The 72,089-nt window shown below is 37.0% G+C and overlaps 1 protein-coding gene and 1 long non-coding RNA gene across 4 annotated transcripts; both read left to right on the top strand.

Moving 5' to 3' along the window:
• Positions 1–14,320: 14,320 nt before the first annotated feature.
• On the top strand, positions 14,321–64,967 carry LOC140519345 (liver carboxylesterase 1-like). Of its 3 annotated transcripts, none has more exons than XM_072632250.1 (14): positions 14,324–14,582; positions 29,774–29,978; positions 31,437–31,581; positions 35,048–35,181; positions 38,184–38,337; positions 45,337–45,441; positions 45,770–45,874; positions 47,297–47,335; positions 51,241–51,381; positions 54,804–54,884; positions 55,909–56,056; positions 61,095–61,226; positions 64,288–64,360; positions 64,506–64,967. In XM_072632250.1, exons 1-14 carry the CDS (start codon positions 14,525–14,527, stop codon positions 64,678–64,680), a joined length of 1,695 nt encoding a protein of 564 aa, XP_072488351.1. In that variant the 5' UTR covers positions 14,324–14,524; the 3' UTR covers positions 64,681–64,967. The 3 variants fall into 3 exon arrangements, with proteins under 3 accessions (XP_072488352.1, XP_072488351.1, XP_072488353.1); XM_072632252.1 differs by lacking the exon at positions 14,324–14,582 and adding an exon at positions 26,212–26,228; XM_072632251.1 differs by lacking the exon at positions 54,804–54,884 and having other exon boundaries at positions 14,321–14,582.
• Positions 47,344–50,501, top strand: LOC140519347 (uncharacterized). Its single transcript, XR_011972186.1, has 2 exons — positions 47,344–49,823; positions 50,379–50,501. It is a non-coding gene; the product is annotated as an uncharacterized lncRNA (long non-coding RNA).
• Positions 64,968–72,089: the final 7,122 nt, after the last annotated feature.

Below are 72,089 nucleotides of genomic sequence, written 5' to 3'. Positions count from 1 at the left end.
CAACATTTGTTTCTAATACTTTGAATTCCAACTTTTCACCCTCCTTCACTCCCCACTCATCTCCACTGAGAAAGCAAGCAATTCAGTACAGACCAAACATGTGTCATTTGCAAAAGACTTCCATAATAATCCTGTTCTGTAATACTAACTATATTGCTCTCTATCCTACCCTATCTCCCTTTATTTTTTTATTCCCTCATTTGATCTTGTTCCTTCCCAAAACTGTTTATTTCTACTTACCCCCTTCTCCCATTTGCTCTCCCTTCTGTCATTCCCCTCCCTCACTTGTCACCTCCTTCCCTAGTCTCCTGAATTGTAAAGTAGATTTTTCATACCAAATTTAGTGAGCATGTTTTTTCCGTCCTTAAGGCATATGTGAAGAGAATAAGCTTCATTTTTCCCCTCTCCCCTTCTCCCTTGCCTCCTGCATGGAACAAGATTTTTCTTATCTCTTTTATGAGTTATAGCCTGCCCCATTCCCTTTTTCTTTTTCTCCTCCAAGTATTTTCCTCCCTCATCCGTTAGTTTTTGTTTTATTTATTTTTATGGATATCTCTTCTGAATCAACTCAACCTGTACTCTCTGTCTATATGTGCGTGTGTGTGCATGTGTGCGTGTGTGTGTGTGTGTGTGTGTGTGTGTATAATCCCTCCACCTACCCAAATACTGAAAAAAGTCTCAAGAGGTACAAATATTATCTTTCCATGTAGGAATGCAAACAGTTCAGCTTTAGAAAGTCTTTTATGATTTCTCTTTCCCATTTACCTTTTAATACTTCTCTTGATTCTTGTGTTTGAATGTCAAATATTCTCTTCACTTCTGGTCTTTTCATCCTGAATACTTGAAAGTCCTCTATATCATTGAATGACCATTTATTCCCTTGAACTATTATATTCAGTTTTCCTGGATAGGTGATTCTTGATTTTAATCCCAGTTCCTTTGACTTCTGGAATATCCTATTCCAAACCCTTCAATTCCTTAATGCTGAAGCTGCCAGATCCTGTGTTATCCTGACTGTATTTCCACAATACTCCAATTATTTGTTTCTAGGTGCTTGTAGTATTTTCTCCTTGACTTGGGAACTCTGAAATTTAGCCACAATATTCCAAGGAGTTTTTCTCTTTGGGTATCTTTCAGGAGGTGATTGGTGGATTCTTTCAATATCTTTTTTCTCTCTGGTTCTAGAATGTCAGGATAGTTTTCCTTGATAATTTCATGAAAGATAATGTCTAGACTCTTTTTGTTGATCATGACTTTCAGGTAGTCTCTCCTGGATCTATTTTCCAGGTCAGTTGTTTTTTCATTGAGATGTTTCACATTTTCTTCTATTTTTTACACTTTTGGTTTTGTTTTTTAACTGCTTGCTTTGTCCCACAGTCAGTAGCTTCCCTGAACTCTATTCTCTCTTTTAAAGAACTATTTTGTTCAGTGAGCTTTTGAACATTCTCCTCCATTTGACGAATTCTGCTTTTTAAAGGCTCCTTCTCCTCGTTGACTTTTCGGGCCTCTTTTTCCAAAAGAGCCTGTTTTTAAAGGTGTTATTTTCCTCAACAATTTTTTGTTTCTCCTTTAGCAAGCTACTAAGTTGCTTTCCAAGCTCTTCTATTGCCTTAGCCCATTTTACATTTACTTTTTAGGCACTGGAGTTAAGGGTCTTGATTTCCTCTGACAGTATGCCTTGTTCTTCTTCATCTGAAAGGATGGAAGGAGACACCTGTTCACCAAGAAATAACCTTCTATGGTCTTATATTTTTTTTTCCCTTTTTTGGGATTTTTCCAGCCAGTTACTTGACTTCTAAATCCTTTGTCAAGAGGAGGATCCTATTGCCGCTTCTCTCCCCAGTACCATATTCAGGGCTGAGATTCCACTCAGATGCTCAACTCCCTCAGGGCCTTTGGGTGGGGATGGGACCATCACTGAGGGCTGAGGTTTAGATCAACTGCTCCCTACTGCCGAGACTTTAAGCTGAGCTGCCTGGACAATGGACCCAGATTGCTTTCCTGCCACCATAGTTGCCTGCAGCCTGCTGTTGCTGCTGCTGCCGTCTAAGGCTATTGCTGGAGACACCTCATTTCCCTCTCCCACAGCTGGGAAAGCCCTCCAGCACTGACCTTTGGAGCTTTCTTTGTCACTTGTGGGTTGAGGGATCTGGTACCCGCCCTGCTGGGAATTCTGCCCTGGAGGACTGTTCAGGTCCTGTTCCTCCCAGTGCCATCTGGCCAGGACTGGACTCCACTCCATTCAGCATCTTGTGAGATAGACTTTTCCTGTCTGCCTTCCAGGTTACCTTTGTCTGGAAACCTCTTTCATTCTGTTGTTCTGTGGCTTCTGCTGCTCTAGAATTTTTTGAGTCATTTTTTACAGATATTTTGTGGGATGTTGGGGAAGTGTTAGAGTATATGCATCTTTCTACTCCACCATCTTGGTTCTGCCCCACACCAATTTCTTTAAGGGCTTTTGGGTAATTAGACTTGGTTATAATCACATAGGTTTTGTTTTAAGTGACTGTCTCAAAAACAACTTTACTCAGCACAAGAATTTCCTCTTGGCAGAGAGACACAGACTCCAGAAAGCAGAATGACTTTGGAGAAGTAATCCTCTATCTCCTCAAAGTTTACCTGGTTTATGCAGAAGGGTACTCATCTAGTTATTTTGGCAATGCCCATGGGAATCAGTCAACGACCATCTATGGAACAGGAATGAACTTCTACATGATAGAGACTGTACTTTTCTGAAGGGTTCAGGGTATAACTTTTTCTCTATTTGCTTTCACATTACTCAAAGTGCATTTATTTTGTCTTCTTAAAAAATTTGCAAGCAGTGTTTCCCCCTCAAATTTTTAGTACGTCATACCTTTGTAAATTGTATGGTTGTTTTAATTTGGTCTTTTCTAATCTGAGCACCCTCTATTAGGTATGCATGTGCTTATTTCAGTTCTATATTTTTATACCTATTCTTGTTTAATTCTATCTTCTATGATTCTTTTTCTAACTTACTATGACCTTATTTATACATTTTAAACTTATTTTCACTCACCAATTGATTTCAGCACAAGATATACTGTGTTTTAATTTACCCTATACAATTGACCTATACAATTAACTTAAACTGCAGTAGTATTAAGCTTCACTTACCTTCGGCTGTTTTCTGATTTGAAAACAAGTTTTCATTTTGTGGGAACACTTTGGGATTCACCTTCAATCAGGGAGTCCCAATCAGGACTTGCTTTGTATGCTCAGACAGGTTGTTTAAAAGTAAGAAAACAACAGAAAGGTAAATGAACTGCAATTCTACCCACTTTTAGTCTTCTCTCAAAATGGTCTAAAATTTCCTTGAAATGGCTTCAACTAATAAGAATTCCTTCCTGAAATAAACTTATCTCAATTTTAAATATAGTTTTTAAGCATACCTTTATATTATTACTAAAATTAAAACCAATGTCACAGAATGATACCCCAAAACTCAGATTTAGAGATTGGCTAGCTGAAACATCTTCAGAGTTAGCAAATTTTTAAATTTTGAGTTGTGGTATTATTTGAGCTCACAAGATTTTTAATCTAATTCCTCCCATACTAATTCCTAAGTTTTCCTTATTCTAGCACTTCCTTGAATTCCTGTTTCACTGAATCTCTTCTGAACATATCTCATGACTAACAAGACACTTTTTAAAATGTGCATTTCAGCTTTAAATCAATCCCTAGTCATTTAAAAGATCCCTTTTAAAGAATAATTGTTTTGTTGTTGTTGTTTTCATTAAACTCTACATAATTTGGTAGTAGCCAATAAGTTCATCAAAATATTTTATAAAGACATTGAAATTATAATTGTAGCATCACTGTGATACCCACAGCAGCCTCTATGAATATGCATGTGTATTTCCAGGGTAAATTTGGAAAATACAAACTCTCTTCCTCAAAGACAAAATTAAAATATCTATTCCAATAACAGACAGCCAATTTGACCATGGTAACAAATAAGTTTATACACATCACCAGTCCAGGGAGTTCTGACATCCCCAAGCCTTCCTTCCCTTAGGTTTACCTAGGAACAAGCTCCCCTAGGCAAAATTCCTTCCCCACTCACTCAAGCTAGCTGCTCTGCCTCAGCTCTGCCTTGTTCTTTCCCTGCTCTGCCTCATTCTGTCTTCTTGCCCTACCTTTCCTTCTACACCCATACAGCAAGCTCCTTCCACCATGGGTTCAATATGGCTCAAGCTGTGTGTTGGGCCAAAGCTCAAAGTAGATCACATGGGCCTATTAAGGGGAAGGGTAGATTTTCAAATTCTCTTAACTTTATAAAAATGTAGAAAAGAAAGAAATAACTTCCTTTTTCACAAATTTAATTGCTAATCTTTTTTTGTATCTTAGTTTTCAATTAATTTCTTTATGTCCTTCATCTCAGCAATCTCCAACATGACAAGTGTTGAAAACAGAGAAAAAAGAGATTTTCTGTCCTATTTTAAGCCTTTTTTGAAAGGGCTTTTTGTAATAGCCTATTTCTGTTGGTTGATTATGCCAAAAGGAAAGGCTGTAAAACACCAGTTGACTATGGGTTAGCACAAAAGCATGAATAGCACAGATAAAACAGAAACATATTTTCCTTTCTCTTAAAGATTTCTCTAATTGTATAAGGTCCCTTTCTATCTGAAATAAATAACCCAGTATTCCAAAACTTAGTTTCAAATAGACACACAAAGAACAAAGAACACACAAAGGACACGACCCAACGTAAAATCAGTCCTGAATTTCTCCTAAGTTTTTCTTTAGGACATTTTGAAGTCAAGATCTTACCTTTCTTCTCTCTTAAGTGTAGAAATTGTAGCTGAAGTTCTACTGTCAGCTTTAGATAATTCTTCTGTTTCCTAATTAATATGTTAATGCTTTTATAATCTTATCAATAAATTACATTAACTAAAGAGGATTTTGTTATCCTTTTAGAGTTTAGTTTCTGAGGATACATAGCCATGGCAATGTCTAGTTTCCAGGTGTAAGATAATAACTCCCACAATAGCCCCAAGGATCTTTGATGGTAGTTATTAGAATAATAGTGATAAGTAGTCCTACTGAGGGTGAGAAATGAGATATAGGGGTGACACAATGCCATATTTACTACAGTTATGCAGAATGATGACATTGCTAAAGTTAACCTGTGAGCTCAATGTTGGTAAGATGCCTTCTTTTTCTATTGCCCTATTGGAGCAGCTAGGTGGTGCAGTTGATAGTGCACCAGTGCAGGAGTCAGGAAGACTTGAGTTCAAATCTCACCTTAGACACTTAACACTCACTAGCTCTGTGACCTTGGGCAATTCACTTAACCTCAATTGCCTCTTGGGTAATTTCCAGTCATCCTGATGAATATCTGGTCACTGGATTCAGATGGCTCTGGAGGAGCAGTGAGGCTGGTGACCTGCACAGCCCTCTCTCACTCAAAACAAAGTCAAGTGCAAGTCATGTCATTATTTCTCTGATGGCATGGTCTTCTTCGGCAATGAAGGACAACACACACATAAAGTAAACAGGCATTTGTCAGTGAATGAGAAACCCATGGAGGAACCCATTTGGAATTTGGGTAATGAAGAGTAATGCATGTACTCACCTCAACTGACCTTCATTGAGGCTTGAGGGGACATAGGGGTATGTACAACCTTTGACTGTCTCTATTGACCCCATCAAGACATAGGGGTACTTGCTGCCCTTCTTCCCAGCCCCTGCAAGAAGTGTGAATAGGGAATGCTGTAGAAGTTGGCATTCCCATTATCAGTAACTCCCTCTTGAGAAAAATAGACTAGAATAAAGTAAGATTATTAACCCCTCTGAAGCTGCCTTCCTGTCTGACAAGATCAAGAGTGAACCTGTTAGTGGCTGGAGTTCAAAAGATCCAGTTCCTCCTGCATGTTATCTGACAAATATAAGTAATTTAGTAACAATCCAAATTTCTTTAGTCTAATCTGACAATTGTATTCAGCCATTTAAAATGAACTTTCTATTCAGAACAAAGCCTGAATAGATACACCACCTGGTTAAAGTCCCACTCCTCTAGACTCTTTGCCAAAGTATAGTCAAAAGAAGAAAAACTGAGAAAGATGAAGAATTTAGCAATATCAATAGTTCATTTGTTCTAAGCTCTTTTGGGGAGGTCATTCCATAAAATTCCACAACTTTCTAAGCAAACAAAAATTCTATGCTTTGGCCAAAGCAATTCCCTACGTTCTTGGTATTCCCAAACCAACTTTACTCAGTATAATAGCTCTTTCTTTAGTCATTCCCCCAATAAGGAGTTGATCCATGTCCCAATGGGGACCTTGTAGGATGTATTTCTCTTCTTATGCCTGACTTCATCTCTCCTCTAGGCATCCTCAACCAGGAGTGGCACTCTTAGCAAGAACTTCTCCTGAAAGAAATGAACTAGATTCCTGGGGTACTCACCTTTTGGCTTATTCTGAAAAGTTCCCTAACTGAAGACCCTCAAGATGACCCCTCTTCAATTATGAATTGATGGAGATATTCTTTTACCCACCTAAGTTTTACCTATAAGAGTATTTTTCCTACTGATAACAATGTGATATTCAGGGATTTGTTTTGGAAAATTTTCCAATATTGCAATGATATATTTCTGAGTTTAACCTCTGGGATCCTAAGATCAATCAATCAGGGCCTAAAAGTTCTTTATAAGTGAAAATTCAGCAACATTTATATCTACTTTCCTCTAAATTTCCTGAAATTTTAGATCTGATTATCAATAGCTAAATTAATCCTAAGCAAATATAAGTAAAAATGACCATTTCCTTTCTTCATACCTATAAAACCAAAGTAAGCCTTTGTCTCACATCAAAAGAGGGTGGATTGCTCCCTGGATGGTCACAGTCTTGAAAACTTACTGTTGAGGTTGGGAATCTCTCACCTATGATTATCAATCTAGCCTGAATTATTGCTCCCTCATGGGAGTGTTACAATTCAGTGGGAAATTACTCTCTCAGTCCCTACTCCTCCAGGGACCTGTAATAGGGTCTTTTAGATGGGTTAATTGCCCACTGTGAGCCAATGAATACTCCCCTTCTACCAAATTAAAAGATTTCTCTACTGACAAATTACTAAATTACAAAATTACTATTAAATTACGTTTAATTACTCCTTTTCAAAGGAATATGAAGACCAAACAACTATTTTAACCCAGTCAACATCAAGTTTTAAAATTAGGTAGGTGGCTACCTACCCTGGTCTCAATAAAATGAAAGTAAAGAAAATGGAGGGGGGGAAGTAGCCTGTGTATAAAAAAAGTAAAAATTTTGACCATATGACTTTTTTTTATGCAAATAGAAATTGAGTGTTCTAGAACTCAAAACTTTAGACAAAGTAGTCACAAATTCAAACACTCCCTCTTAGTCCAATTGGAGACCTTTCTTAAAAAAATTAATTTAGGCTAAATCAAGGTAGATTCACCCATCAGGAAGAGACTTACCTCGGGCTTAGAAAATTTTGGTGCAGACAGCATGGGGAGCCCAGCACCTCAGGGCCAGTATAGTGGGAGAGTTGTCAGTGAAAATACAGTTAATATCCACTTCCTATTTGGGTCCCTTGCAGGAGCTAGATTAAAGAGGTTGAGGTGTAGATATTGCCAGTTCCATCTCAGGGTGCCATTACAATGTGGGGATTAAAATTGTCCAACCTGTAATACAAGAGACTGAGGCAGAACTCTGAGCTAATGACACTTTATTAAATGGCCTATTGTCTCCTCTATTGAAGTAGACCTCAGATTTTCCTCACAATCTGATATGCTCCCTTAATACAAAACCTTGTATTTATAGAGTTTCATACCCAAATATATAAAAGACATATGGTACAATAGAGAATTGCTCTTGATGGCCAAAATTGACATATTAGCAGATGGTAGGGGGTTGGGGAGAGGAGATCATAGGTTAGGTGAAACAGTGGGACATCTCCACTGACTAAGTGGTCATAAGATGGTCATAAGGTGGTCACCTGCTCATTTTGAAGAAGAGAGAGTGATCCAGAAATACAAAAGTAAATTGGAAGACTTCCCCATGTAGTTGAGTCATCTCCTCCATACTGGGATTGGTCAAAATGGCATAGAAAAACAAGAGTGGAAGGTCTCTAATTAGTTTCCTATGATTAAGCATGTGATCTGACTATTTGAAACTCATGGTTCTGGGGCCTAATATAAGGAATTTATAATCACTGCACCTATGGAATCATATCAAATTAAATGATACTTAATGGAATACAGTATGGGTCCAAAGGAATTGTTTCTCATACTGTCCAGGCTCTTTTTTTGATCATAACTTTCAGGTAGTTTAATATTTCTGAAATTATTTCTCCTGGATCTGTTGTCCAGGTCAGTTGTTTTTTTAATGAGGTATTTTCTATTTTCTTCTTTTTTCATTCTTTTGATTTATTTGATTGATTGTTGATGACTTATAGAGTCTTTAGTTCCACTTAAACAATTCTCATTTTTTAGGAATTATTTTCTCTCCTTAGCATTTGTACATCCTTGTCCAGTTGGCCAATTCCACTTTCTTAAGGAGCTATTTTCTTTGGTGGATTATTGTGCTTTCTTTTCCATTTAGCCAACTGTACTTTTAATAACTTGTTTGCTTTTTCCAAGATGTTGACTCTTTTTTCATGATTTTCTAGGATCACTTTCATTTCTTTTCCCATTTGCTTGCCCACTGCTCTGAGGTTGCTGACCGAGTTATGCCTGATGTGCTGGGGGTTCTAGGGCTGACAGTTTGCATGCTGCACTGAAGTTGGAGACCTTATAGTTGGCCTGCTGTGCTGCTGATCTTCTGAGCAAAGATGTCAGGCCCTTGAATGCTCAATTGTCCTGTGACTAAAAACCTCCTGTTGACTTGCCCAGACATTTCTTGTGTTGGGTTGCACTCTCCTTTTGCTCAAGCAGTACAGACCTTTTCTGCAGTCCTTCTAAGCTATCTTGGGCTGGAAAATTGTTTCACCCCAACTTTTTGTGGGTTATATTGCTACAGAATTTATTTAGAGGCTTGATTTAACATTGCTTCAAGGAAACAGGAGAGCTCAGGCTACTTCCTGCCTTTTCTCTATCTGGGTTCTGTCTTTCATTGTTTCTTTGAATCTCTAATGCATGGCTCAGTGTCTTCTGCACATACACCTGTGTGTAATAAAAGCTTCTTGGGTGAGATTAGATTCAGATAGTTGTTGTTATCTTTTGCTGTTAAAGAGGTCCAATGACATCAAGAGAATGGTGTCTTAACTTGCAAGTGAATTGAATTGAAGTGACGCATAGCCATGTAAAGTCATCAGCCTCATTCTCTCTTCCAGAGTCATTACAGTTTAATGACTAGGCTTAGGTGAAGATTACTGAAGATGGTCCCAGATAGAGTATAAGGTCCTTGGCCTTTTTAGGCTAAGGTTTTTCCCAGGTCTCAGTTTCTTTGGGGCAAAGCACACTCAGTAATTAAAGGTTAAGTAAGAATTGAGACAGAAGATGACCAAGTTTGCCTTCATAAAACAATCAATCTGGGAGGGAAAATCTTAGAATTTCTGGACAGAACACAAATAATTGCTACCACAAAAAATCAAACAATGAGCAAATAAGGATTGGGCTGAGATTTATTATTGACCAATCAATTAGTGAATGGCAGAGTGATTTGAATTTAAAGGCATAGTCAAGTAGCCTCCTTTGAATCAAAATGAACTTTAACAAAGTCTTGTTTTCCACAGGTATATTTCAATGAGATTCATCAATAAAACAAGGAAGACTTTCATGGTTAAATTCAGAGGCTCTTGCCTGAATCTCTATATATTTTGTCTAAATCCTTCCTGGAACAAAGAGCAGAATACACAAGAACTTACAGGTTCCAGTGTTGGGTGGTGCCTCAGTTTGTCAAAGGATTACATCTCACCTGGATCATTCCTTCATGTAGAAACAACAAACTAAGGATAGCTTATTCATCAAAGCCAAATTCAATAGGTATAATGAAGCTCCATGTGTTTTATCTGGGATACAGCTGCCAAAATGCCAATCTATGAGAACAGATGCATGACATGAAGAGAAAATCCGGTAGTACAAGCAGTTATATAAGGATGATATGCATGTGAATTTGTTTTTAATGAAGTAGTGTAAAGTAATGGTAACAGTGACTTCCTGTCATGAACAGTTGTATGATTTTTTTGGTGGAGGGAGTTTCCGCACTGATGAAATCAGATTCTTCCTGTATTTCATGAGAAAAGTAAAAATGAATTTTTCCTTCATTTAGGTATAACAAACAATTTAATTTTATATACAGTGCAAATTTTTTTACTTTTTGACCTGATTAATATTCTTGCAAAATCTTCTTCTGACAGTCTCATTTTGACCTTGGGGTTTGGAAAGTCATGCCAACAGAATGTAAACTCTGGTTAGCATCCATCAGGCTGAAAGCATTTTAAATATAGGGCTCATTAATTGATTATATAGTCTGTCCTTGAAAGACTTGAGTAGAAATGAAGAAATGGTCATGAATTCTATTTAAATCAGTTATTGAGCATCTACAAAGGGACAAGCATTGGGTTAGGGGAAAGGGAGCATAGAAGTATGAATTGATAACTGAAAGAGATGTCTCTTTGGCATATTCTTCTTCTGACCCCTTTTAAGCATCATTTTCATCACTATTTAGGATTATTGATGGCATTTGGAGTGAGAAGGGAACTCAGAGACTGTCTTGTGCAGCCCCTTCATTTTGTAGCTTAAGAAAGTGAAAGAATCAAGAGTTGAAGTGATTTCCCCAAGATCAAACATACAGTAAACAGTAAAGACAGGCCTGAAGCTTAAGTCCTTTGATTCCCAAACCAATATTCTTTCCATTTCCAAGCTCCATTTTCATTTTGTATAGAATAAGGGAAATACTGTGCAATCAATAATATGATGCAGACAATTGGATTTAGAACTAGCTTCATGACTAGATCCAAAATAAGTAATTATCAACTGTAAGTAAGGAGGATTTTGTTATTCTTTTAGAATTTAATTTCTAAGGATCCATGGCAATGGCAATGTCTATTTCCAGGTGTTAGATAATGACTCCCAGAATAATCCCAAAGATTCTAGATAGTAATTCCTAGAATCATAGTGATAGGCAGTCCTACTGAGGCTGAACAGTGAGATGAGGGACTACATAATGTGATATTTACTACACTTGCACCAAACAACAATATTGCTAAAGTTAGTCTGTGAAGCTATTTCTAGCAAGATTCTTTCTTTGCCTGTTGCCCTATAAAGCAAGTGGGCACTGGTCAGTGAGTGGGGAATCCAAAGGGGAACCTATATGGGAACCCATTTTAGATTTGAGTAATGCATAAAGAAATTCATGTACTGGCCCCAACTGGCCCCCACTGAGGTTTGAGTGGACTTAGGGAAGTACACAAACTGTTCCTATCTTGATTAACCCCAACAAAATATAGGGGTAGTTGTTTCTCATTCTTGTCACCCCCTGCAAGAAAGGTGATTAGTGAATGCTGTAGGAGCTGGTGTTCTCATTATCAGCAACTCCCATCTGAGAAGAACAGACTAGAATAAAGTGAGATTATTGACCCCTCAGAAGCTGCCTTCCTGTCCTTTCTTTTTGACTAGATAAAGAGTGTACCTGTTAGAGGTTGGCATCCCAAAACTACAGTGCTTCCTGTGGATTATCTATGAAACTTTAATGTTTTCTTTTTAGTTTCTGTTTGGAAGGATTCATCTACTAGAATAACTAAGGGATTTGTGGCTATCCCATTGTTGTTGTTTAAATTAATCAGGTTTTAACTTCTTACCTTTCTACCACTCTTGCTCATTAAACAAAATAAAAGACCAAAGGAGGAAAGGCAAAAAAAATACCCTTACCAATGAATAATCATAATCAAGGAAAGCAAATCCTTCCTTGTCCCTTTCAAAAAGAGTGTGCCTCATTCTGCATTTTGACTTCATCACCCTTCTCTCAACTGTAGTATATAATAACATTTATCAGAATTGTAGTCATTTTCTTTCCCTTAATAATGTTGCTATTTTATAGATTGTTTTCTTGATTCTGTTCACTTTACTCTGCAGAAAGTGGCCCATTAGTCCTCATCATTACTTCTCTCTTAGATTCTGTTAGTGGTTTTGTTTCTCTTCATACTTTTGACTTATGTTGAACTTTCTCTGCACTAAAACCTCAGATCTTCCACAAATGAACCGCTATCTCTGGTTTCTGTCCTGCTCAAATCACACCTGGAATCAGTTAGGTCTTGGGCAATGTATAATTAAAAAAAAAAACATATTCATAGGTTAGAAATAATTCAAAGGAGAGTTAAGAAGATAGCAAAGAGTATCAGGATCATGCTATATGATGAGTGGTTGAAGGAACTGAGAATTTTTACACTAGAGAGAAAAGCAAGCTTCCTATTTGAAAAAGATTAGATTTATTCTGCCTGGCCAAAAGCAGAACTCAGAACAATGGATGGAAGTTGTAAAGTGGTAAATTAAGATGTGATTTAAGGGAGAATTTCTTAATAATGACAACTAATACAAAAAGAAGTCACCATTACAGGAAATAATGAGTTTCACAACCTGTTAGGTCTTTGAGAAGATTGAATGATCACTCGTTTGGAATATTGTTATCAGGATTCCTGTCCATGTTGCAAGGGAATTAGATTGCCTATGAAGTCCCTTTCAACTCTTGTTATTCTTTGATTCAGGATTTCCTGCTCTATATTTTACCATTCTAAGTAGTCAGGAAAGACAAGGAATGACCCACCCTTTTGCAAGAACTTTGGTCAAGAATGTAGCTCCTTTTCCTCTCATGCTTTTGGAGCATAATAAAATGCTGATTATACAACAACAATAACAGAAAAGGTAATGATTAATCATTGGGCTCTAGACTTTAATCCATGGGAGGGGACACAAAACTCTGTCATGTTCCACAATTAAGTAACTTAGAGTGGAGTGGGAAAGTGGTGGCTTATTAAATGGTCAATGAGGCATTTCTGTTTGAGAAATCAAGTGCTTAATATTTTTTTTACCCTAGACAATCTTCAAATGCCAGCTTTTCACATTCAAAGGATTAAACATTTCTCTAGTAAAGATGAAGAAAATGAGGTACAGGTTAATTGACCTGCCAACTGTAATAGAACTAGTAAGTGACTGAGAGTAGATTTTACCTGTAACTTTCCTGCCAGTTGGTCCAACACATTATTTTTTTTTTTTGTCTCCTGTGGTTTCTTGTATGTGCAAAATAGTCGTGAGTTATTCAAATTTCATATGCTTTGTATTTGGAGATTTTCCTCATGGTTCCTTATAGAATTTACACTGTTTTGAGCTTGAAGCAAAGTTTGTTTCTTTTCCTAAATTCATTCAGTGGATTCTTTCAATTGGTCCTTTGTTTTCCATGTTGATTTTTATAAAGTTTCTTGTATTATCTTTCTGCATTGAGGGTTTTCATTTTTTTCCCCTTGAAATGTTATTTTTGGAGATCTCAAATATCAAGTTGTTTTTACCCACTCTGTGTTCAACATCTCCTTGCTTTACTTATATGGAGGTGATTTTTTTTTACATTATTGTTTTTTGCTTCTCTTCTTCCAGATCTTCCTTCACTTTTGTATATTTGTGCTATCAGTGAGTTGTTTTCTTTTTTATTTGTTAAAGTTTGCTTTTTAAAAAATAAATTTTGGATGTATTATTTTTGATATTCTTTTCTTTTAAAATTTCAAGTTACAAAGTTTCTCCCTTCTACTACTATCCCCAACACTGAGATAGCAAGCAAAATGGCATCAGTTATACATGTGAGATCATGTAAAACATCTTTAAATATTCATCATGTAACAAAAAAGGCAAAAAAAAAAGTAAAGCCAGAAATTATACATCAGTTTGGACCCTAAGTTCATTAGTTCTCTCTCTAGAGGTAAATAACATTTTTTTCATTGTGGAGTCTTTGGAAATGCCTTGGATCATTTTATTGATCAGAGTAGCCAATTCTTTGAAGTTGATCATCATTGCAACACTGTGTTATTGTACAGAAAAATGTCCCACTCCTCACTTCATTTTGCATGAGTTCACCTAACATTTCAAATATATAGGAAGTTTAAAGTGGCATTAGGATCAGCTTTTCCTAGCCAGCTGTTCACCCTTCTGATTCAACAGGCTCTTACCATGAGTCCCAGGGACAGAGAGAAAATACAGATTGCTTTTCAGGGTTATGGTGCACAGTTATGTAACCTATGTTTGTGTTATGGTGTGAGTGTTGAGACTGTAATCTGAGTATTTTGGGGATTAGAGCTACACAAATAAAGAGGGAAAGTTATGTGTGGGTGGAGTTCCAACACACCAGTACTGGCTCTCACAAAAATCTTTGGAACAAAGATAAATCTCTATTTTTTTTAAACTAACTTCACTTTTGTCTCTTTGGATTGTAGGTCTCTCAGTCAATCAGCCAGCCAGCCAGTCAGCTAACCTCTGTGCAGCTCCCAGCACAGGCAACCCTGAAGAACAGCTCAGATATCTTTAACACGCAGTTGGAAGCACACTGTTCCAGACAAGATGTGGCTGCTTTCCTTGGTCTTCTGCTCCCTCGCTGCTATCTCCCTGCAGGATAAAGGTTTCTTTATTTTGTTTTTTTTCTTTTAATTTCCAACCAAGAACAATTATAAAACCAAGAAAGATGTAATGTTATCTTAATAGAAAATTAAGTGAGGACTGGGCTTTGGTTTTCTGCTATTTTGATTTGTGTTTTGTGGGTTTGTTTTCTTTTTCCTGATAGAGCCTGGAACTTACCTTTGAATAACTTTCCACCAGAAGAGATTTGTGGTTTTATTAAGGTAGTAGTTGTGTGAGAAAACTGACCCTCCGTACCACCTCCTTCTAGGCTAATTGGTGTCCTACTTAAGGAGGTCAGAGTACTGTTTCTGGCTTGGGATAAACCAGAATAAGTATCTGGGAAAATGAGTCACTTAAATAACAAACTTGTCTCTACTTTAAAATAAAACTAATAGAATCTCAATCACAGAGGAAATGGGAAATAGATACCTTACTGAGGGCAGAGAAAAGAAGAAAGAAAAAAAATACTTTCTGAAACAGCTAGAAAATTTACATGCTACTATGTTGGTCATTTATACAAAACATTTGGATAGTCCAAATCATAGAATATTAAAAGTTGAGAAGGATCTTACAGATCATCTAGGTTAACCTTCTCATCCAAAGAACGAAATTGAGACCAAGAAAAGGGAAATGATTTGTTCAAAATCATCAAGCTGTTTGATGGCAGAATAAATAAAAGACACAGTGAATATCTTTACATTATCATTCTGGAGAATTTGTTAAAAATTTGTACCTTTCTCATAGGCAAAAATACTCATCTGTGCTAAAGCTGAAGGTTAAAAATGTCTTGAAAAGTAAGGAAAGTAAAGGTATAGTTAGAGGGTGATCTAGGTGCCCAAGTATGAGCACTCTGCTCATAGCAAATAATAGGTTTCAACACGTAGAAAGAATGAGAGGATATGAGGGAGGAGAGCAGAATATAACTGGTGAAGAGATTCTGCTGCAGATTGATAAGCTCTCAATAATAAGCAAAAGCAATTGTTGGGGGGTAACCAGAGTTGCAAGTGGGAATAGGTATTCAGAGGCAGGCTTAAATATATAAAAAAGGTAAAGAGGTAAGACATTCATGCTAGATTTAGAATGTAAATAAGATGGCAAACTGACACCTTATCTAGATTCAAAACAAGTTTATAATTGATTTATCTGGAACTTGTGATTTTGCATTACCTAGACACATTAAATATCACCTGGATCATTCAGTTCACTTTGTATATTTGTTCAAATGGAGTTAGGAATTGCAGTTCCCTGCTAGACTCTAGTTCAAAAGAACAATTTGTCCCTTTCCGATTCTCTGAGAAAGAAACAGGCATAGCAAGGGGCTACAAAAGGAAGGAGTTGGGCTAGAACAAGGGCTCTTAAATTAGACTTTCTTCTAGACCCTGATATTAATATTCTAGTAATAGTTTTGTTCTAAGTGTGTTACTTGTAAACACAGTATTTTTGGATATATACAATACTGGGGGATTCTGCTTTCTAATCCACTTCACTACCCTCCTCTATTTTGTGAGGGAGTTCATCTTATTCACATAGAGTTGTATTTGTTAATTGTTTATTTTCTTTTCCCTTGCCCTTCTCTACATTTCCTTTATTTCACCCTTCCATTCATTTCATGAGCCCCTTTGTTAATGAAGAGAGCATTTTGAGAGAGATATACTCAATACTAGTGATTTATATTTTAGGCATTACACTTCCATTCCACTACTTCTGGTCTCTTTCCCCATCTAGGCCTCAGTCACAATTTTTTTCTTCTTTTAAAATTTTATTTTATTGTACAACATATGTGTTTAATGGGGCAATAATTTTTAAAAATACAAATGGCATTTACTTTAAATTTCATACACTGAAATTATTTAAATTATTTTTCCAATAAATATTCTTCATGTATTTCCAAGAACAGTACTGGCACTAACAGTCCTACTCCATTAGGGCAATGCATTGATTAAAAAAATAGTAGCAGGATAATGCAATGTATTGTTACCATTCCTCGTGTGGCTCAGTGCCAAAGTTTTAGTTACTGTGCAGCAATACAGCATTTTTAATTAATTAATGATTGTTTCTTTTTATCCTCTTCCTTTACGTTCTACCCCCTGAAGTTGGAGTTTGTTTTACTCATAATTAATCTCTCCCTGAGTGCTGTCTCTTACTATTTTTCTCTCTGTCCAATTGTTCATTGTTTTATTGTAGTTCTATAGCAGACACTACCTCATCGTGTGCACATACCTAATTCTTCTTTTCTAGTTCAAAAGAAAGTAAAGTTTATACATTACATACTTCCTTCCACATTTTCAGTCTTCCCAAATACTTCCTATATCTTCCTCTTGTCTCTTTCTTGGTGTATTCCTTTTTCGTGTTAGGGTTATCAAAATTTAGTGCAAAGATTCTCACTCTTTCTCTCTTCCTTCTATGGTCCTTGAGGACATTTGCTTTTTTTCCCCCTCTCCTCATTAGAGTATAAAAACTTCATCACCACTAAGTCTTCTTCAAATACTTTTACCTTTGACTCTGGTGTTTCCATTTCAGAGAATCTACTTCACTTTGATCTCTTCATCAAGAATACTTAGAGGTAAAAAAAAAAAAAAAGAATACTTAGAGTTGCTCCATTTCACTAAATATCCATTTTCCCCTTTAAAAGATTACGTGTTCAACTTTTCTGAGTGTTATTCTTAGTTATAAGGTTACATCTTTTGTCTTTAGTTTATCTTCTTTTAAGTTTCCTTTATGGTGGCAACTTCCAGGTGTGACACGATCTTCACTGTGACTCCTTGGTACTTCAGTTCTTTCATTCTGACTAATTACAGTATTTTTGTATTGAACTGGAAATTTTGAAGTTTGTCCATGACATTAATAAGAGTTTTCATTTTGAGGTTTATTTCAGAAAATAACTATTGCATTCTTTGTATATTTATTTTGTTCTCTTGTTCTAGCTGGTCTGTCCAGTATTTGTTTACAAATTCTTGAAATGTGGCATTCCTGATAAGGTCTTTCTGGTAGGTTTTGCATGTAGTCTTATGATTCATAGATTATATTTCTTTGATATTTGTTCTTAATAGAAAATACTTTCTATTTTATGGATTTTTTATCTTTCTGTTTTGTTTTGATATATTTTATTGTCTCATAGAATATTTGAGTTCTGTAGAAGTCTAATTTTCAAGAAATTTGTTGCTTGAATAAAGTTTTTCTTCTCCTCAATTAAGTTCTTTATTTCCCTTCTAATTATTTCCCCCTGAGTTCTCATTTTCTTTCCCATTCTTTCCTCTGGAGTTTTCATTTTATTATATGATTATTTTAAGCAGAGCAGGTTTATTCCATAAATTCCAGTTGGTTGTGTGGCAATTTGATTTTAATTCACTATTTGCTTGTAGATAATGTGGAGTTATTCTCTTCTTATGGGTTTGTTCCTGGGACATCTCTGGCCTATGACATTTCTTTATCGCTAATGGTTTTTTTTTTTTGTTTTTTTGTTTTTTTTTATCAATTGCTTTTCAAGGTTTATTTCTTAAACTGAAGCAGTTCCAGGACCAGACTCTGCCCTCTCTTTCACTTTTGGATGGTGGAGTATTACACCTTCTGTCTCCTTTGGAGCTTTCTTTAGTCAAAGGATTCTCTCTTTGGTTCTCCTTTAAAAGTTTCAGGTCTGCTTCCCTGTTCTCTTATTGATTAATTTTCAAGACTTTTCTTCCAGTAGCTATACTTTCCCACTTTTTTGTGTGTAGGCCTAGATTGGGCAGGGGATGGGAGACTGAAGAGAACTGAAATTTCTAATCAAATTCTTTGTTATTCAATCTGGCTCTCCTTTTAAACTGTTGCTAAAGTAAGAGCAGGAGAAATGTGTTTGTGTGTGGTCTACCATTCAGCCATCTTAGCTGAAAGTCCTTATAGTTGTCCCACATATAGAGTGCTGTGTTCAGTTCTGGTCATGCACTTTAAAAACATTGATATGGTAGAAAGTGGCCAGAGGAGGACAACTAGGATCATAAGGGCCTGAGTCTATGTCATTTTATGATTGGTTGAAAGAATGATTAATCTGCAGAAGAACTGGGGATGGGAAAGGAGAAAAGCACATGACAATTGTGTTCAATTATGTGAATGGGATTTCATGAAGAAAAGGAATCAAGTCAGTAGCAATTGACAGAAGCTGCAAAGAGGAGAGTTTGATCTCAGTGTTTAGAGAAATTGCTTAACAGAATTATCCATTAATGTAATGGGCTGCCTTGGGAGAGGGTGGCTTACATCTCATTAAAGATCTTCAAATAGAGACTGGATGGTGATTTTTTAATTATGTGACAGTGGTCATTCCTCTTAACTATGGATTGACCTAGATAGCCTCTGAGACTCTTTTTGACTCTCAAATTTTGTGATTCTATGACTTCTTTCTGTGGGATCAAGGAAGTTCTCTCTCCTGCTAGTTCAGATACTCATTACAGAAAACAAAATTTCACAGAGAAGCATAAGAATAAGGAGAAAAATAGGTAACAACTGCAATTCAAAGTCCTCTATTTTAATGCTGGTTCTATTTTCCAGCCAGTTTTCCATTTCTTCTGATTGTTAGAAGAGTAGATTGATTTTGCTCCTGTGGCTCCTAATGTATGGATATACACAAAGACTGTTGTTAAATTATGCCTGGTAGGCATACCCTAAAGTTTATCTATTATATTTTGCTTGGTTGGAAAATGAGTTAATATCACCTAACTGACCATATCTAGCTGATCCCAGACCATATTTTAATCCATTCATACTTAAAATATTTGTATATCTTCAAATATGTCTTGCTATTTTCTTCCTCCTCTTATCCCTACCCAACCTGCCTAGAATGGCATCATTCAGACTACCCTATGTCTCCCATCCTGGTTTAAACATGAATATGTCCATCTGAATATCTTTCAACCTATACAGTTACCCAACTCATATGCTGTTCCCACTTCCCTTTCCTCTTATACCCTGACACCCACTTTACTTTCTACTTTTTGTTTTGGACGGAAATAAAATCAATGCTAATGTTGCTTCTGGAAAGGAGCTAACAATAGAGCCCTGTGGATCTATCCCTTTGACTCTTTATCTCTGTGACTACACAGTCCATAGCTCAATTCTCTTGTAACCATTCCCCTATATTTGCTATCTCTTCCCATGAGTTTAGCTCTATGAATACATGGAGCTTCCCATGAAGCATATCAAGATTTGTATGAAATCATATAATGTTAGATCTATAATAATATGCATACAATAACAGTGGATGTGGCTATCACTGTGGGGAGGGGTGGACCAGGTGACCAGAGATAATCATCACTAAATTTTTAAGCTTCCCTCCCTTCTTCACTTTGTCCCTAAAGATATGATCAGTCATAATCTCTTTCAAAGTATACTAAGGGCAGCATAATTGCCTTTCAGGTTCATGTAGTTCTCTTCACTGCTGGTTAAAAGAATTTACATTAAAGGAAAATCCAGGAGTACAATGACAATTGATCAGTCCCTGGTTAGGAATATTTCTTAAATTTAGGATTGGGGTTGGGCTACATTACTCCCTCTAGTTAACCCCTAGTCTCCTTATCATTGAAGCAAAATTCATGTGGAACATTTGAGTAAAGAACTAAATAGAGTATATTCTAGACAGGCACCAAGTGGACAAATCTGAGGAAAAGTAGACCTTTTCTTACAAATTCCTTCAGTCCTTGAGGAAGTGGGTTCAGTGGATGCTTTTTGACAACACATCTTCTCCAAAATGCCTGCAGGACCAATAACTCTCTTCAATTTCTCCTTTCTCTGTCAAGACTTAATCCTGCTATTTCCTCTGATTTGTTATCCCTGTGCTGTTAACTCTTTCTAGCTCATCCCTTTAGGTCTCTCCTTTTTACCAATTGATCACCAGACAATCCAATCCCAATTCCAGCTTTCTCAGTGATGTTTTTAACAAGCCCCACAAGATATAACACAGCTTTTCAACCAAATAGGCTTTCTATGCAGCATCACCCAAGATCATCCAAAGACTTTCAATCACATCTGAATCAATCAGGGATATTTTACACATAACCTAAAGCCTATGATTAATCCAGACTTTGTTCATATCTAGTGATCAATCAATGTACATTTTCACATGGTTAAGACATTAGGAGCAGCAAATTATCACTTTTTTTGTTGTTGAAAATAAGCCTTCCTTACAAGCCCACAATGGAAGTGCAGTGGCCAGGTATGGTCTCAGTCCCTGAAAGCATAGAAATTTTGACCTGCTCTGTTTGTCCCAAGTTGGGTTGTCTCTCCTAAGGCAACAATGTGACCCCTTATTCTTTGGAGTTTCCCATTTTGGTGCCAGACTTAGTAGGGAAATCCAATTAATTCTGGCCCTGGTACATCTCAGACTTCTTCATGAATTCCAATGATCCACTGGTCTCAGCCTTCCCCAGCAGCAGGGATTATAGCAATGCACCACCATTCCTGGCTATCTAGTCATTAACTTTAAGTGAGGTGGAATAATATTCTAAGCTGGCCCCACTCTTCTATATACAATGATTATTAAAAATAGAAATAGAAATTACACAAATAAAACAGCTGAAGCAATGCTATGAAATTATAATAACCAAGTTTAGTTCCAGAGAATATCTATGAGAAGACATCTCCCAGATGTCTTTGAAGAGATAAGGGATCCAGGATAAGGAACATTATATAAAATGTCATATTCTTTCTATGTATTATTTCATTTTCTCTGAAATAATTTTTGTTTGTTTTTTTAAAAATTCTTTACCACAACAGATAATGATTCCTCTTCCAAAAGGGGAAGGAGGAAGGATTAACTGGAAATGTTAAGCTATGTAAAAACAAAAAGTAATTAAGTGTTTTAAAAGAATGCCCATTTATTAGGTGATTGTCTCACTTCATATTTTTAATCTTCAGGGCCTGGCACACAGTAAGTACTTAATAAATACATTTTCACTAAACAATTCATTCTCTAGCTTTTTCAAAATTGATCTGTAACTCTTTCTAAACTGTTAGGCAAGACCTACTCTAAAAGCAAGTTATATGCAGATGGAATAACGACTACACATCCTGTCATTTTAGGCAAGGTGGGTTCCCTCAGATTTAGTGTTCCCATTCTTCTAGTCTGGGAACATAGTCCTATTTTTCTTTTATTCCTGGAGTAGGAATTCAAAGGAGGATGCTTATAGATTCTGGTTTTCATTTTGGTTTGAGGAAGAAGGCAATTCATATTACCCAAATCATTATTGCCATCTTCTGCACTTCGACTTTGTTTGCCTTTTCATCCTGTCCATTAATGTGCAGCTGGCTGTTATAACAGATGCCACAGAAGAATAAGATGCTCAACTCTTCAGACTGCCTCAGTCAGGTAGGTATGCCCAGCCTGACAGGAAAGAGGGGGATAGCAAGTTGCATAAATACTACTTTGAACACTAATTCCAAGTTCCTGAGGTCTGCTTCTTCCAAGGAATTTAAGAAGTGACTATACCTATCTAGAGCTCAGACTATGAACCTAATATTGCACTGCCAGCACTGGGAAGTTGGTGCCATAAACATCAGAGGCAATCCTCTGCATCATCCCATTAGGAACAATCAGTTTCTAGTACACACAATGGCTATAACAAGGAATTCTTTACTTTCCTGTGGCATAAAAAGAAAGGCCATCTGAGGTAGGTGGAGATAGGAGAGAGGTGAAAGAAAAGACATTTCATCCACAGTGAGAGATCTGATTCCTAGAATGTGTTGGGGTGTTCAATGAGAGAATCCTGGGAGAAGGGTTCCATAGTGCTAGGATCCTATGCTATTAGGTGGTTGTGCATTGTGAATAGAGCCTAGTGGAATGAGATAGAAGTTACTCCATGGAAGAAGATGAACCCCACTCTTTCCCGCCAACCATTTTGGTGCCCTGGGACAAATCCTGATTCACTCCATTTTTGTAATGACTGTTTAATGGCATGTATTATGGATATTAGGCCAGTCAGTGTCATAATTTTTATTAATATTGATGTCCTGAAATGATAGAATTGATATAGACAACTTGCCATCAAGTAGTAGAGGTGGTTCCCTACGGGATGGATACTCAATTAAGTAAAAGTGAAGGTCAGTGTACCTGGCAAATGTGGCAGCCAGGCCTTCATCCATGATTTGTAGCATGCTTTGGTACTGGCTCTTTTGCCATTCAAAGTCTGAGAGGCACTAATTTGCATTTCTCATTTAACTTCAGTTTTCCCTCAATTGAAAAATAGTAAAAATTACAAAAATAATTAAAAAAAAATATGACTAAAATTAACAAGGAGTTGTGGAAAACAGGAATATTGGTGCACTGTTGGTGGAGCTGGGAATGGGCACAAGCACTCTGGAAAGCAATTTGGAAGTGTGTGCAAAAGTTATTGAGCAGTTCATGCCCTTTGACCCAGCTATACCACCTCTAGACCTACACACAAAAGAGATCAAGGAAAAGATTAAAAGGCCCTGTATGTATGGAAATATTTAAAACAGCTTTTTGTAGTGGCAAAACAAAACCAAAAAACCAAAACAAACAAACCAACAACAAAAAAGAGACTAGGAACTAAAGAGATGGATGCCCATAAACTGAAGAAATGCTAAATAAGTTGCAGAATATACATGTGATCGAATAGTATTGTACTGTAAGAAAGGAGGAAAGAATTATTTCAAAAATAGATAGAAAGGCTTATATGTGAAATATTGAAGAGTGAAGCAAGCAGAGACAAAAGAACAATTTATATTGTAACATCAATATTATAAAAACATAAACAATTTTGAGGATTTAGAAATTGATGAAGGAAATGAGTACAACTAGAAGAAAAATTTATATGATAACAATGTGAAAATAGAAAACTTTGAAAACTGCAAAAACTTCAACCATTCACGATTCCATATGAAGCATATTCTACTGACAGAAGTGATCAATTTAGAGATGTGGAGGTGCTGCCAATGTGAAATGTCACCTGCCCATTCAGATGAGGTCACTGTATTAATCATTTTACTTGTCTGATTTTGTTACAAGAGTCTTCTCAAAAAGTAAGAGTAAATATTTGTAATGTAAAAATAGAATACCAATAAGTTTTTAAATCATAAAATTCAAAAAACCTTAATATATCTTGAAAAGATCAACTTCCTAAACTAATTTTGGTTGTTGTTGTTATTCAGACCATTGTGTTCATATCTGACTATTCATGACCCTATATGGCATTTTCTTGGCAAAGACACTGGAGTGGTTTGTTCATTTTACAGATAAGAAAACTGAGGTAAATTGGATTTGGTGACTTGCCTAGGGTCACACAGGTAGTAATTGTTTCAGGCCAGATTTGAACTCATAAAGATGAGTCTGTTTGATTCCAAATACAGTATTCTTTCCCCTGTATGTCCTAAAGAAACCTTTAAAGTTCAAGTTTGAATCACTTTGAATTCATTCAGAGAAGAGAATGTCATTTTTCCATGGACTATGTCTAAGAGATTTATAAATGAAATGACCCTTGATGGGGACATCTGGGAGTTTCTGTTCTTAACTTACATGACAGAAAAAACTCCTGGCAAAACTACAACTCTGTTTTGAGAGCAAAAATTGGATTAGCTTCTTCCACATCATTTTTTTTATTTCAATCCAGCAGCCCTGAGCCAGTTTCCTTCATCAGAATCTTAGGTTCAGATTTCTTTTGAGAAATGCAATTTCCAGCCAACTACAGCACATGAAATCTGTATCTCTGCACATTTTTATGGTGGCCTTCAGATTAAGTTCCCATTAGTGTGTATTACCCTTTTACTCTTTTTGCTCAACATACTTGTAGGAGGAGAACCAATTCTAGCTACTCAGTCTTTTCATACTCTGGATTGTAAAATGAATGGAAATTACTATTCCACCTTGCAGAAGCAAAATACATTAGACTTAGTTCCCTCAACTCTTGAGGAGATTAGACAAATTGGATTGTCATCTCCCTGATTAAGATATTTTAGTGATCTGTGTTATTATCTTCATGTCATACCCCACATCTCCCCACAGAAGGGTCATTCTTCCTTCACCTCTGTTTGTGGTACCACATGAAGGCACTCCCATCACTGAAGTATTATGGATTCTGGAGCATACAATTCATTGTATATAGGAGCCCAGCTCCCTTAATGATGTTGTGCCCACAATTTCCTTCACTTAGCACATGGTTGCAGTCACTAGCTATAATTCCTTCCCCCAGTATGGACTTGACAATGGTCTGTCCATTTCCCTCAACCCTGGTAAGGTCAGAAGATCTTGATTATGTATGCTGAGAGAGACTAGCAAACCACCCTTCACCCCTAGTTACCTTAGAACTAAGCTTCTAAGTCTCAAAGGAGGAAACTATTTTGTGGTTACTTATTTATCTTTTAGCAATTTCTGTAACATGAATTTCACATGTATTTACAAAGAGCTCTCCCTCTGCTTTCAAATGCAGATTCAAGGAATACAGCATATAGATGATCTACTATTTTTTTTACTCCTCAAATGCTTCTCAGGTTTTTAGGAATAAGTCCTCATGTGATATCAGGCTAGGAAAATCTTTTACTTTCTATAGATCCATAAGTTAGAACAATAAAACGCTTCATTAATATGTCCCTCTTTCGTAAGTCAGATTCTGAAGCTGTTATGATGCTACTGACCTTTCTTTTTTAATATTTTTATATCACTCTTATTATTATTTTCTAGATCTCTCCTAAAATTAGGGGACCCCTAATGAATTTCCATTATAAAGATATCACAATATTTATTAAACATCACATATTTCAGTTTAAAATGGTTGGTTGCTTGACTGTTGTCCTTCATTCTCGAAGAGGATCAAAATGATGTCACCATGATAAAGAGAAGTTTCAATGCGTATGACTGTAGCTGATAAGATTAACATGAGCTCAGAATTCTCTACCATAGATTGGGCACAGATAGTCCATACAGACATTTGGAATGGCTACTCCAAACTGGCCCATCCTACATTTCTTTTGTGTTATTTCCATTCTGATTTGCCAACAGAACACAACATCTTTTCTGATATGGGCATTCCATGCTGAGTGGTCCTGTGCCAGTGCTTCCCATGTCACACAATCAAATCCAAAGTTCTTGAGAGAGACCTTCAAAACGTCCTTGTATCATTTCTTCTGGCCAACATGTGATTGCCTACTTCATGCAAGTTCTCCATAAAATAGTGTTTTTGGCAAGTGTACATTTTGCAATTTGAACAACAGGCCAACCCATCAGAGTTGTGCTCTCTGAAGCATAGTTTGAATGTTTGGCAGGTTAGTTCAAGCAAGGACTTCAGTGTCTGGTACCTTATCCTGCCAGGTGATCTTCAGAATCATTCTAAGACAGTTCAAATGGAAGCAATTCAGTTTCCAGGGATGGCACAGGTACAGTATCCATGTTTTGCAGGCATACAGCAATGAAGTCAGCATAATGGCTCTGTAGACATTCAGTTTGGTAGTCAGTCTAATACCTCTTTTTCCCAAACTTTTCTTCGGAGCCTTATGATGGGCACTGTCCCCATGTTGCCCAGTCCTCCTTGCCATGCCAGGAACCCTGGGTGCCTGTGAAGTCCATTCCCCTCAGGAAGGGGTTGTACCAAGGAGGAGGAGGAAGCAGGCTTTGACTCACAGGAGCGGTTGCTGGGCTACCTTCTCTAGCTGTACGGGCATCCAGTTTAAGGTAGAGATGATATAATTAGCAAACCAATAAAGCTAACCAATTACTTAACATGAAATCTATGTGTTACATGACATATAATAAAAAATTTATCAAAATAATAAATCTAAATGAAAATCTATATAAGAAATAAACTAATAGTTACAGCAATTATTAATTAAAATGTAAAACAAGCAAGTTGATATCATTAATAATTGACAGCATTGTCAGAAACTTTGCATTTGTGAATCTATAAGAACTTCTCCATGGGAGAGAAAGAAAAAATGTAAATCTCAGACATAAGACCTCTCATATTTAGCAGAATTTGAAGGTGAATGGCTCTGCATGCCACCTATATATTATGATCACCTCTTAATCTATGTGCCCCCTTAAAAATTCATTCTTATCATCCTGAGGTCTAAGTTAATCCATGGGTATGCTTGAGAATTTCCTTAATAATTACTAAAACTGCAGACTCTCATTAATTAATCAATTTGCTTTAAATTTCATCGCTCTTTAGTAAATGTTATTCATTTAAAAAGGTGTAGATACTTATTTTCCCAAAAACATTTGCCCATCTATCTACTTATCTGTCTTTCTATCTGTCTATCTGTCTATCTATCTATCTATCTGTCTGTCTGTCTGTCTGTCTGTCTGTCTATCACCTATCTCTCAAAACCTCTAACCTTCCAGGTTTTAAATAAATATCAAAGCCATTGGCTATACATTTTAAACTATGTGACAAATAATTACATAAAAGCATAATTTTTGTTTTACAGTGTTTTAGCTCTGAGAAAATTCACAACCAGTCACCTCTAACCAATAAACACAACTACTTTCCTAAAGGCACTGCTCTGTAGGAAAATAGAAAAGAGCGTCAGATTTAGAGACAGAAACATCATGAGTTCCCGTGTGCTACTTATTTGTAGGCACTTGTTAATCAATCTGTACACCAACAAGTACTTACTAGATGCCCATTATATTCTCTGGACCTTGGTGTCCCCATCAGTAAAATTAAGTGGTTGAGGAGGGTGGTCCTTTGAAATTCTGAATCTATCCTGACAAACTACTTAGACACTTCACAGTCCTGTTCAACAGTCTCACCATTCGGTTCCCTCAGGATACCACCATTCTCTCAGTGCTCTAGGACTATAAATTGGTGAGAAGAAGCTAATCTTCATCTGGAAATATTCTCTATCAATAAATTCACAGGTCCATTCCACATCCTCTGGCCCTTTAGGAATTTACCAAGACCAGGGTTAAAACAGTTCACTCCAAAAAAGAATAAGGAACTTTTTCTCTTTTTGTATTTGTAAAGGCAAGCAAAGTAGTATCTTTTGCTGTTTTTGTCTTACTAGAAGTGCCTCTGAATAATGTGATTAAGGAGAATCTTTGCCATTCAATGTAGGGCCTGGGAAAGATGTGTAGGAAGATCCATGCCTTTTGTTAATGAGGCACAGATTCTCAAGGGATATGACGCCCCCTGGTTCTAAAAAGTATAGAAAGACTCTGAGGTGCGATTTGTTTTGGGGCCTAATGACTAGAAATGTTTGTTGGTCCAGAGGAGGATTCTTTGAAGCCACTAAAGAGTCTCCTGGCTTGGAAGACTCAGATGTCAGTGCTTCTCTCTCTGGTAACTACGGTCAGAGTTAGACCTGTCTGTTGATGGTCAAGCAGAGCAAGCCATGTCTGCTGATCTTTGATTTCTTTGTAATTTCTTTGAAGTTCAGTCCATTCTCCTTGGGTGATCATATTAAATCAGTCCCCATGACTTCTAACTAAATTTAGGCCTTCCAATACCCACTTATATCACTTTTGCTTGGCTCAGTTCAAAGAAACATTTCTAACAATTTAGGTAGCCAGAAAGGTACCAACTGGCCAGGCAACCTGGAACTTGTGCCACCTAGTTTAATTCCATAATTCAGGCCAACCTCCTCAATTAGCCCCACAATTCTGTGTTCCTAATCCTGGGTGTGATTCCTCTCCAAGTTTCACTAAGTCAGAACTTTTGCCTAAAAACTATTTCTATAACCCAAAGTACAAAAATCTCAGGGGATCAAAGACAAAGACTGTGGGGCTGCTATCCAAATATCCTATTAACCTTTAGATGATGTCAGAAAATCCCAACTAAGCTCTTTTCCCTCTATCAGGGTGACATTTATCATGTTCTCCCCAATTCACTAAAAAAAAAAAATGATGCCCCACTTGCTCACAAAATAACTGTGTATAATCATTAGTAAGTTTATCTTTCCTGTCTTTTTGATATTCTTCAGAAGTACATGCCAGGCTCTAAAAGGAGAGGCCTAGTTATATGGAGGAAGTCATTTTTAAAATGAAGGCCTAATTTAATAAATATCCGTGAATAAATATTCATATTGATCTAAGAACTGTACGAGGTGTTGAGGGAGATACACAGTTCCTGCCCTTATGGGGTTTTTCCTCTATAGATTATTTTATCCACATTTTACAAAAATATCTCACCCTTACCAAAAACTAATAGATCTCATGGATTAATTGAGCATTGGTAATGAATCAAGTATCTCTGGAGTGCCTAAGTAACTGGGAGGACTACCAACAGCTTTCTCTGTTGTTCCCAGCTAGAAGCAGTTTCTCTCATTTGTATTCCTGCAGCACTTTGTTCCCATCTTTCTTCTATCCATTCTATTTTGTATTAATTTCATTCCATTCTATATTAATTAGTTGTGTACATGGAGGCAATGTGTCATGATGGAGAGCATGTCACGTTTATACCTTGGAAGACCTAGGATCATCATATTCTGCCTCTGATATTTGCTAGCTGTGTGGTCCTAGCCATATCACCTGACCTCTGTGTACTTCAAATGTGACCCTAGGACTTACCTAAATGAGTAATAGAGCGAGTTCCAACTGGTAGTTCCCCAGGTGGAAAAAACACACATCCTCAATAAACGCATTTACATATATCATCTCTCCTACTAGGGTATAAGCTCATTGAGGAAAGGGACTGGATCTTCTTCATCTATGTAATCCTCAACTTCCCGCACATAACAGGCCCTTGAGAAATATTAATTGAATAAATGCTTGAATTTTCATTGGATGAAATACCAAAAAAATCTATGTGTTCCCATCAACCAATCATTGTAAAGAAAACTGTGTCAGAGTATAAAATGCCCAGACCTTGGTTTTTAGAAGGTATTACCTTGTGTGACCTTGGGCAAATCACTTAACCTTTATAATCCTTAGTTTCTCCATATGTAAAATGGAAATAATTATATTACCTGACTCCAAGATTATGAAGAAGATGTTTTATAAATTATAAAGCACCAAAGAAGTGTGAATTGTTGATACAGTATTGTACTTACATAGGAAGAATCAGAGACCCAGAAAGATTAAGTTACTTGCCCAACGTCCTATAGCTTGTGAAGAACAGACTTGGGACTAGCATTAAGGATTCTTGAGCCCTAGTCCAATGATTTTTCCACTTTACCATAACACCTCTCCAATTCAATCATCTCTCTCTCTCTCTCTCTCTCTCTCTCTCTCTCTCTCTCTCTGCTCTCTCTCTTTCTTTCTTCAACTATGTTTTATAGGGCAGCAGTCTTCAACACCTGTAGTGGACACTCAGTATGGAAAAGTACAAGGCAAACTTGAGAGCCTGCAAGGATTTGACAAAACTGTCAACGTTTTCCTGGGTGTCCCTTTTGCCAAAGCTCCCCTTGGACCCCTGAGATTTACTCCACCACAGCCTGCAAAGCCCTGGGATTATGTGAAGAGCACCACTACTTACCCACCCATGTAAGCCATCAGTCTTCAACTTCTTCTGAGAATGGAAGTTCAGAGAACATGGAGAATCATGCTTGTCACCCTTGACTGAGTTTTACTTTGCTCCAGAACCCTCTGTTTTACTCAATGAGAAACATTCCTGTTCCCTTAACTTTCTCCCTCTAGAACTTAAGCCCTATCAGGTATTGGAGGGTCTCTTGTAGGGGAATCCATCAGGTCTGCACAGTGGGCTCCCCCAAAAGCTGTGAAATGACTGGCCTACTCTCTGGTGTGCCAGCCAAATGAACAGATAAGGAAACTGATGCCAGGTGACACTAGTATTTCTAAGAGCTCTTCACTTTGTTTCCTTCACGGAATTAGAAGTTACTGCCTCTTGCCTCTTTTGTATGTGGGTATTTTTGTCTACTGAAGGAGAACACTGACAAGCACAATGGCAAATGACCTTCCCCTCTGTTCTTCCCTCATGCCAAGATGGCTCCTGAACCATAAAACCTTGGTCATTGGTGAGCCCTTTAATTCAGATAATTTAGGTGACAGGTCTGATGTTTGATCACTGGATATCTACAGAGCACCTGGGAGGGGCATAACAGATCCACAAGGAAGTTAATGATAGTGCAAGTGTATTGGGAGGACAACAAGTACAAATGAGGAGTAAAAGGGTATGAAGACTTCTTTTCTACTACATATGCTCATGGCTGGCCCTGGACTTTTCTCAGTGTTTCCCAAAGTAACCTAACGTCTTTGGGCCCTCTCTCTCATTACAGTTCTCTTTTTCTTTACCATTCTGATGTCCCTAAACTTAAGTGGTCTATAGAATGTTAGATTTGGAAGAGATATTAGAAGTCATCTAACATAAACCCTTCATGATCCAGAGGAAGAAAATGGTATCCAGACAGGGAGTGACTACATTGAAAATAAATCGTTCGTATTATAAACTTAAAAAAATAATAAATCATTCCAAACCAAATCACAGGTAGTTTTTCCACTGATGAAATAGGGGAAGGAATTGGGAAAGGAATTAAAGACCCTGAGTTAACATCCTGACTCTGCTCCCACCTCTGTAACCTTGGACAAGTCACTTTAGGCTTTAATTTCCTCAACTGTAAAGTAAAGGAGTTGCACTACATGGTCTCTAAGGGCCCTTCCATCCCCAAACTCGTTATGATCTGTGATCTTTGAGTCTATAGCGTCACATAAAATTTCCAAGAGGTGCTGTCTTATGGGACCATAGAAAAGGGCACTGAATTTAGAGTCGAAACTTGGAGTCCCTGCTGTGCTACTTTTTGTGTGCACTTGACAATCAGTTTGTTATTCAAGGAGCACTTATTAGATGCCCATTATGTTCTCTGGATCTTAGTTTCCCTATGTGTAAAATGAAGTGGTTGAGCTGCATGATCTCTAAGTTCTCTTGTAGTTCCATATCTTTGGTGTTGAAAATATATAACGTTTTTGCCATGTTTCATTGCACAGGTGTGCCCAGGACCCAGTTTCTGGACAATTACTCTCTGATCTTATTACCAACCGGGAAGAAAAAATTTCCTTGAAAATGTCTGAAGACTGTTTATACCTAAATATTTATACCCCTGCTGACCTATCAAAGAAGACCAAGTTACCTGTAAGCAGGATATGTATGGGGTTTACTATGACTTTAGAGCTGGTGGTTTATTTCCTTTACATACATCTACAGTAAAAGGATAGAGAACAGGTCCTTGATCTGGAGGGGGGAATAGAGGCTTGGTATGCTGACTTACTCTTTGGTCCTCATCGATCAGGCTGTACGATCTTTTAAAAAATTCTTAGCTTCTCTCTCTTCACCTCAATTTTCTTTCTTTATATAACCTGGGAGGCTGGTGAGAAACCCACAATGGTCACTGAGAGTAAAATGTACACATAATTTACATTTGCAACAATTTTTCCATCCACATTATTTCATTCAATCCTAGGGACAAATGTGATTTTTCCCCACTTGACAGAGAAGGAATCTGAGATCCAGAGAATGATCAAAGATCACACAGCTGGTTAATAATATGTCCAGTATCAGAAATCTTGAAATATTTATCCCAAAGATATTTTAAACTTAATACACACAAAACTGAACCCATTATCTCTCTCCCCAAACTACCCCTCTTCCTAGATTCCTTATTTTTTTTCAAAGGTACCGTTATCCTTCTAGTCACCCAGGTTTGCAAGCTAAGTGTTATCCTCAACTCCTTATTCTACACCTAACCCCACATATCTAATCTGTTGTTAAGGGCTGCTAATTTTACCTTTGTAACATTTTCTACACAACACCCCTTTTCTCCTCTAAAACTGCCACCACCCTCAGGTGCAGGTCCTCATCATTTCACACCTAGTCTATTGCAACACCAAGAAAACACAGGTGCTCTATACATGACTGAAATGACTGAGCAACAGTAAAACGTTAATATTTGGTTTTCCAAGTCAATATATGGCCTATAGGGATCCTTATGCATATTTTACTCCCATTTCTGAGTTCAACACCACTGTTCTATACCATAGCAATCCTAACTCTATTTTTTGTCTTTTACCCTATGGGAGAGGGATTAGATTTTTTTTGTTTTGTCACAGAAAGAAGAACTCATAATATTGGGGAGGAATTACTGAGAAATTTGGCTGCCTCAAGAGGTGGTGGGTTTGCCCTCAATGGAAGACTTTAAGTAGAGACCAAATGTTAGGGATGTAGTCTTGTTTGTCATTTTTGACTTGATGTTCCATGGGGGACCAGTTAACTCTGAGATTCTGGGATATTGTCAGAGTTTCACTTCTTCCAGCTGGTTGATATGCAATGATGATGATGATGATGATGATGATGATGATGATGACAATGACAGGTAGGTGAGAGTATATAGGGGACTAAATCTGAAGTCAGTCATGTTGGACTCTTCATGAACCTATTTGGGGTTTTCTCTGCAAGGAATGGTTTGCCATTTCCATCTCCAATTCATTTTACAGATGAATTCTAATTGTTAGAAGGTTGCTCTTTATCTTGAGACCAAACTTGCCTCCTTTCAAGGTTTACTCTCTGGTTCTAGTTCTGTTCTTGTGGACTAATGAGCCTATGTCATTCTTTTATATATATGAAAACAGAATATTCTGCCTAGATTTCTCCAAGCTAGATATCTTGTCTTCATTCAGTTAACTCTCATAGGACCTAGTTTTGAGGCCTTTCTCCACCATCCTCACCATCATCTGGAGATTCTTCAGCTTAATTACAGAATTTCTGAGCTAGAACTAACTCAGAGATCATCTAACCAAACTATGCCAGAAATTCTCTACAACATACCTGGAAAAAAGGTAAAGAAATCACTGCTTGAAGACTTCCAATGAGGAAAAAATTAGATATCAACCAAGGCAGACCATTCACCTTTCAAGGAACTCAAATTGTTAGGAAATTATTTTCTGATATTGAGCTAGAATCTATTTTTCTGTAATTTCCACTCATTGTTTCTGGTTCTCCCCTCTGGGACCACAGAGAAAAAATTTAATTTTTTTTTTTCCCCACGCTAGCCCTTCATATACTTGATAAGAGCTATCTAGTTTCACCTCCCACAAGTCTTCTCTAGGGCAAGCATCCTCAATTTCTAAGAGAAGTTATTATTTCTTCCTCCTATTAATAGACAATTATTAAAATAGAAGAGACCTCAGGTTTATTTCCCTGTCCAATTTCCTTGTCCAGTCTCTCCAGTATAGAGAAAATATAGGATTAACATTCTCCTCTTTCTAGGTGTTGCTACTCCACCTAACTAGCTCAGGCTTGAGTGGGTGATATAGATTCTTTGTCTAGATTGCCCAATGCTGACTCTGATCTGGATATGGGAATACCCTCTCACTTCTCTGTAAAGTTCACCTCTCATTAACTGCTAACCAATCAGAGTTGATGGCCACCCTCAAAAACACCCCTCTTCCAAAGGGCATATAGGCTGTGAACCCATTGCCATGACTGTCTTTGTTCTAAGGGAGAGATAGCCAAATGTCCATCCTTTTATTAATAAACATGATGGTACTACTAATAAAATGATTAAATTACCCAGAAATTTTGTCTCTCTAACTTTTTAAATATCACATTCCTTTATCAAACTTGAATGGGAAGCACAGTATTACTTTCTGTTTTCCTTTATCACCAATAGTTCACCTTCCCAATTAGTCCCATCGAGCCAAGGTCTGCATTATTTGTCTCTGTTTATTGTTTTCCATCATCCTACATTAGAGCTCCCAGAGAACAAACTGGTTCAGGGGTGTGGTGGCAGAAAACAGGGATTAATCCTTGGAGGTATTTCTTCCTTCTTTCCATCCCAGGATGTCCTGGAGCCTGCACAGACTGGTTAGTAGGAGCCAATTGGTACTTTTTATGCACTTCAGAAATCCACAAATTCTACAAAGCAACACTTTGATTGTTCTGTTAATTGTGTAGATCTAAGTAATGGAGAAAATGTTAATCAACCATTAAGCTAAGAGTGTAATGTGTACATTTTTTTATTCAGAGAAACATTTACCAGCACACATTTGCTTCCATCTATCCATCAGAGGACATGCAGAATCAGAATGTCTGAGCTGAGAAAAAAAAAAACAACACATTGGAGATCACTTAGTACAACATTCTCATTTTCTTTTTGACACAAAATGAGGAAAGGGAATGTGCCTAAGTTCATATCATAAGTTAGTGGGAGTGCTAGGGCTAGAATCCAAGTCTCCTAGCTCCTAGACCTATGCCGTGCTACTACACAATACTGACTCCCTAGATATCACTAAAAGGGAAACAATGGAAATAATACTAGATATGCAGGCAAGAGATCTAGGTTTAAAACCAAACTCTGACATTGCCTTTGTGATTTCAAGTAAGTCATTTAACCTGTCAGGGCAAGAGTTATATTATCTGTAAAATGAGGGGGTGGGACAAACGGTGTTTCCAGTTCTAAGACTGTGAACCTATGAGTACAACCGCCTGGCCTGAGTGATTTAGATACTCATATCTCTGAAAATAGGACTAGAATAGCAAACTCTTGAGAACTTTATCGACTCTGGAATTCTGTAACCAATACAATTCTTCCTTACTTCTCCAGGTGATGGTTTGGATCCATGGAGGGGGGCTTTTAGTGGGTGCTGCATCAACCTACGATGGACTGGCCCTCTCAGCTCTTGAGAATGTTGTAGTGGTGGCCATTCAGTATCGCCTGGGAATATTTGGATTCTTTAGGTAAGATCTTTCCTTAAGGAACTCACCCCCAAGTAACACTGAGCAGTATGAACCTGTCCAAAGCACTGTCCAAAATCGGAAATGCTATGATTCTCCAGACAACTATTCTGAAGAAATCCTTGATACATGAATATGGTGAACTCATCTTGGTAGAAACCATTTCTAGATGTCCATTTGCTTTTTTGGCCTACACATGGGTCCTGTTTAACTTCTCTAATTTAGTCTTCTTAATGTCACAGACTGTGTCATAACATCTATCATATTATCAGCATCCAACAACTCTTGCCAGCATCATTGTTATCCCAGAAATGAAGTAGTAAAGAAAGAGCACTGAATTTGGAGAGGATCTGAATACTAATTTTCCTTCAGTCATTTACTCCCTCAGTAAGTCATTTAACTCCTCTAGTCTCATTCACCTCATGTGAAAGGAGGTGGTTGGGTTCAATGACCTCTAAGGTCCCTGAGTCCTAAATTTATGATCTTATCATCCTAAAATTGATGAGATGCAGTTTTGAGTACCAGTGACTATCATTGAATTAAGAGTTTTACATTGAATATCTGCTATTCATTAAGTGGATAAATTAATAAGGATTTACTAAGGCACTGCTAAGCCCTGAGGATACAAAGACAAAATGAAGTATATTTTGCCCTCAAGGAGTATACATTCTATTGGAGGAGAAAATGTGTCTGTATACAGAATAAATACAAAATAAGCAGAAGATATTTTTGGGAGCAGAGAGCATTGGAGTGTAGTAAGTACTTAATAAATGCTTATCTCAGCTGAAGTAGTTGCTTTACAATGCTTTTTTTTTTTTTTTTACATTGGTGCAGTGGACAGAGCACCAATGCAGGAGTCAGGAGGACTTGAGTTCCAATCTTACCTCCAACACCTGACACTCACTAGTTGCTTGACTTTGGGCAAGTCACTTAACCCCAACTGCTTTATCCTCCTTCATCTCTAGTCATCCTGATGAATAACTGGTCACTGGATTCAGATGGCTGTGAAGGAGAAGTGAGGCTGATAACCTGCACAACCCTCCCTTACTCTAAACAAAGTCAAGTGCAAGTCATGTCATCATTTCTCTGATGGCATGCTCTTCCTCAGCAACGAAGGACGAACACACACACACACATACACACACATTTGAATGTTAATGTAATATAAATTCTGGCAGGTCCTATTAAGCTGCTGTTTTAAGGAGCCATTTAGCTAAATTCAGAGAGTGTAGGCCCCATTGTTGGACATCAAGTGAAAATTAAAGTGTGAGGGAGTTGTAATTTATGTTGGTAGAAACCATAGCTCTTTTGACATTTAAGTCACTTCTGTTGTGTTTGACTCTTATGATCCCATTTGAGGTTTTCTTGGTAAAGGTATTGGAGCGTTTTGCCTTTTCCTTCTCCACTTCATTTTACAGATGAGGAAACTGAGGCAAAGAGGGTTAAAGTGCCTTGCTCAGGGTCACACAGGTAGTAAGTGTCGGAGGGTGCATTTGAAGTTAGAAAGATGAGTCTCCCTGACTTCAGGACAGACCTTCTATCCACTGCGCCATCTAGCTCCTCTTTTAACATATTGAATTCTAAGTACTAGATACCAAGGTTCTATATCTAGCTCTGAAGCAGTTATAAAAATATTGGGCATACCCACTGGCCTGGAGGAAGTCACCACTTAACTAGAATGATGAGGTGCACTTGAAAAAATTAAGTTAACAATTCAAGGAAATTTGTCCTAAATGGGATTATCCCTCTGGCAGGGACCTTATAAATCATCTGCTATAACCCCTCATTTTATGGATAAGGAATCTGAGGTCTGGAGAAGTTAAGCAGCTTGCCCAAGGCTGTTAAATAAAGATTATTAAATTAACTAGGGCTTTCTGCCTCCAAGTCCCACACTCCAGAGTTATACACTGACCTGTAGTATTTAAAGAGAGGCTTCCTGGAGAATTTGGAACATGAGCAGAAAGGTCAAAAGAAGGCATTTTGGACAAGGAAAGAACATGAGAAAAAGACATGTTCTGAGCTCAAAGAAGGAACCATTTCACCTTAAGCAAAAGCAGCTATGTATGTGGAGGGCAACAGTGGTGTTTAAGAGAATGCTCTAGCCTTGGGTATAGTTATACAAAGAGAAGAGTCACCAGCTTTCACCCAAAGGGAACTGGGGTTACAGCAGTCCTGGGAGAAGAACATGTGAAGAGAGAAGTCTGGAGATGCCAAGGCATGCTTAGGGTGCTCACCAAATGAGAACAAGTTACTCTTCTATTGCTCCTTATCCCCACCTCTTGTACATACACTTCCAGCAAAGAAATATGCTCCCTGCCCTAAATGTTGACTAAGTAAGGTAAGACACTATTTTCCTGATGCTAGATATGGCTCTGGGCATCAGCATGGTATGGTTAGAGACTACAAGGCAATGAGCACCAAAGAAGTAGAGATTTCATTTAACCCTTTTGGGGAATTCAGGTAACAATCTTGATAGAGCACCAGAGGGCAAGGTGGGTAGGGAGTTAACCAGAAATCAAGAACATATTACCTGTGCTCAACAAATTGACATACATGAAGGAAAGAGAAAGGGAGAAAAGGAGGGAATAAGCATTTATTAATCACCTAGTAAGGGTCAGGCACTGTGCTAAGTGTTTTTTGCAAATATTATCTCATTTGATTTTAATCTTGCCTGTAAGACAAGTGCTATTATCCCCCCCTCCCCCTCATTTTATAATGAAATAAACTCAGGTAGATAGAGGATAAATCAGTTGTCAAAGGTCTTACAGCTAGTAACTGAACAGGACCCATATATAAGACAGACATGCAAAAAAAGAAATAAAAGTGGGGAAATTACCTGGATTCTCTAGAGGGGGAAATTCAGCATTACTCACTACTTATGATATTACAGGTTTATCATGTCTGAATGTTATCGGCCCTGCTCTAGACTTGTGGCTGTTTCTCTGAAGTCCACTATCTGTCTTTTCCATTCATTGTATATATCTCCCGTCTTCTCTCCCTTGCAGTACTGGGGATGAACATGCCCCAGGAAACTGGGGTTATTTAGATCAAGTAGCTGCACTCCAATGGGTCCAGAAGAACATTGCCAATTTTGGAGGAGACCCAGGCTCAGTCACCATCTTTGGGGAGTCAGCAGGAGGTGTCAGTGTTTCATCATTGGTGAGCTTCCAAGGATACTACTTGTTGGCTCAGGAGGATTTAGTCAAGGAGTAGGGTCTTTCCTATCCCTCCTCTCCTCTTTTTCTCCTAACTACCTATTTTCTCTTTTCTCATTTATACACTAAAATTTATTAAGTGACTACTGTGTACATAGGATTGAGGTAATGGAAAAAAACCAAAATTTCTTTAGTGTATGGTGTCTATACACATAGAGGGAAAAGACTCAAACACGGATTGGTATAATATCCATTATTCCACTCAAGTTTGTTGAAAAAGTGCTGAACCAAGAGTTCCATGAGTTCCAAGAGGGGTAAGTTATTGACTAACTTGGAAGATTAAAAAGGCTTTCATGCCATTTGAAAAATTGGTGGGGGACTAAAAAATGTTCTTATTCCCCCCTCTATTTTCTGTGTTATTGTTGTTTCTTATTTTCCCTATCATCTACTCTTTTCCCACTTTTCTGCCTCTTGGCTCTTTCCTTTCTCTTGTCTCTCCATTTTTCTCTCCCTGTCTAAATTGAGCCTAAAGATGTGGGTGGTAGGAATGGCAAGGGCAATCGCTGGCTAAAGATTACCTTTCTAGTTCCTTTTCCTCATTACATATTGTTTAAGGGAAGCTATTGGTTTTTTTTCTTGATTAATATTTTCCTGATTATATGTAAAAATAGTTTTTAATATTCATTCTCTAAAATTTTGAGTTCCCAATTCTCTACCTTTCCTTCCCTTTCCCTGAGATGGTAAGCCAGATAGGCACATTGATTACAGTTGATAGAACTGTGATCCACCCATTCTGGAAACGAATTTGGAATTATGCCAAGAAAGTAACCCCAAATTATCCATACCTTTTAGCCTAGAGATCCCACTGCTAGATATAAAGAGCAAAAGGACATTCTTATTTCCTTATACGTTAGTTCCTATATTTCTTCCTATGTTTATTGGAATTCTTAAGTTTTGCAATTTCTTACTGCATAGAAAAATTCTATTACATCCATATGCCATAGTTTGTCCTTTTTGTTTTTGTTTTGTCCACCAGTTAGCTGGCACTTTGCTTTTTGCCACCACAAAGTGATGCTATGAATTTTTATTTTTGTTTCTACCTTTGATTTCCCTTAGGGTTATATGCCCACTAAAGAAAAGTCTGGGTCAAAAGACATTTAGATAGTTTTCTGACATAATTCCAAATTGATATCAGGAATAACTGGACCTTTTCAGAACTCCACCAACAACGCAATAGCCCATATTTTCCCATATCCATATTTCCAACACTCTTGTCACTTTTTTTTTAATCTTTGACAATCTTCAGGATTTGAGGTTCACTCATTGTCGTAAGTTTATATTTCTCTTCTCTTCCATCAACCGTCTCTGTGACTTTGTGCTGACTATCTCCCATGCCTGGAAAGCTCTCTCTTCTTATCTCTGCATGCCTTTTACAATTTTTAGTTGTTATCAACATTCATTGAAAGCATCACTTTCTGCATGAGGCCTTTCTTGATCTCCTCATGTTAGTGCTCTCCACACAAAGATTACCTTGAATTTGCTTTGTATGTGTTTTGTATGTACCAATACATGTACAGATTGTCTCTCCTGTTAAATTTCTTGAATGTCAGGACCAATTTCTTTTTTTCTTTGTATTTCCCTACCCCTGAACCAAGCCCAGTACCACAATCCCTAAGAGTTCTGATACTTAAAAAGTGCTTGCTTATGGACTTATTGATTTTTAGTTCTTCTTTTGAAAACTGTTCACATACATTTCTGTTGTGGAATACCTTTTAATGTTGTATATTTTTTTCTATTCCCTAAATATCTTAAATTTAAAATTCATTATCAGTGATGCTTAAAGTAAATATTTTCCCACTCACTCATTTCTCTTATAATTATATTTTCATAAATATTATTTGTATAATGAAAATTATGCAGTCATCATTGCCTGTTTTTTTCTTTTATGATCTTCTCTATCTCTAATGTATCTAATAACTTCAAATTACTGTAAGCCTACTCCCCATAATATTATTCTCTTCTATTTGTCTGTGTTATGACATTTGTGTTTGGTTTTTATATCCACTATTTGCATACTATTATACATACATATATATACATATATATGTATATATACATATAAGATGTTGATCTAAAGTAAATTTCTTTTCAATTTTCCTGAAAGTTCTTGTCAAAAAGAGAGTCTTTCCCCCAACTAACTTTTGTTCTTGGGTAAATCAAACACTGGGATGCTGTTTTTATTTCCTTCTGTGTCTTGTTTTTCTGGTTTGTTCTACTTATTCTTTTTTCTGTTTTGTTTTGTTTTGTAGACAATATCAAACAGTTTGAAAGATTGCTGTTTGCTAGTAGAGAGTTTTCAAAATAATGCAATTGTAAACTATTAAAGCTGAAAGAGGCTTAAGCAGATAAGTTTAGCAAGCTTTAATAACTTAAAGCTGCACTAAAATTTTTTGAACCCTTTATATAGTTTAAGCTTTTGTAATGTTTCCTACTCATTTGTTCTCTTTCTCATGATTTCCCTTGACATCAGTCAGGGATGGATTACCTGCGACCTCAAGGCCACTTGTTGCCTCTAGGTCCTCAAGTGTGGACCTTTGACTGAATCCAAACTTCACAGAACAAATCCCTTTAGTAAAATGATTTGTTATGCAAAATTTGACTCATGTGGCCTTGAGGATGAAAGTTCCTCACCCTTGTACCTAGACCAAGAGTCCTTAACATGGAGTTTATGAGCATTTATTAAAAAACATTTTGATTTCTGGATTTCAATACAATTGATTTTTTTATACTATGCCTTTCATGATTCTGAGAAGGGATAAGTTTTTCCAGACTGAAAACCAGACAGATTCATACACGCAGATGGTTTAGAACCCTGTGCTAGAACTTTTTTGTTTTTCACATTAATTTTGTTATTAGCATCTTTAACTGTACAAAGATGTATCTCTGGTAATTTGATTGGATAGTAGTAAGTATATAAATTGATTTAGGTAGCATTGTTATGATTGTGCCAACAGAGTCCACTAGAAATTTGTGTTTCATGATCTCAATGAGGACCTCAATGCAGTAAGACAATCACCTTACACTTCCATAATTGACTCATTATCCTACTCCATGCAATGGCTTTTCTAAATCTTTTGATCCTTCCTGGTTCCTCTGATGTCTCCCCTTTCCCTCACCCTCTCAGCTGAGAACCTTATCTCGTATTTCATTGAAATAATTGAAGCCACTTATTAAGAGCTCCCTCTTTCCAATCTCATCACTCAGATACCTTCTGCAGCCATCTCTTCCTTCACCCCTGTCTCACATGAAGAGGTTTCGTTTTTCATTGCCAAGGATGACCCTTCTAGATGAATACATGATCCAATTCCATTTCAACATTTCCAACAGATTGAACCCTTTATCATCCCAATTCACTAATCTTTAATCTTTTCTTTTCTACTAGTGTTTCTCTACTACCTGCAAATAACCCTATGCCTACCCCATCTTCAAAAATTCTTCATTTGACCTGTCCATGTCATCTCTTGTCCCTTCAAAAGCATATGAACCTTTACTGTAGCCACATGGCTCAGTGAAAGACATTTTTTTTGTTTTTGTTTTTGTTTTTGTTTTTGTTCTGGGGGGAGAGGGTCCAGGGAGACTAGGATTATATAGACAGAAAATCCTGTTCAGGATGATGATGTAGTTTTAGGGTTTTATGGTGGTTAAAGATTAAGAACAGGAGAAGGGATGATTTTATGACAAGAATTTTAGAGTTTCATGGTTAATTAAAGATTAAGGACAGGATAAAGAAGACAAGAGCAATTCTTTTGGTACAAGTTAAGGAAATGTTTCATGGTATTTCATGATAAGGGGGAAAGAACTTTAGGACATTCTCAAGTTACAGGATGAGCTACAGAAGAAGTCCCCCCTCAGGAAGGACCTCACAAAATACTGGAAAAGCAACCCTTAATATTCTTCTTAACCTCTAGGGTACTGTTTGTATCCATATCACACTCATTCTACTTACAAGTTTTCTGTTTTTCCTCTGATATCTTTTATTCTTAGTTTTTTGTTTGTTTGGGATTTTTTATCTTTTAATACCATCATGCTTTAATTTAATTAGGTTATTCATTTTTCACTTATTCAAGTACACTGGAGTTATAAATTCTTCCATGTGGGAATGAGATGCCCACTGTCAAGCTACTCATCTACCACAATAATAAGAAATCCTTTGCATTTTTAAAACACAGAATTTTTTTTTTTTTTTTTTTTTTTTGCTGATTGTGTGGATGGTTAGTAATTCCTTAATGGGTCAGACAAAATTCAAGTTAGTCATTACAGAAAACTTACACAAATTAAGATGATTCTTAGATAATATGATTTTCAATTTGTGATTAGAAGCCATTATGAAGAGCTGAAAAATCTTAGGCTAGTAAATGTTTTGCAAGAGGTGATCTCTGAAAGTTGTCACCCTCCAAAATAACAGAAATAGATTTCACCTTACGTCTAACGCATATAAACTGTCAAAACATTCTTCCTTTTATGCATGTATATATTCTAAAGATGTATAAATTCTCTATGATCAACATGAAGTTCAGTCACTAAAAGAAGATTCATTAATTGAACTCTTTTTGAGATTAGCTTCACTTTCCCCACCAGGCACTGTGACACCTGGCCTCTCAAGAAGATCTGGGTCCAGTCCTTTTTCTTTCCTTTTCCTTCCCTCTCAGATGATACTTTTTAAAAATTCAGTCAAAATAATTAAAGCACACTCTTCACCTACTTTCACATTCTTGTCTAGCACTGGCCTCTTGAAAACAAACACTTCATTTCTTAATCTTTCATTACTCCATGAAAGTATTTAACTTTGCTGTTTGCTTGATTTGCATGTTAAATATTCAACTCAGGTTGAACTTGCTTTTGAAGTAAGGAATTTTATTATTTTACTTTTACTGAATGATCAGTGCTTTTTTTAAAATTCACATTCACCTTTATAAGGTATACCATTATGAGGATGTCAACAGATTTTCTTTGTTCTTTACAATATTATATATCAATTTTTCTTTGAATTTGTTACAATCATAGAACAATCCTGTGCTATTCTGATTATTCTAGGAATGTAAAGCATTTTTCCTATACCACCTTCAAAATTTATTAGTATCATAGTTCTAAAATTTGATTATATGATTTCTTGATTAAAGTTGGTGGGGGTCTTTTTAACTGTTTTCTATGGGTTCTCTTGATGCGTACTTTGCTCTCTCTTTCCAACATTTCTGAATGATTTCTTGAATGATATTCAGGCTTTCAAATTCTCTTCCTCTGTGTTTGTTTTTCTGGAAAACCTATAATTTTCAGTTTGTTTGTATATCTGTCCTCATGTTCAGTATTCCTGGTTTGTAGAACTTGTGTTTCTTTTTTCATTATTTTTCCTTCTCTCTTATTTTTGTTTTCCAAATCTTTTCTTCCTTTTTCAGAGAACGTTCTAGGGGGAAAATGTCTGACTTTCATTCTTAACACCCTAGTCTTTCATTGGACTCACTGATTTCTTTCTTCAAATTTCTAACTTCTGTCCTGATTTTTATTATGTTTTCACTTTGTTCTTTGAGTAGTTCAAATGACATTTGTAAGCATCTCAAACAACTATTTTAATACTTTTACATTGGTCAGGTGGTTATTTATTCAGATTCCTTTGTTGCAAGATATTTCTTCATTTTTCCCCTTTTTCTAATGTTTATGTCTCCTATTCGGTATGTTTTTGTCTGTTTTTTATCAAGCACTGTGCTGATTTTTCTGTCATGTCCTTGATAAAGGTGTGACCCTTTGAAAACGAATCCTTTCCATCCTGTAGATGCAACATTGTTATCCCCAGTCCTAGCCCTTACTGTCTATTTTCTCTTCTCTCAGACTACTAGAGATGGATGAGTTCTCTCCCTCAGAAAGTGAAGTTTTGGGGCACCACAGAAGGGAAACTGTACCAGTTTTACTCTTCTGGTTTCCACTACCCTCTCTACACATATCTTTCTTCATTCCTACATGTGATCCCCAGGAGATGATCTCAAAAGGGTCAAGAGAGAGACCTCCAGGACAATGCTGAAAAAAGTGCTTAGAAAATCTTTGCAACTGGGTCTCTTCACTTCTTTCTCATTCCTCTGCTACCTCTGTGTTTCTTCTTGTACTATAGTAAGGGCCTATTAGGGCCAGGACATTGCTGTGAGAGAGCACAGAACCAAAATGCAAAGAATTTTACTGCCCTAGGATCAGGAATATTCTTGGTAGACTACCCAGTGGATGAACTCCAAGGTCACTGACTAAAACTGCCACAGCCATGGGTATGGCAGTTCTCCACCCTAGGTTACCTTCCAGGTTGTAAAATGAGGGAAATCTAGGAACAAGGATTCCAGGAGAATTCACAGGCTGATAAGCTGGTCTCCAGTAGGTTTTCCCTAAGAATTTGTGTTGAGGACCTTCATTTCTCTCTTATTGTCATTTTTATTTTTGTATTTTGTATTTATTTTTATTTTTGTATTTTGTAGTTCTTTATTTTTATTATTCAATATCGTTGTGGTAGATCTACTCCTAAGAAATCTCTCATTTAGCCTCTTCCCATGATTTCCTCAGATCAACTATTTAAGAAAAATTCATTTGAGAAAGGAAGGGTTTCCTTAGAAAAAAGGACCTGAGTGGGGAGAATTCCTGGTAATATTTCAAGGTTGCTGCAAAAGCCATTTCCAGCACAGTCAGGAACAGGATAGTCCTAGTTTGGATGAAAGCTCACCTGAGATAAGGTAGCTAGGGGAAATAGTTCATCAAATGGTAACTTCTCATTTTAATGAATTATTCTTGCTGTATAGTATTAGACTTAGTTACTGCTGAGTTTGTTTTATTTTTAATGCAGGGAAGGAAATGTTAGGGCTGTCAGTGTCTTATGAATTTCAACGTCCAGGGGCAGAGCCATTGTCACCTCATCCTAACTCTGGCTTTGCTCTTGAAATGTATTTTTTTTCCCTTTCTTTCCTTCTTTTAGGTTTTATCCCCTTTGACCAAGAACCTTTTCCACCGAGCTATTTCTCAGAGTGGAGTTGCCATAATGGATTGTTTGTATAATTCCAGCCTCGCAGCAGCAATTGAGGTATTGCATTATATTTCATTTTAAACCCTTGACTCCATTCACAGAATCATAGAATCCAGACCTCTGAGGTCATCTAGCCAAAAGTTTTCATTTTACAGAAATAAAATCTGACTTCCAGAGAAGGAAAGTAATCTGCTAAAGGTTTCAGGGACAATTGATAATAACATGGACTTAACCAACCCTTGAGTTTAGAGCTTCTGAGCTCCTAATATAGTATTCCTTCCTTTATACTACACTGTCCCAGGTCCAAGAACACATAGGTTTAGGCATAGCTTTCCTATCTGGATAGGGTGATAGCATGAACTATCTCTGTTATATCTTGTTGCAGAAAGTTGCTACTTTTTCTGGATGCAAAACAGTCACTTCAGCTAGCTTGGTTCACTGTATGCGACAGAAGTCAGAGGAGCAACTCCTGGATACAGGTCTGAAAATGGTAGGTCACCTTGGATTCTCATCCATTGCCAACGTCCATGATCTCTTCAGACTCTTCAGTTCTCTCAGGCAGAACAAATGATCCTCTGTGAATGTAAAATGCTCATCTGTAGAAGTACAAATAGTCATGTTTTAAGAAAAAAATATTTCCATAAAAGTCCATCCAACTCACATTGTTTGAATAGTGATCAGAGAAATGGTTTTCAGTCATTCATACTTGATGTCTTGACCACCTGCTTGAGGGGCTAGACCAGAAGAGCTCTTGAATTCCCCACCCACTCAAGGAAACCACATTGTCAGATATACCTGAGAATTTGTCTTTGCAGAGAAGCAAAGGCTGGGCCAGTGGTGTTTATATGCTTTGGCTCTGAGGAGAGACTGCTCTCTTGTCCCCATCCCTGAGGAAAGGGAGCCCTGAACCCCTAAATTCTCCACTAAATGGGCCCATCTCCCAGGAATTTCTCTGATCCACTCAGTTAAAGTCATAGTACTCAGGTTTAATCCTATGTCCACATGTGCAGTGTAAAATAGATTCTTAGAATATTTAACTAGATAGACTCCAGTCCCAAACAAATAAGCAAGGCATGTTTGGGAAATTGAAGCTAAAGTGGTTTTCAGGGCTTAGAACATAACTTGAATATAACAACAAGACTTTGCTTTGTGCATATTTCAGTAAGGGGCTAGTTTACCAGTTTCACTTTTCTGGTTTCCACTATCGTCTCTATACATATCTTTCTTCAGACCTACATGTAGCCCCCAGGAGCTGCTCTTGAAAGGGTCAAGAGAGGGGACCCTAAGACAATAATGAAAAAAGAGATTCTGGAGAATCTAAATTCTACTGATGCAGAACAACGTCCTAATCAGATTTCCTTAAGTGATGAAGGAATCTACCCCAACTGGTTTGTGCAGCAATGAAGAAGGGGTTGTTCCCAGATCGGTTACAGGCCCATTGGCACTGTTTCCACCAAATGTAAATGTAACCTTGACTACAGAGTTATATAAATGAACAATGCATTCTTGTGTCCCCAGCTTCTATCCTGGAAAGTGGAATGGGTGGAGGGCAGGGAAGATTTGCTGACAGATTAGGTGTTCTCAAAAAAAAAAAAAAAGATAAAAAAGAAAGATGCCTCTTATTTATAGGCTTACTTTCTCCTTCAAAGGCCTAGGATGTGGGGAAAAGATAGGTAAGGTATAGATGTTCCAGATACCCCTATGGTGACTCCTAGCTTTGTTCTGAGACCTTGTCATTATCTCAATAACTATTGTAGCTTCATTTTGCTCCTGGTGTGAGAGGTGGAAAACAGAAACAGTTCAATTAATCCCATAGGAGCACTGAGAGAAGGAACCTGATCAGCATGTAAAGATAGCATGATGCTCTCTGTCTGTGACTACTCTCACCTACCCTTTTTGTTAATATTCACAGGGATTATTTGGTCTGGATTTCCTGGGAGACCCCTTGGAGGTAAAAAAAAAAAAAATCCTTGTTTTCTTAGTCATGACTTTTAAATCTTGGGTCCTTCAAGGGCTGAGTAAAGATAGGAGGAAGCCCAGTATGAATGGAATTGTTTCAGCCTCATTCTTCCAGTACCAGCCTATCTTCCTCTCTTACCTTGCCTCCTACCCAACACACAAACTATTAGCCATGGCTAGAAGTGCCCTTTCCTGAGGTTGTGGTTAGCTTTGTCAGTTTCACAGTGGCCTCTATGGAAACAACTGAGCCGGGCTTAGGTAGCTCTCAGAGATAAGGCCAAGGCTTCAGACAAGCAGCTTCCTTTTAATCCCGCACTGGTTTGTTAGGTAACTACTTAAAACCAGCACAGAATCACTTTGCTTTGGACCAAGTATTAACTCAGTGCCTTTTTGCAAAACTATTAGCTATGGTTGTCTCTTTTGCGACTCCAAACTTTTTCCTATCAATTTACCGACAATTCATTTAGTAAACACAAGTAAAAGTTTGGAGCCAGGTGGTAAAGATACAGAAATGAACTAGACTTAGGATTTTATTCAAATGGGGCAGTTCTGGGGGAGGAAATGTCTTCTGTATTATATAATGCGTATACACACGCACACATGCACACACACACACACACAGAGTCAATCATTAATATTAACCTATTTAACTTTTGTGACTTCAAGTATCAGTGCGGTTTTCTTAGTAACCTCATTTTCACATTCAAAGCTGTGTGCAGTAGAGAAAAAAAAAAGATGGGCATAATATGCATAGATCTGTGGAGCGGCTGGTATCCTACTATGTATTTCACTGGTCTTGTTCATACTACCATTGGAAAGAGCTTCCTATGCATTCATTGAATATTTTCATTGTTTACCTTTAAAACTCGAGTTTTGCGTGGCACTTATGCCCTCAAAATGTAATGCAAGTACACTGGGCTCTAAGGTAATTCCAAGACCTTGGAAGTCTCATTGTCTTCCAACAGCAGTGACTGAAGTCCCAACAACCTCTCCCTTGGTTTTCAGAGGACAGTCAAGGTAGAGATGTTCACAGTAGTATAGTATATAATACCACAGCCTCACACCACTCTCTGACACAATGAAAGATAAGACTTTGATTTAAAAATGTTTTAGTTCTAAGAATTTTATGTACAGTACAGCATTTATGGTACTATGGATCTCATGTGTCATGAAAAGTTAATATTGTTTGAAACCAATGTTTTGTTTTGTTTTTATTGAGATGTCAGGATAAAAAGCCACAGAATTCTAAGGAATTAGTAAAGAGAAAAAAAATGTTTTTCATGTTACCAAATTTCATTTCATGTGCTGCATTTTATGGATTACTTAATGGTTAGTGTGTTATAAAAAATGCATTTTATCAAAATTTATGTTTTATTATAAAGAATTGTATTTTCAGCATTTTCCAGGGAGAAAAATTACACTTTTTGGTGTTCCCAGGAATCTAATTCCCTAGTTTCCATAGGTTCAATGTATCAACATTAGTGTTAATGATTTTCACATCATTTTCTTGGAAAATTACCTGTGAAAGTTGAGTATTGATTGTATGATATTAATGGGAATAGATATATATACAGGTATAGTATTATTACATATAATACATGTAATTATTTATAATATATAATAGTTATAAATATATAATCCCATTAACATCATCCATGTTTTATTATATTTTTACTTATTTTGTTAAATATTTCCTAATTACAATTCAATTTGATTCAGACCTCTTTTGTTTTTAACTGTTTACCTCTCAATTCTATAAGGTAGGCAGTAGAAAGTATCTCTCTATCTTATAATTAAGAAAAGTAGGGTTGGGTTTAGAGTAGAAGTGACTTGCTCACAGTCACATGACTAGGATGTGTTGGAGCCAGAACTTGAATCTTGGGCTGGCTCCAAATTCAGTGTTCTGTTCATATCCAAAGCAGTGCTATATGAGTTTAAAAGAAACAGTACTCTGTATAGGCAAAGTCAGCAAAGACTTTCTGGAGAGAGGTAGGGCTTGATTTGATGTTCGAAAGATGAAAAGACAGCCTGTATTTGAGAAACACTGAGCACTATGATGATTATCATTCTGCATGGCCAAACCAGCCCTAAGAGATTTGTTTTTATTTCTTAATCTTTAAAAAACATTATTTCTGCCATGCAAGCTAAAACAAACCTGAGGATCTATCCTATATCTATCAGACTGGAAAAGATGACAAAAAATGAAAATTACATCATTGGAGAGGTTGGGCAAAGATGGATATTCTACTACATTTTTTGGTGAAATTTCCAATTGATCTAGCCATTTTGTAAATCAGTTTGGAAATATACCCCCTAAGCCACCAAATTATACCTACTGTGTTTTTACTACTAGTAGTCCTGTACCCCCAAGAGAATGCCTTTCCCAGGCTGTAATCCTGACATTCTCAGACTCTCCCATTCCAAGAACCTCTTTACTCTGGAAGTATATCTCCATCACTGCTGGACTTCACACGTTGGAAGTATCCTTCACCTTCATGGCCTCTCCCTCTGACAGGTTCCTCACAGAATTTCCATTTTAAGAAGCAGGCTAGGATAACCATGTTTTAATTTCTATCCAAATTGTACTTGTTCTCTCAGACTTTTGCTACAATGCCTGTATTCTGAGAATCTTGATTTCCACTCCCTTTCCTCTCCTTGTAACCTCATCTTGTATTTGTTGTTATCTTCTATTAGAATGCAAGCTCCTTGAAGACAAAGACTGTCTTTCTGTTTATATATGTACTCTCAGGGCTTAACACAGTGTCTTGCACACAATAAGTGCTTAATAAGCAGTCGTTGAAATTAAATGTTTAAAAAAAATTAGAGAAAAAGAATAATGCTTTTATACAAAAATATTTATAGCAGCTCTTTTTGAGGAAACAAAGAACTGGAAACTAAGGGGTGTCTATCAATTGGGTTATGGCTGAACATATTATGAAATATTATTTCATCATGAGACATTATGAAATAGTTTCAGAGAAATCTTAAGAGACTTGTATAAACTTATCTAGCCTGAACTGAACTGATTTGGAAAGACTGAAGACCTCTGCTCAATGATGAAAACACTACTGTGCAGGAATGATGATGAAGCATTGTAACAACCTCTTATCAGATATAATGGAATCAAAGTGCAGAATAAAGAATTTATTTTATTCACATGTCCAATATATAGATTTGTTTTGCTTGCCTGTTTGTTTCTCATAATGATTTTTTGTCCTTTTTATTTGGGGGAAAAGGTGAACTAGCAATAGCATTGCCTAAAAAAGAAGAAATGGAATAAAAGAGAGTCAAATGCAAAGAGGAAGCGCAGAGAGAAACAGATAAACAGGGTAGCTTTGAAAGCAATGGGTTAAACTTTAAAGCAAGTCGTATGTAGAAGACACTTACGGTTTGACATGATTCTTTTTACAATTCTACTTTGTGTATGGAAATGTTCTGTTTGGGGTGTTAAATTTAGAAAAAAAGATATATTTTAATATAATTCAATTTAATTTTTTCAAATGAGCCATTGTGCTGCAATCGATGTTAATATAACCAAAAGTAATTAGCTCACTGATGAACTGAGCATTTGTGAGTCAGAGACAGCCTTTGTTATTGATGAGAGAACCACCATTATTCCAATCTCGTAAATTCAAAACCTAAGAGTTATCCCCGTGTCTTCACTCTTAAAGTGGAGAATTCGCCCTCCTAACAGTTCTCCATAACTACACTAGCCCTCAAATGCCCTTGTGTTTCAGAGACTCAGCAGAAAGCTGTACATCCTCTTCCCTGCTGAACTTACCCTTGGATAATGAGAACATAGTACCCCCTGTATTGTAGTTCACAGCCATAATAAGTCAGCATTTTTATTCCCTTCTACTAGGGGAAAGTGAATGTTAACTTTTTTTAATCTTCCAGAAAATTTCATTCCTACATGGAGTCACAGATGGAGTATTTTTTCCTAAAAGTCCTGAAGAGCTCCTGGCTGAAAAGAAGTTCAATCACATTCCCTATATCATAGGAATCAATAATCATGAATTTGGCTGGATTCTTCCAACTGTAAGAACATTGCATTTTTTTCTCAAGTCTCATGATTCTCCTTCTGTAGTCTACAGGTCTATGGCTTTCTTGTAGTTAAACTGGGAAAATAGCTTATAGCTTTATGTAGAGATAATCTGCTTTGGGTTCTGAGCTAAATGCAATCTCCACCTCCACCCTCACCCCAACAGAAAACTTCATTCGTCAGTAACTGCTCTAGACAGCAGTAAAATTGTAAATGTAGACCTGCTATTTGGCACTCTCATCCATAAAATAGAATGTTAAACCTGAAAGAAACTTTGGAAACCTTGTAATCTAGATCTCCTATTTTACACATGGTAAAATTGAGGCCCATAGTGACATGGTGAGTTAGTGCCATAGCTAGAATTAAAACCTGGGTCTTTTCCTGTTTTCTGTCATACCATCTCTCCCACTGACCCCTGCCTCCAACACAGTCAATCAGTTATCCAATGACCTCATTGTCTCTTCCATCCACTCCCTTTTAAGAGTTGGGAAAGATCAGAGTATTTCAGAGTTGGAATCAAAATGGAACTTATTTTTTTTACCTTTCTGTAAAATAGGACACCACTGATTCCTCTATTCTTCGAGATATCTCCCCTCATCCCATTTCATGTGTGTGTATGTGTGTGTTTGTGTATGCAAGCACGTGTGTTTGTGTGTGTGCATGACATTGAACTGCCTCTTGAACTGTTCTTTCTTATTTGCATTCACAGATTCATTATTTATCGCCTGACCCAGTGTAACAGTATATGTTAGTACTTAGTCTTTGTTTTTCCTTCCTCTTTTCCTTCAGTACTCTTGGCAACCTTATGAGTTCCTATGGATTTAACTAAAATTTCTCTACAAATATCTCCTGAGTCCACATAGCCATCTCTCACCTCTCTCCTGAGCTCCAGTCCAACATCTTCAACTGGTCAATTCACATCTGCATCTGAATGTCCAATAAGCATCTGAAATCCAACATATCCAAAACAGAGCTATATCTTTTCCCTTAAAACTACCCATCCTCTATTACTGATGAAAAAACCACCATTCTTCCAGTCCCATAAATCAAAAACCTAAGGGTCATCCTTGACTTTTCACTCTTACTTCCCTTATTCAAGGGATAAGGATAACATTCCTTAAGAATTCTGCCTTTCCAACAGTTCTCCCAAACGTAGCTCTCCTTACTCATAAAAAACCCACCCTAATCAAAGACATCATTGCCTATTGCCAGACCAGGCCTGCATAACGTATGGCCCACATACCACTTGCAACCTGATGAAGGATTTCAGGCATACCATGAAAAATATAGAAGATGCAAAAAAAAACGTAAAGATGTAACAAGTGCTTTGTCCATGCCCTTTGTAAACAACCTTCCCCTAGTCAATATTGTGCCCATCATATAACTTAGAGGGTGGGTTGCCACTATGCACTCTCTCCTGTTTGTCACATGACCCATGGCAACCAATCATTGTCAGTTTGTCTCTAGTCTGAAAGAAGCAGTTTCATGATAAATAAAAATCTTAAGCAATAAGTGTAATTAATTGATATTAATAGAAATTTCCCTTTTTAAAAATATGGTTTATTTGCAAAATAGTTTAATCATTAATTATACTTTTATTGGAAAGTTAGCTGATCAAAACCTATCTGTGGCCTGAAAAAAGTTTAGCCTATTTTAATTTGGGCCCTACCTACTGCAAAGTTACTCAGGTTTGGCCTAGACACTAATGTAATAACCTCCTCATTGGTCTCCCTGTATCCAGGCTTTTCCCTTCTTTAATTTACCTTCCTCAAAGCTTCCAAATTGATATTTATAAAGTGCAAACCTAACCATGTCATTTCATCCTTTGATAAGTTTCAATGACTTCCCAATGCCTTTGGGATAGAATATAAACTCCTATAGTATTTAATATCTTTCATTCTCTGGCTCAACGTATCTCTTCAGGTTAACAACCTACTATTCTCTACACACTCTATACTCAAGCCAAAATGGTACTTTCCTTGCACAATATTTCATCCCTTGTATCTGTGCCTTTGAAAAGCTTTACTTATTCCTGTCTCTCCCTAGTCATTTCCATCTCTTAGGACCCCAGTTTCCTTAAAGACTCAGCTCAAATACCACATACTTCAATATGCCTTTCCTCATTTCCCCAGGGGTTAGTGCCCTCCCCAAGCACTGTGTTGTTTTTGAACATAAGCTTTATTTACTTACCTGTCTGGGTAAGGCAAATCCCTAGGTCACTGTACTCTTCCCAGAGCTTGGTTCTGCTGTGTGTATTCTATCTTCCATATTCCCTGGGCTTGCTTTTTGGTGGACATTTTCAATCTTCAACAATCTCAGGCTCTGTTACAACACTATTCTCAGCTGAAATGCTACAGTGCTCTTTTCAGCAAGGGCCATAACCCTTAACCTAGAACTGAGAGAAGTCTCTGCCCTATGATTCTTTCAGAGCTTTGGCTCTTAGGTTTGTGACCTCCAGGCAGCAGGTAGAGAGGTCTTCTCATTTCTGGTTGATCATATTCTCTGATTCAAAGATAGCTTCTCTGGGTAAGGAGGTCTGCTTTTACTTATGATCAGCCACATTATACTCCCTTTAGTCTTGTTAGATCTCATGCAGATGAAAGGCTGGAAAAAGAACTTTTGAAGTATTCTGTACTCCCAGGGCAAATTCATCATCTTGATGGTTTCTTCACATCCTATCTTCACCTCCTATCTTATCCAAGATGTAAAATGTTACCTTTACACTTGAAAGTTCTTCCCTTCACATTTTAGTGTTTCTGCCCCTAATGACTTTCAATCTCCTTTAAGTCTAAACTGGAGTATATGCATAATTTGAAAAGAGGTCATTGAACTAGAAGATCTTATAGGTTACTCCCAGTTGTAAATCCTTTAGTGAATTTATCCTCCCAAATTTAAATGACTGCTAACAAAAGTAACTGGTGCATTCCATTAAATTTCTCAACATCATTTACATTCTACTAGTGAACAGTCTTATAATCTAAAGGAAACTCTCTAATGTCAGAATTTCAGGAATCACAACCTGCATGTCGGAGACTTCTAGAGGCATTGCTAAAAAGACTGCAGGTTCAATTTCCCCCATTACCTAATTTCCTAAGTAAACCCTGATGATCAGTAAATTAGAAGCCTCATATTTTCTGATTATTTGGGCACCATAAATATTTTCATATAAATGGATATGCCTGTTGGCTGTGTAGAAGTGGGGCATTTCCTGTTTTCATACTTTAAAAAAAAACAAAAACAACATTTTCCTGAGTTCTACTTTAAATGTTTCCTAGAAAATAAAGTCATGTAAATTCATTGATTAACTCAATATGAACCAAAATGAAATGAGCACTTTCCGTGTTTGTTTATTTCAGAAAGCCTACTTTATTTCACATATTAACCACTACTTTTTATGTGAAATGACTATTTTTTGTAGTTAATGGAGTTCCCTTTCTCAGAAGGCATACCAGACCAAGAAACAGCAGCAGCACTTTTATGGAGCTCCTACCCACTTGTTGTAAGACATGTAAAATTCTATAATGTTGGGGCTGGGAGAGAACTTAGACCTTGGAATGCCAGAGCTAGAAAGGTTATAGAATCTTAAAACATAGAATCTAACTATTTAAGGGGCATTAGCCACCATCTAGTTCAATGTGGTTATCAGGAGAATCAGAGACCCAGAGGAGGGAATTGATTTCCCTGAGGTTTTCTATATAAACGTATACATATATATGTGTGTGTGTGTATACATACATACATACATATACATATATATAGTCAAGTTTTAAATAAAGGTGTTATGATTCCTAATCCTGCATACTTTTCAATGCATTCTGGTGCCTCCTATCCTAAGGCAGAAAAAGAAAAATCACTCAAAGAGACAGAATTTTTCTCTTTACTTTGTATTTCTCGCCTTTGGTTAAGAACTAGAGAACTGTAACATGATTTTCCTCACTGTAGGTTAGAGGGCAGTAAAAGACTGAATGCAGTGAATTAATGAAGCCTTCTTTAATCCTTTTTTCCCTCTAAGATGCAAGTACCCTGAGCCTTTTCTGAAGGAGCCCCATTTCACCTTGTTCATATCTTTCTTATGTACTTGTCATCTTATGTGTTTGACTGTAATCCCTTTAAGGAAAGGAATTTTGTCTTATTCACCTTTATACCTTCTAACATTGATAACACAGAGACTTATCACTTAAGGGTTATCTCAGAATAGGATTGTCTCACTTAAAATTTATAAATGTTTCTAAGAATAGGGTTGTCTCAACTAAATTTTATAAATGTTTCTACAAAAGCGTAATATTAGGTGAAACAATATTTCAAAAGACATTTAGTTTGGTGACAGTATTATAAACAGCCATTGGCTAAATTATGCTATAGCAAGGTATCATAACTTGATAGCACAGGTGACTTATGATGTAATGATGTTATTGAGAACAAGTATCAGTTGGTACAATCTTATGTGATGCATACTAGTTAACGAATGAATGACTGAAAAGTCAGTTATTTCTCCTTCTTTACTTCTTTGTTTATCATTTTAGAAAATCCCCAAAAACCTTACTCCCATTTTAACTAAGGAATATCTTGGAATGACAAATGATCCTATCAAACGGAAAGACCTGTTTATAAACTTATTAGGAGACTTGATGTTTGGAATTCCATCTGTGAGGGTGGCTCGTTTTCATGCGGGTGAGTTCTTGAATAACAGCAAGAGGTAGTACATCAACCTTATTCATCTCAGTAATTAGGCAAGGATGAATACTCAGTATGGTAGTCCAAATTCTCCCCAGAGACATAATAAGTAGGAAATTGCCTTTTTAGTTAAAAAAAAAAAGTGTCAGGACTTCCAGAGGCAGAGAATCAAGATGAAAGAGTAGAAAAGCACTCAGCAGAGCTCTCTCAACATTCCCCTCCAACTTAAAAATAACTTCTTAAATTGAATTCTAGAGTGGCAGAGCCAAAAAAAAGTTCAGTGTGAGACATTCTTCCAGGCCAAGACAATATAAGTGGTTGGAAAGAGAGATCTGTGACATGGGGAAGGAAGTTGCCCTGGAGACCATGTGAATGAAACACTAGTAGTTAGGATAGTTAGTGGAGACAGAAGCAGCAGCAGCTTTGGGAGCTCCTAAGTCAGAGATGGTAAGGGACCTGATAAATGGTAAAAGATTACAGAGTACCTCTGGGTAGGACTAGATGCAAGACCAGATGTTGCTTGCAAACTTCATTGCATATACCCACCTCTCAGCCAGGATTCAAGGGCAGAGAGGAGCATGTTTAGCTGAGGGATTGGGGGCCCCAAGAGGTCAATGACCCTGACAAACAGTATCATTTCTGGTCCCAAGGAAGGAGTGGCTCTGAGGATCAGTACTGATTGCAATCCCCAGGGATCAAGGGCCCTTCCCAGGCAAGAACTAGGGTGCAGACCAAGAGGGCAGTTACCACACCTCTCCCCAGATCATGCCACCTTAGAAGTACCAAAAACTCCCAAAATTCTCTAGTACCATAGCTCTGGTAACAGCAGTGTGAGAAAGCATGAAACTTGAAACAGAGCCTCCCCCTACAGCCATGCCTAGAGTCCAACATTAATATTCAGTTCCAAATTGAGAAATATGATGGATAAAGGAGCAACCAACAATAGCAACAAAGAACTTGACTATAAAAAGTTGCTAACATAGCAGGGAAGATCAAGACATAAATTTAGAAGACATAATGAAATCAGAGTAGCTACAATCAAAGCCACAGAGGAAAAAATGTAAATTGGACACAAGCACCACAAGAGTATCTGGAGAAACTAAAAAGAAATCAAAATCTAATAAGAGTTGTAGGAAAAAAATGATTAAGAAATGAAAACAAAAGAAAAAATTGTGAAAAAACAATTAACTTGGTAAAAGAGGCACAAAAATAACCTAAAGACAATAATATCTTAAAATAATAGAACTGACAAGTGAAAAAAAAGAGCTATGAAAATTTACTCATGAAAATAAATACTTAAAAAAGTAGAATTGGCCAAGTGGAAAAAGAGGTATAAAATCTCACTGAGGAAAGCAATTCCTTAAAAATTAGAATTGTAGAAGTAGAAATTGATAACTCCATGAAATATCAAGAAACATTTTTTTTTAAAAGTCAAAAGAATGAAAAATGGAAGGAAAAGAGAAATATCTCTTTGAAAAAAGAACTGAACTGGAAAATAGATTGAGGAGAGATAATTTAGGAATTATTGAACTACCTGAAAGTTATGATTAAAGAGAGACCTCAGACATCATATTTCAAGAAATAATCAAGGAAAAAATTTCCCTAACATGCTAAAACCAGAGAGTAAAATAGAAACTGAAAAAAAAAACCCACCAATCGTGACATGAAAGAGATACAAAAATGAAAACTCTCAGGAAAATTATAACCAAATTCCAGAGCTTCCAGATTAAATAAAATCATTTCAACTAGCAAGAAAGAAACAATTCAAAGACTGTGAAGTCATGCTCAGGATCACATAATATTTAGCAGTTACCATATTGAAGGTGCAGAGGATTTATAATATGATATCTGGAAGGCAAAAGTATTGAGATTACAACCAAGAATAACTTATCCAGTAAAACTGAGCATAATTCTTTAAGTAAAAATGGATATTTAATGAAATAGATGATTTTCAAGCATTCCTGATGGAAAGATCAGAGTGGAACAGAAAATTTGAAAGGCAAATATGAGACTCAAGAGAAGCACATAAAGGTAAACATGAAAGAGAAATCATAAGGGAATCAACAAAGTTAAACTGTTTATCTTTCCATATGGGAAGGTGATTCATGTATCTTGTAAGAATTTTATTATTATTAGAGAAGTTAAAAGGATTCTACATAGAAAGAGCATGCAGGACAGAATAGATTGCATTGGGCTGTTGTAAAAAATAAAAGGTACAGAAGGGAAGGATAGATTCCCTAGTGAAAGGAAGAATGATAGGAAGAATGACAATAAAAAGTTCTCACTTAAAAGAGTTGCACAAGGAAGAGCTTTTACACTGAAAGTGAAGATGGTAGGGGATGGCAGCTATTACTTGAACCTCACTCACATCTAAATTGGTTGAAAAAAGGGAATTATATAGATATATATGTCTATATGCATGTGTGTATGTGTACACACACACATGCACATACACTCAGGCATATATATATACATACACATAGATAAACGAATATGTACGTACACATAAATAAACACACATATATGTGTATATAAATACACATGCATATATGTATACATATACACACATGAGTATATAATTATGTGTTTATATGCATGTATGTATGTGTACATATATGTATATGTGTATGCGTGTGTGTACCCACATGGTAGTATAAATTTATCTTACCCAACAAAGAAATAGGAGAGGGAGGAGATAAGAGAAAAGAGAAGTAATAAGAGGGAGAGCAGGTATAAGTGGACAGTGGTAAGAAACAAAATGGGACAGGATATAAAGAGATAGAAGGATAAACAGAAGAAAATAAGATAGAAGGAAATGCATATTTAGCAATCATAACTGTGAATGTGAATGGGATGGACTCACCCATAAAATGGAAACAGATAATAAAATGGATCAGAAACCAGAATCCAACAATATGTTGTTTACAAGAAACACACCTAAAACAGAAAGACAAATACAAAATTAAAATAAGTACCTTTAGCAGAATCAGTCATGCTTCAGCTGAAGTAAAAATAAGAAGGAACAGGAAGTAATCATGATCTGAGACAAAGCAAAAGCAAAAATAAACCTAACTAAAAGGAATAAGCAGGGAAACTATACCTTGACAAAAGACCCATAGATAATGAAGTGACATCAGCGCTAAACATATATGCACCAAATAACATAGTATCCTAATTCTTAACACAAAAAATAAATATTTTATAAAAGGAAATAGACAATAGAACTATAATAGTAGACAACCTCAAATTTCCCCTTGCAGAACCAGGTAAATGTAGGCATAAGAGAAATAAGAAAAAAAATCAAGAGGATGAATAAAATCTTAGAAAAGTTAGATATTATAAAACTCTGGAGAAATGGGAATGGGAGTAGAAAGGAATATACTTTTTTCTCAGTTGTACATGGTGTCATTGGAAAAAAAACTGACTGTGCATTAGGGCACAAAAATTTCACAACCAAATGCAGAAAAGCAGAAAAATTGAATGCACCTTTTTCAGGCCATAATACAATAAAAATTGCTTTTAATCAAAGGCCATGGAAGAATAGATGAAAAAAAATTAATGGATGAAAAAAATTGCTAAAAAAATTAAATAGTCTATTACTAAAGAATGAATGATCAAAGACCAAATCATAGAAACAATCAATAATTTCAGTAAGGAGGATTACATCAATGACAAAAAATCCCACAATTTGTGTGATGCAGCCACAGAAGTAATTAAGGGAAAATGTATGTCTCTAAATAAGTACATCAACAAAGGAAGAGCAGATCAATGAATGCAGCTAAAAAAATTAGGAAGAGAACAAATTAAAACTTCCCAATTAAACACCAAAGTGGAAATCCTGAAAATAAGAGATTATTAAAGTTTCAAGTAGAAAAAATGAGCTAGTAAATAAAGCTAGAAGTTGGTTTTACTAAAGAAAAAATACAATCAATAGATTGATAAATTTTATTTAAAAAAAAACAAAAACAAATTACTGCTATCGGTAACAAAAAGGATGGCTACGCCAATGGAGATGAAATTAAAGCAATTATTAGGAGTCAATTGCCGAATTATATGCTAGTAAAACTGGCATCTAAGTGAAATGGATGAATATTTTATACACACACACACACACACAGATATATATACCTGTGTGTGTAAATAAAATATACATGTATGTGTATATTTACATATACATAAATATATGAATGTATGCACACACATATAAACACACATGAGCATATATATGCATGTATATATACATACATTTTTGAATGTATACACACATATATAAACACACACATATGTGTGTGTGTGTGTGTGTGTATACTGGTCAGATTAATGGAAGAGGAAATAGAATATTTAAATAACCCCACCTTTTAAAGAAAAGAAAAGAAATTGAACTAGCCATCAATGAGCTCCCTAAGGAAAAATCCCCAGGACCAGATGGATACACAAGTGAATTCTACTAAACATTAAAGGAATGCTTAATCTCAATACTACATAACTATTTTTCGTAAAAAGGTAAAGAGAAAATTGGTTGTGGGATTCTTTTTTCAGGTATGGGCTGGGCTAGAAAGTTATTGAGGTTTCTTTCAGCTATGGGCTGGGCTAGAAAGTTATTGAGGTTTCTTTCAGCTATGAACTTCTGTGGATTTTTAATTCATTTTGGAGTAGAATAATGTTACTATGTACCATGTTACCATGTTGGAATAAGGAATCATTTGATGGAGATAAGGGAAGACTTGACTAGATGACCCCTTAAGATTTTACACAACTAAGACCAAGTTTGCAGATCTCTTGCTGAACTGAAGACACTCTTCAGCAATAGGAAAAGCATATGGCTATCAATGCCAGTCAGCACTGCAAATCTCTGTCAGCTCCTCTGAGTCTCTTATGTACTCAGAACCTAGGGTTCCCTATTAATTAAACTAACTTAAGGACTCAGAGCAAAATTCTTTCCTATTTCCCCAGAGGCCCCTAGGGACTCCCTTCTATGTAAGTTCATCTAATTTAGAAAACTTGATAAACTGAATTTTCTATTCCTTTCTTTCAGCATCAGGTGCACCCACGTACATGTATGAATTTCAGCATCGGCCTAGCTTCTCAACCAACCTGAAACCAGAGACAGTGAAGGCAGACCATGGGGATGAAATTCCCTCTGTCTTTGGGGCTCCATTTTTGAGAGGTGATTGATCTCTGCTACAAAAAATAATTGTCAAAATATCACTTTCTGCTTATTTGGAAAATAATATTTAACTTTAACAATTACTTAACTCTTTTAATTTACCAATTATCCCACTTGCTGACAACATCTCTTATGAAGCAGAAGACCAAGTCAAGTCAATAAGAATTTATTAAGTGCTTAGTATGTGCCCTATGCTAAACCCTGACGGGTGCATGGAGAGGGGAGGATTCAAAGTCCGGTAAAAGACAGTCCCTTGCTCTTCAGCTCATAGTTTAATGGGGGATACAATATGCAAATAATTATGTATAAGATAGATGGATGATAGATAGGATAAATTAGAGATAATCATTTCAGAGAGAAGGCACTAAAACTAAGGAAGACCAGAAAAGACTTCTTTCAGAAGGTGGAATTTTAGATGAGACTTGAAGGAAACCAGTGAAGCCAAGGCAGTTATCAAGAGGGAGAGAACTTTATTTATGGGGGTACAGTCAATGAAAATACACTGATGGGAGATTGAGGGTCTTGTACAAGGAACAGAAAGGAGACCAGTGTCACTAGATCACAGGGAAAGCAGGGGAGAAGGTGGAGCGGGGATGGAGATTTAAGTATAAAGGAGACTGGGAAGGTAGGAATTGGCTAAGCAATGAAAGCCTTTAAATGACAAACAAAGGATGTTTACATTGTTCTTGGAGGTGGTATTTCTTAAATGGGAGCAGTTATTAGCCATTCCAATTCCAGGTAAGGATTCAGGCCCTGAGAAAAGAAATGCATTTTCTAAATTTAGTGATAGAACTACAACTAGAATGAAGGTCTTTTGGCTCCCCATTCCCCACCCACAGCTCATCTCTCCAGAAATCTATCCTAAGCCTTACGTGTCCTCACTGAGCAAGGATTTCTTCTTGCCACAATTATATGGCTTTTGGGGCTAAATTAAGGGAAGTATAGTGTATAGCAGAAGTGAGATAATGGTATTTCTATAGTGTTGTCGTGATGGCATCTGGCTCATTTTGCTCAGGTACTGGTACCATATTTTGGAAAGATGTGGACAAGCTGAAAAACAACCAGGGAAAAGGAACCAGGAGAGTGAGGGGCCTTTAGACTTTGTCATATGAGGAATAGTTGAAGGAAACAAGGATAATTAAACTGAAGAAGAAAAGACTTTGCAGAATATGACAGCTTTTTCAAGTATTGAAGAAAGATTTACCTTGTTCTGCTTGAGTAAACTTAGGAGCTGTGCATGTAAGCTGTAGAGAGATAGACCTTAGCTGTAAGGAAGATTTCCTAATGATTAGAAATATGTCAACATGTCCTTCTTTTGTTTCATAAGATCAAACACTGAGAGCAGCCAGGTAGTGCAATAGATGAGCACTGGCTGTGGAGTAAGGAAGACCTGTATTCAAATACAGCCCCAGACACTTAATAGCTGTGTGACCCTGGACAAGTCACTTAACTCTACTTGCCTCAGTTGCCTCATTTGCAAAATGAGCTGGAGAAAGAAATGGCAAACCACTCTAGTATGTTTTCCAAGAAAACCCCAAATAGGGTCATAAAGAGTTGGACACAACTGAAACAACATCAACTACAACAACAGCAAAGCAAAAGCTGAATGACCACTTGTTAGGAATGCTGTAGAAGGGATTCTTGAGGATGGGTTGGACTAGGTGTCCTTTATCTGAAGTCCATCTGAATTCCAATTCTGGTTAGGAGAGCATTCTCAGAGGAAGAATATGATGAGCAATTGATCAATCAACAAACATTTATTGAGGACCTGTTATATTCCAGGCACTGAAGTAAGCAGTCGGGGTTAAAGACAAAAATTCTGCCACTGGACCATTCAGATAGCTCTGCTTCTGGGACCTAGCTTTTACTGATGGTCTGCCCTGCTTTAGAGGTTCCTCATAGTAAGATGAGCATGGGAAAGGTGAACTTTAGATGAGTCTCTGTGCTACAGAATTAAAATGCTAATCAGTGTGTTCAAGGTTAATATATATGATGGCCATGTAACAGCAATCCCTCCTTCTAGGCGTTTTGGTCTATCCCAGGTGTGGGGAACCTGTGGCCTTCTAGATCCTTAAGTGTGGCCTTTTGACTGAATCCAAATTTTATAGAACAAAACAGTTTATTAAGTATCTAGAAGGCCACATGTGGCCCGAAGCGCACAGATTTCCCATTCCTGGTCTGTGCACTTGATGCCCATTTCCCTTTCAAGCACAGTCAGTTCTGGCCATCTTTATTTGGCTTCCTGAGAATTTCTCCATATTTCCCACTCTGAAAGAAAATCTGAATGCAAACCACATTGACATTTTAATTGTCACTCCCAACAAATGCTTTAAGGTGGAATGTTTAATACAATGAATTCCTAGCCTTTAGATGTCAAGCTGAAAATGGGATAATATAAGAGAATTGGATTTGGAGTCAGACCTAGAAAGAAGTCAAATCTAAGCTTTGTCACTTATTACCTAGATGACCTTGGACAAGTCACATAGTCCTCAGCTTCCCTATCTGTAAAATAAAGGATGGGTCTAGACCAGCTCTCAAGGTCACATGTGGCCCTTTAGGTCTTCAAGTGTAGCCCTTTGACTGTAGGTCAAGGGGCTAAATGGTTCCTATAAGTAAAATTTTATGATGCTAAATACTATTTATTTAGTATTCATTATACTTTCTAAAATCTCTCTTCTACTAAGCTATTGCTTATGCCTGAAATTCTACCATCAGAATTTGTCTCTTTGTAGTCAGTGCCTTCTCTATAAATATATATGCCCATGAACTGGCATGTGTTAGGTATTGTTTAATTATTTCTTAAAATTACCTCTAGAGGAAAGGAAAGTAAAATCCTGGCAGGATTAGCAAATAAAGGTAAAGAAATAATGAGGTACTGAGTCAGAACATCACGTGGAGAGGACACACCATTGTAACATTGCAAAGTGCAGGACTCATGGGAGAGCTCACAAGTGGAGGCAGGTGTAAAAGGAGAATGAGATGGGCACTGAGGATATACTTCACAATTTTATTACTAAAATTATTCTAGTCACATTCTAATATCTTCAATTCTCATTTTCAGGGGGGTCACCAGAGGAAGAGAAGAAACTTAGTAGAGCTGTGATGAAATACTGGGCCAACTTTGCTAAAAATGGGTAAGAGTGGTAACACAAGGGTACTACGAGGGTCTTTGCTTCAGCATGTTTAGTAGGTTTCTCCCTCTCCGTTTTTTCTTTTCAACCACTACTGCTAATTCAATATTTATTTTTATTTTTAAAATATTGATTACTTTATTTTCAGAAACCCTAATGGGGAAGGACTTCCAAAGTGGCCTGCCTATAATCAGGATGAAGGCTATCTTGAAATTGACATCACCTCCAAAGCAGCCAAAAAGCTGAAGGAGAAAGAAGTAAAATTTTGGACTGAACTCATGTCAAAGCCAGTTGGGGTGAAGAGAGAACACTTTGAGCTTTAATCTGGGGAGATCTGCTATCAGATTGTAAAGAAGCTTCAGTAGACCTTGATAGAAAAGGTTTGGGGTTTTACTTGGCAAGGACGCCTGGTGGTTAGAGAGCTTCTCAGAATGGTGGTGGAGGGAGAAAACAAAAACAGAAACAGCCATAGATCAGCCTGATGAAGGGATGGAGATACAACTTAAGAAATGGGGGCCATCTGTAGCCTAAGATTACTTTCTCTTCTGAATGTTTTTAGTGTATGAGGCTGGTTGTGGATTATACTAAATAAAATCTATTTTACTTGGAATTCTCGCTATATGTGTCAGTGTCTTGGTCTTGGGAATTAGATGAACACGTCCTTCCCTGAAATAAAGCCATTATCCTTTATGCCCAGTTCCTTTTTTTTCCTTTGATGAGGCAATTGAGGTTAAATTACTTGGCAAGGGTCACACAGCTAGTAAGTATCAAGTGTCTGAAGTCAGATTTGAACTCAGTCCTCCTGACTCCAGGGCCCATGCTTTATCCACTGTGTCATATAACTGTCCCCATGCCCAGGTTCTAGTCATGGTCTTTCCTACATACCTTAGAGGTTTGGGTTTGCAATTTAATGTATAGATCTAGATGAATGAAATAATTAGAAGGCATTTATTGAGTGCTTCCTATAAGCCAAGCACTGGGGATAAAAGTACAAAAGTAAAGCCATACCTGACTGATAACAGATGTAAACATATCTGATCATAGCTGCCCTAAAAACCAATTGAATTGCCTTCTTTCTCAGTGGGGATGGGTGGGGAGGGAAGAAGGGAGAGAAGTTGGAATTCAAAGTATTAGAAAAGAATGTTGAGAACTGTTTTTGCATGCACACCTGGGAAATAAGAAATACAGGTAATGGGGTATAGGAACTTATCTTGCCCTACAAGGAAAGAGAGAAGGAAGGTATAAGGGAAGTGAGGGGTGTGATAGAAGGGAGGGCATATTGAGAGAAAAGGTAATCAAAATGTAAGGTGTTACAGGGTAAGGGGAGGGGAGAGATGGGGAGAAAATATGGAACTCAAAGTTTTGTGGAAATGAATGTTGAAACCTAAAAATAAATAAATAAAATGGCATTAAATGACATCATGTCATCCACAAATGTGGACTATAAAAAAAAAAGAAAAAGAAAAAGCTTTTCCTTTCCTCTTTTTTGTGAGAGAAAATTTAGCCCATTCTATTTTTTTTCCCTTTCTCCTTCTGCCAGTACTCCTTAATGTTGTTTTTTAGATGTCATTCCTTCATATTCAACTCACCCTGTGCCCTCTGTCTATATGCATGTAATCCCTCCAACTACCCTAGTACTGAGAAAAGTCTCAAGATAAACAAACATTATCTTTCCATGTAGGAACGCAAACAGTTCAGCTTTAGTAAGTCTTTTATGATTTCTCTTTCCTGTTTATATTTTCATGCTTCTCTTGATTCTTGTGTTTGAAAGTCAAATTTTCTATTCAGCTTTGGTCTTTCCATCAAAAGTGCTTTAAAGTCTTCTTTTCAATGAATGACCAATTATTTTCCTGAAGTATTACACTCAGTTTTTCTGGGTAGGTGATTTTTTTACTTTAATTCTAGCTTCTTTGTCCTCTGAAATATCATATTCCAAGACCTCCAATCCCTTAATATAGAAGCTGCTAGATCTTGTGTTATCCTGATTGTGTTTACACAGTACTCAAATTGTTTCTTTCTGGCTGCTTTTAATATTTTCTCCTTGACCTGAGAGTTCTGATATTTGGCTAAAATATTGCTAGAAGTTTTCCTTTTGTGATCTCTTTCAGGAGGTGATTGGTGGATTCTTCCAATATCTATTTTACCCTCTGGTTATAGAATATCAGGGCAGTTTTCTTTGATACTTTCTTGAAAGAAGATGTTTAGGCTCTTTTTTTGATCATGGTTTTCAGGTAGTCCCGTAATTTTTATATAGTCTCTCTTGGATCTATTTTTCTAGTCAGTTGTTTTTCCAATGAGATTTTGCATATTGCTATTTTTTTCATTCCTTTGGCTTTAGTTTATAATTTCTTGATTTTTCATAAAGTCACTAGCTTCCATCTGCTCTGTTCTAATCTTTAAGAAATTATTTTCTTCAGTGAGCTTTTGGATCTCCTTTTCCATCTGGCCAGTTCTGCTTTTTAAGGCATTCTTCTCCTCATTGGTTTTTTGAATCTCTTTTGCCTTTTGAGTTAGTCTATTTTTTAAGGTGTTATTATCTTCAGCATTTTTTGGGTCCCCTTTAGCAAGCAGTTGACTTGTTTTTCATATTTTCTTGCATCACTCTCATTTCTCTTCCCACTTTTTCCTCTGCTTCTCTTACTTGATTTTCAAAATCCTTTTTGAGCTCTTCTATGGTCCATGAGACCAATTTATGCCTTTCTTGGATGTTTTGGATGTAAGCTTTTGGACTTTCTTGTCTTCTTCTGTTTGTAATTTTGGTCTTCTTTGTCACGAAAGTTAGATGTTATAGTCTTATTCTTTCTTCCAGTTTTTGCACACTACCCCATTTATTTGACTTTTGAGTTCTTTGTCAAGGAGTTCTCTGCTTCCAATTGGGGTAAGGAGGGGGTGTACTGTCAGCTGCTTGATCCCCCCCACAATCTCAGAGCCTAACCCTCTAGCAACAGCTGCTGCCACTGCCCCTGCTGCTGCTGTAGCTGACACTGGCTCCTCTACCCCCTCCCCTCCCCTGGTGCTGGGGTTGGACCACTCTACTCTCTCACACAGGTCCACAGGTTTTTTCCACTGACCTTCCAATTTGTCCTCAGTTTTTTGGGGTTATGAAGTCTGGAAACCTCCACAGGTGCCAAAGATTTAGTCCCGCAACACCTGTGCAGGTCCTGTCTGTGCTGACGTGGCTCCTGGTGGACTCTGCTCTACTCCCAGCCTAGTGCGATAGCTACTTCCTTATGAATGTCCAGGCTGCCTTGGGCTCACAATTTGCTTCCCTCTCTCATTCTGTGGGATCTGCAGCTCCAGAATTTGTTTACAGTCATTTTTTTTACAGATATTTGGCTGTATGTGGGGGGAGAGCTCTATAAGTACCTGCTTTTACTCTGTCATCTTGGTTCCACCTCTACCCCAAACCATCTTCATCATCCAATCTAGATTTCACCAAGTTTCATTCTTTTACTATTAAACAGTTTCCTTGCCTATTTTTATTTCTTTTCAAGTAAATTTTATTTACAAAGTTTCACTACAACTGATTCCTTGCTTATGGATACTCTCTTTGAATTCTAGTGCCGTGGCTACCATAACTAGAATATGATATGTCAGTAAGCCAATTAGGCATAATCCCTGTTCTTTCCCTACCCTCATTTCTATTTAGCATCTCTGTCAAGCTTCAAAGTTAATTCTTCTTACCAAGCATATTCTCTTGCTTACAATTCATGAGCTCATCTTGCCCAGATGAATGCTGGCTGGTAGCTGCACAAAGCTACTCATTGATTTTCAACATTACCAAGTGTTCTACCACTTTTGTGGAGTGAAAGTCAGGCTTTGGTTCAATCCAGTGGTATGGGATACTCTCTACCAATGGAGGCAATTCCTCCTCTCGCAAGAAATAGTAAATGCATCTTATTTCTTTGTTGACATCAATTGGCCCTAGTGGGTGCAAAGGTCTACCACAACCACTGGGAACTCTTTTCTGGCTTGGATAAGTGGAAGTAGCTCACTACACAATACTAGTGACAAGTTCCTGCTCTTACATACCCAATGATACAAAGAAATTTTAGGATTTGGAGACCATTTCTGGAACATCCTCAAAAACAAGACAGTCAACATAGTTATTCTTTAAGTCCATTCACCAGAGCAAAATATAGATTATGTCAAAAGTTCTTCCCAGGAGTGCCTGCCCATATAAGATGAATATAACCACCTAGGAGACAGTTCTCTCTCCTTTGGGAATATGTATATGACTATGTGACCCAGGCCAATATCTATCAATTCCTTTAATCTCTTAGCCAGAGGTAGAGCTCCTCCCAATGCCAATTCACCTGCCACTAAACTAGTCTATAGCTTATCACTGATCCATGTCAAATATCTTCTCTCATCCCTTGGTTAGGAATTTGGGGAAATTGAGATAAAATATTTCCATTCATTGTAAAAAAATTTTCACCCTAGATGTAACTAAACATATCTAACAATTTTTAATGTGTAGTGCTCTTTTCACTAAATTGCCTTTCAAATCTTAGAATTTTGTGTTAGGACTGGTATACTAGTCCCAGTCTAAGTTCAGATCAGCCTATTAGACTCTCTACTTGGTGCTTTTAAAGGGGACAATTGGAATTCTGATCCCACATTAGGTATCCTAATGGTTCTCACCACCTGGACATAGAATGGCCCAATAAAGCATTTTGATGGATTATCTAAAATCCACCAATAGGTAGTTGGTCTTACCATTCTCTATGCTAATTCTTTGATCAGAAAAAGAGGGGCCCCAGGTGTCTTTCAATTTTCCCCCTCAAGTTTCATTGAAAAAACAGTCAGACTACCTAAATTGTTACATAGTGGATTATTTCCTTCTTTTTGTCAGTATCAACAAGTATTTGCAATGTTAGTATGCTATGTACCAGGTAGTACAGGGGTAAGAAACCTGGGGCAGGCTTTGAGGCCACATGTGGTCCTCTAGGTCCTTGGATATGGGCTTTTGGCTGAATCTAAGTTTTACTGAAACAACATTTTTATTAAGGAGATTTGTTCTGTGAAGTTTGGATTCAGTCTAAGGGATACACTTGAAGACTGAGAAAGCTATATGTGGCCTCAAGGCCTCAGGTTCTCACCCTCGAGTTAGTGAATGGTTCTCTTAAAAAATCAATAAACTCTTGATCAGTCTTGCCAAAGATTCTTGCCCAATACTTTTTTCAACTTCACATTGTGTTCAAATATGACTTCTTACATAACTACAATAACATAAGACAAACCAAAGCAAACCTAAATGTAAGACAAATAACAGCAAAAAGTAAAGCAAAAACATTTATGATACACCAATATAGACAATAATAGCAAGTACTTCTTAAACACTATGTGGTAGTCACTGTGCTATGACTTTGCAATATAACAATGAGATAGACTGTGCCCTCAAGGAACTTACATTTTACTACTGTTATTACTAATGCCTCTTTGGATTATGAAAGAAATAGGGTCTCTGGAAAGCAATGTCTCCTGATTCAAGCAAAAACTCCAATCAGTGTTTTCCCCTTTGGAAATTTCCCTGACTGTGGACTAATGTGGCCAGAACTTGATTGACAAGATACCCTCCTTCCTTTCTAAAGGACGGTGTGATGATGCAAGTCTCATGAAAGCTAAGGAAAACTCTTATCAGTCCCCAGTCTGAGAGAAGCCTCAAATCAGGAGGAAGAACTCAGGAAGAGTAAGCCCAACAGAGTGGAGTAGGATAGTGAGAAAGTAAGTCTTCAAATAAAGCAAAGCTGCAAAGAGGCTTTGCCGTGAAAGAGTAGTTACAATGGTGAAATAGCCAGAGACTGGAGAGCCATGAGGTGTGCATGGTGAAGTTATGCTTTTCATGGGCTCATCCAGAGGATCAGACCCAAGGCTAGGTATTCTGGCCCATACTTCTTTGGTCTATGTATTTTGTGATTCGAATACAGCTGAGAAAGACAATTGAAGAGACATTTGGGAGGGAGAGAAAACAGATTTTTACAGTGGTGATATTTATTCATAAAAGCAATTTTCCTGGCTGGATACTTAGAGAAAATTAAGAGATAAACTGATATGCATATTTCTAATTAAATAAATCAACAACTTTGTTTATGAGAAGGCAATATTAAACTGGGTTTGGTATAGGAAGTGGGCTTTGGCCACTTTTTTCCCTAGTTTCTTCTTCCAATGGACAGCTTCAAAGGAAAGCCAATCTATGTCTGAGGGCCAGAGTGGCTCTAGAGAAAGTCATGTCTATACAGAGTAGTTGAGGAGTGTAGCCCACAAGTATGGAAATCAACAGAAGGAATGATAACCCTGCTTAACAGCTCAGCAATGCACTGTGGTGCCATTGCCACCACCTTTGCCAAATATCACTAAGTGGAATTCAACCACTCACACCCAGGAGTCCACGTTGCATAAGTTTCCCATGACATCTCTATAGTATCAGCTCTGAAGCTGTCATGATGGTTAACCTTTCACGCCACAGTGTAGGCCAGGTTCTCTTGAAAATTGCTTTCTTCTGCCTCTCCTAAGACATCTGGTAGCACAACAGAGAGCAAAGTGGGTCTGGAATCTGAAAGACTTGAATTTAAATTCAGTCTCAAGATACTTACTGTATGACCCTGGACAAGTCACTTAACTTCTGCTGTCTTGCTTTCCTCAATTGAAAAACTGGGACAAAATTCACACCTACCTTGCAGGATTGCTTGTTACAAGTCTGTTTGACTGTTGATACCAGCAATTTCTTCCAGACTTTGTCTGATGACATGATCTTAGGCCTGTTGCAAGGAGATAAATCAGCTAAAATTTTGAAATCTGAAAGCTAATCTCCTACTTATTGAATTCAAAAGATCAATGGATTTCCAATTCAAATATTCTTTTGCCTCAACTGCAGCCCTGCAAAAATTTCATGGAAGGGTTCTGGGTTTTGTTTTGCTTTGTAAAAAAAAAAAAAAATTTGATTCTTCAGGCTCACTAAAAGTATTCACCAATCCTCTTTCTCTCTTCCCCTCCCCCATCTCTCTCTATTTCTATGTCTCAGTCTCTCTCTCTCTCTCACACACACACACACACACACACACACACAAACACATACACACAGTCATATGCTTGATAGCACATGTAACTTCCAATTTCACTTACTCTTTTAGAGAAAGGTATTGTATTTTTCCCAAACCACACTGACTTACTAGTATACAGATATTTCAAAAGTAAATTGATATGCATACCTACCAACAGATTTAACATTAAGTCTTGTGTTTTAGTGTGCAAACTTTAGCTTTCCTGCTAATCATTTGCCTGAAGTATGATACCAAATCCTCCAAATATAAATCTAGTTGATATCTCAGAAAGATAAATGTAACCAACTTTTCTACTTCTATGCCAGCTTTACAGCCCCTGCGAAATAAAACATAACCATTATTAGGAAGGACTCCTCCTTTTTCAGGAAGATATATAGATATTTTTGAAAGTCACAATTTGCCTTACATAATTTTCTACTAAGCAACATTTGAATTCTATCTAGCTTTATTAATAATAACTTACCTTTATGTAGTGTTTTAAGATTTGCAAAGCACTTGAAATACATTATTTAATTTGATCCACACTACAACTCTGTGAAGTAGGTGCTTATTATTATCTCAATTTTGTAGATGAGGAAACTGAGTCTGGGAAACTGTGTGACTTTCCTGAGAACATATAGCTAATAAGTTACTGAGGCCTCATTTAAACTGACTTCTATCTACAATGA

Source organism: Notamacropus eugenii, chromosome 1 (assembly GCF_028372415.1).
Source record: "Notamacropus eugenii isolate mMacEug1 chromosome 1, mMacEug1.pri_v2, whole genome shotgun sequence".
Lineage (NCBI taxonomy): Eukaryota > Metazoa > Chordata > Mammalia > Diprotodontia > Macropodidae > Notamacropus > Notamacropus eugenii.
This window is presented reverse-complemented; position numbering and strand designations above follow the sequence as displayed.

What these genes read in the sequence shown, in the direction of transcription:
- LOC140519345 (XM_072632250.1), top strand. Translation starts at nt 14,525, where the DNA reads ATGTGGCTGCTTTCCTTGGTCTTCTGCTCCCTCGCTGCTATCTCCCTG. An exon ending in TATCTCCCTGCAGGATAAAG is followed by an intron (nt 14,583 to 29,773) that starts GTTTCTTTATTT and finishes TATGTTTTATAG; the next exon opens with GGCAGCAGTCTTCAACACCT. An exon ending in TGGGGCTCCATTTTTGAGAG is followed by an intron (nt 61,227 to 64,287) that starts GTGATTGATCTC and finishes TCTCATTTTCAG; the next exon opens with GGGGGTCACCAGAGGAAGAG.